The sequence below is a fragment of the Talpa europaea genome (assembly GCF_964194135.1).
Source record: "Talpa europaea genome assembly, chromosome: X".
In the NCBI taxonomy this organism is placed as follows: domain Eukaryota; kingdom Metazoa; phylum Chordata; class Mammalia; order Eulipotyphla; family Talpidae; genus Talpa; species Talpa europaea.
Genome location: NC_140081.1, coordinates 84,772,651 through 84,844,739, shown reverse-complemented (window position 1 = coordinate 84,844,739; position 72,089 = coordinate 84,772,651). Strand labels below are relative to the sequence as shown.

General features: G+C 41.1%; 1 protein-coding gene across 3 annotated transcripts; it reads left to right on the top strand.

The window, feature by feature from the left end:
* Nucleotides 1-31,048: 31,048 nt before the first annotated feature.
* MOSPD1 (motile sperm domain containing 1) lies at nucleotides 31,049-39,695 on the top strand (the record flags this gene model as incomplete). 3 transcript variants are annotated; one of them, XM_084258084.1, is made up of 5 exons in its annotated part: nucleotides 31,049-31,202; nucleotides 31,316-31,391; nucleotides 32,804-33,021; nucleotides 37,580-37,741; nucleotides 39,664-39,695. In XM_084258084.1, the coding sequence occupies 5 exons, from the start codon at nucleotides 31,049-31,051 to the stop codon at nucleotides 39,693-39,695; spliced, it is 642 nt and encodes a 213-aa protein (XP_084114210.1). The 3 variants fall into 3 exon arrangements, with proteins under 3 accessions (XP_084114210.1, XP_084114209.1, XP_084114211.1); XM_084258083.1 differs by having other exon boundaries at nucleotides 32,804-33,024; XM_084258085.1 differs by lacking the exon at nucleotides 37,580-37,741.
* Nucleotides 39,696-72,089: the final 32,394 nt, after the last annotated feature.

Sequence of the window (72,089 nt, the reverse complement as noted above, 5' to 3'; positions counted from 1 at the left end):
TTGTGGTCACTAGGGTTTAAGGATGTTGGAGGATGGAGGGAGGGGATTGTGGTTAAAAGGTGTAGTATAAGGGGTCTTTGTGGTGGAACTGATCTGTGTCTTTTTTTAAAAGATTTATTTATTGATGCATTCAAGAACTGGGGTGCAGGCCAGAGGTGCAGGGGGTAAGAGGATTCACCAGAGACAGAGTGGAGAGCAGAACAGGTGGATCTACTGAAATACATTGCTGAGGGGAGCAGCAGGCGAGACAGGAGAGGTCTGCTACCCCATGAGGTTCAGCTCCTTGGACGGGGATTGAACCCATGCTGCAGTGGCTGTCAATAGCCTGATAGCGCTGAGACTTTAACCCCTGCACCACCAGGGAGACCCTGTTCTGTGTCTTGACTGTGGTGGTGAACATATAAATTTACCCATATGATAACATTATATAGACCTAATACACACACATGTGTGTGCATGTAAAACTGGTGAAATCTTAATAAGGTCAGTGGGTTGTTTCACTGTCAGTTCCTGTTGTGACAGTGTTCTATAGTTATGCAAGATGTGACCTACTGGGGGGAATTGGGTGAAGGGTATGTGGACTCTGGTTTTCTTTCAACTGCACATGAGTCTACAATTAAAGTAAGAAAGGGTTTTTAAGGAACAACTTTCACAGAGCATTAAATATATACTATGATTCTCTTTGTAGTCATACCTTCAAAAGAATAGATACATACGTCCTTGTATATGCACAAAAAAATTCAAGATGGGCCTCTCCCGGTGGTGCAGTACTTGAGCACTGGGCTGCGAAACTGCCCGCAGCCTCTGCAGTGCCGGTTTGATCCCCGGCCACTGGCGAGGGTCCACATGGCGCCACAGACCTCTCCTGCCACGCCCGCTGCTCCCCTCAGCAGTGTACTTCGGTCCTTCTGCCTGTTCTGCCCTGCTCTGGCTCTGGTGAATTCTCTCACCCTCCCACACTTCTGACTGTACCCAGTGCTTGTATAAATAAATAAATAAATAAATCTTTAAAAAAACAATTCAAGAAGGTCACACAAGATCAATTAGTAATACTAGGTTTGTGGGCCTGTGGTGAGGAGACCCGCTCTTCTCCTTGCATGCTTTTATACTCTGAATTATTTTTAACAATGTGCATATTTCCTTTTTGATTGTAAAGAAAAAATAGTTGAAGAAAGTAAAGCCTTGTCACTGGAATCAGACATGCTACTTTAATCCTCAGTGCCGGCTTTGATTCCTATCCTTTTGCATGCTCAGTGAAGGTTGCATTGTCGGCTGAGACTGTTGAACTCTTGAAGCAGGGACCCATACCTGATGGATATTTTTACTGTAACCAATGACCTCTATGGTTCAAGGTAATAAGACTCCTCTTGTTGAAGTGGACCAAAAAAAAAAAGTAGATGAATCTATAGGAGATGACATAAAATTTTTTAAATAAATTAATTGAAGACAAAGAAAGCAGTAGAGCAATATTGAATTTAAGAACATGTGCTTGGGTGCCTGATTTGTGAAGATTGCATGTGAATGAATAGGTGTATGTACATAAAATATTTCTGGAAAAAACATCAGTGGTTACCACTAAGGAATGTATGGTTGATAAAATGATGTCCTTCCCTGATGAGGTTCATGTTCGGTCCCCGGAGCTTGTGAAGATGCTATGGTACACAGCAAGGGGGAGCTGGAGCTGTAGGTGGAATTAAGATCGCTAGTCAGCTGACCTTGAGATGGGGGAGGCTGTCCTGGATGATTAGGCATGCCCAGTGTAATCACAGGGGAGGAGGGCTTGTTAGTGTAAAGGGAGGCAGGAGAGTAGTGGGTCAGAATCAGAGAGAGTTGAAGCTGCTCGGCTGCTAACTTGGGAGGTGAAGAAAGAGGCAAAGAACCAAGGAAAAGAAAGGGCTTCCAAACAAAGATGAAAAAGAAACAACCAAAAAGAAAGCAAGGATTCTCTCGAAGCAGAAAACACAAGTGAACAGAGTCTCTCTAGCGCCTCCAGAAGGAACACATAAGCTGACACCTTGATTTTAGCTCAGAGACACCCATTTTGGTCTTCCGTCCTAGCACACCGGAAGATAGCAGTTGCCGCCATCACTAGAGTGCCTGTGACCAAGCTGAAGTTCATTTCCTTGTGACCTATGGCCAGAGCAAGAAACATGAAAGGTGTTTCTAGACTAAAACTGGACACAGATGCAAAGAGACACGAAAAGCCAACTCTCACCAAATAAGAACTGGAAAGGGCAAATACCAGGAAGAAATGATTGAGAAGATGCAAGAAAATCTTACGTACAACTTTCATTAAAAACTGCTAAAATGAAAAAAAAGTGTAAGATAATCAATCAGTGTTGTTTTAAGCCACTAACTTTGTGGTGATTTGTTGTAACAGAAATAGAATACTAATATAAATGGATTTGGAGGTAAATGGATACACTGGAATTTTTTACTTTTCAATTTATACCTTCTTTCTCAGAAAAAGGAACAAATTTATGGAATTTAAAAGCTAAGTGGTTACAAGGATAAATTATTTTCATGAAAGCTCTGGAGCTCAGAGGGAAAAGGGAACTCTGAGCTCACTCAGCCCTGTTACAGCTAAAACACTTTCACTTTTTATAAAAGATTTATTCATTTATGCATACAAGAACTGGGGTACAGGCCAGAGGTGTGGAGGGGTGGTGAGAGGATTCACCAGAGACAGAGCGGGGAACAGAACAGGCAGACGGACTGAAACACACTGCTGAGGGGAGCAGCAGGCGAGACAGGAGAGTTCTGCTGCGCCATGTGGGTAGCTCCCTGGCTGGGGATTGAACACGTGCTGCAGCAGCTGAAGACAGCTTCATAGGTTGCATCTTAACTCCTTGCGCCACCAGGGAGGCCCAATACTTTCACTTTTATCTGTTATCTATTATGACAGTGGGCTTTGGTGGCTGTATTAGTGTCAAGGTTCTCCAGGAAGAAAGAACCAGAAAGACCTACAGTTCTTCTCCTGTGTCTTTCTTTACTATTTTATACAACTCTCATACTTCTGACACCATGATTTGAGATGCCAGGATGAAGATCCCTGATGTAGACAACATTTATTTATTTTTTTATTTTTGCATAGCAGAACTGGGGTGTAGGCCAGAGGTGCAGGAGGGTAAGAGGATTCACCAGAGACTGTGGGGAGCAGAGCAGGCAGATTTACTGAAATTCACTGCTAAGAGGAGCAGCAGGTGAGACAGGAGAGGTCTGCTGCACCATGTGGGTTAAATTAGCTCCCTGGCTGGGGATAGAACGCAGGCCATCGCAGTGATGGTGCTAAGACTTAACCCCTAGCCACCAGGGAGGCGCTGATATAGACAATAAATGCAGGTTTGTTTGTTTTTGGTAGAGAAATGAAGTAGCAGATTTATTATTCCTAACAGCCCCAAATTGGAAGTAACCAAAATGCCCCTCACCTTTTAAATGGTTAAACATACACCCATATCATGAAACACTACTCAGCAATTAGGAGGATGAAAGTACCCATACACTTCTCAGTGTCTTTCACATTTTTTAAGTGATGTTTATTTATGTAGCCCCCCAATGAACTCTACCTCTGGGTTTGATGCTTAATAATTAGTAAGACTTTGGCAAGTCATCTGTCTGAGCTGTTAGACATTTTCAGGAGACAAAGGAAATGATCCCATACCCCTCCTGTGGGCTGCCATGTCTAATGATAACCTGTATACCTCCTGTGTACACAGGAGAGATCCAGCATGACTGAACAACTTGCCCACTGTGGCTTTAGACATGATCTTAGTAATTTAGCTAAGACAGAAAGACTTGTGGGGTGGGGGTAGAAAGGGAAGTTCAGTTAGGAAGGTTATGGGGAACACATGGTAGGCAAACATAGACAGTTCTGTCTTTTCTGTTGAAAGAGATAAGTAGATTTGGTTTCCCTACAGAACTTGATATGTAAACATAGTTTTCAACAGCAGCCACCACCCTTCAGAGCCTCTCCGATGAAATCATCCTTTAGCCAAAAAGACATATTTTGGGGTGTCAGATTTTTGCTCCCCTACAACATTCAAGAAGCTGCAGCTACTCATTATTATTATAAATTCCCACCTAAAATGCAGATAATTAAGTACCTACCTCCTAGGTTTGTTACGGTGATTAGATGAGTTAATGCCTTTTAAAAGGCATGTAGCATGTTAGCATGTTTTAATGACTCAGTAAAAGGCAGCTATTGGTAGCAGTGGTGGTAGCGGTGTTACAGCTAATATCAAAGTTAAGTTATGAAGACAGCATGTCAAGTCAAAATCACATTTAAATTGTTTTTGAAAATCCTTACAGGTTTCCCATAAAGTCCATAACTATCCCAGCTCTTGCATAGCTCTGACCCAGGCAATCAACTTCTATCTCATGCTCATTCTGTGGTAGATACTTGCTGAATGCAATGGTAGTTGCACTTGTTTTATTTTCCCATCTTGGGAGGGCGGGGAGACGTGCACACATGGGTGACTTTGCACACAGCCAACACAGCAGGTGGGACCTGCTGTTTCATTAGTACAAGGAAGCTGCTGCCTTCAGGCGTCACCCAGGGTGAGCTCCACCCCCGTGCTACCTTCTGGTTTTCTTTTCTTTTCTTTTTTTTAAAGATTTATTTATTTGTGCATATAAGAACTGGACTATAGGCCAGAGGTACAGGGCGTGAGAGGATTCACCAGAGACAGAGTAGGGTGCAGAATAGGCAAATCCTGCACTGAAATTCACTGCTGAGGGGAGCAGTGGGTGAGACTGGAGAGGTCTGCTGGGCCAGGTGGGCAAGCTCCCTGACCAGGGATCAAACTCGTGCTGTAGTGCTGCCCAATAGCTTCATAGTGCTGATACTTTACCCCTTACACCACCAGGGAGGCCCTACTTTCTGGTTTTCTAAGACAGAAAACTCTGAAAGTTTTTAAAAGGCTGACATGAAACTCCTTGCTGTAGAAACCACAGAACTGTAGAGTTGGGAAGATCTCGCAGGTGTTGGCCAATGCACAGGTGGCAGAATACCAGCATTCTAGAGGTGACTGTCACTTACACTCCACAGGAACTATTTGATCCGTTTGTCTTTCAGTGTGCTCACAGGTGAACTGATGGCCTCTGCTGCCTCCCATCCATGGCTGTGGAAGACGCCACAAGATAGTAATTATCACAATAAAGGTAATAATAATAGCTAACACTCACTGAAGCCTACGTTAACTCATTTAATTCTTACAATACTCCTGAAGGAGGCGATGCTCACAATTATTCCCAATTGACACATGGAGAACCTGAGACACTGCAAGGTATGTGGAGACACTTGGAAAACTCTAAGGTGCTATGCAAGTGTAGGGAATGACTGGGATGAAGATGCCGAGGGATAGAAACACAAATGTGACCTTGGGCAAAGCACTTCCCAAAGCAGGGCCTAGTTTTCTTACCAAAAAACCTGGTTGAGCTCTTTCAAGGCACATTGAAAACTTCAAGAATCTAAATATAAAACTTGGAGTAAGGCCGATTGTCTATACACCATAAGTAAATTATTTCAAGAACAACTTCTAGTTAACTCACTGTCAGGATCTCTACAGCAGCCTTAATAGGCTGACCTGCTGAGGCATGCATGCCATTTCACGCATTGCCAAATCGCCCCTTTCTTTTATGTTTATTTGATAAGCATGAATACTTCAAAGTGTTCTGAATATTTCCTCCTTACAGCACAATAAAAGCACCAAGGAACATTCCCAGTAAAGCCTGCTTAGTGCTGGATTATAATTTAATAACACGTGCACGGTTTCTTTTGTGTGCCTTATTGAAATATTTAATGTGCATTTTTCTGTAAGGCAAACACAAAGTATTTATTCTTCCATGTTTTTATTGCAAATATAACATGAACATTTTTCAGAGAGGGATTGAAGGAAAGGCTAGAAGGAAAGAAGGGAGTGAGTGAGAGAGTAAAAGGGAAAGAGAAAAAGACAAAGATCCTCTACTCTGACCCAATCCGAATATTTTTCACATCCAGATGCTTCCTTCAATCCTTGTTCAACTGCTTCCAGATTTTTCCAGTGTTCATCTATTCTTTCAACAGGTACAGTCAGTCATGTGCTGCTGAAAAATTCGTGGTTAGGTAATTTTGTGGCAGTACGAATGTCAGTGTGCTTCCACAAACCTACTACCCAACTAACCTATATATAGTAGAGCCTGCTGGGACAAGTGTCTTATAGGTGGTCCCTCGTTAGGTGACACATGACTGTATTTGCTAGTCCAGACCACATACCAAGCCCTCCTCGTACTAGGGATTGAATATGCAGAGGTGAGTAAGACAAAATCCCAGCCCTGGTTGCAAGCTCTATGCACATGCATTTTTATTTCCCCTCTTTTTTCTTTTTGGCTTAACATATATCTTAAGCATTTTCCCATGTATCTGCCCTGAAAGAACAAGGACAGAAAAAAATAAAAGAGGCTCTGTGGTCAGAAGGAAGTAGTAAGGAATAAAACATTCCTACAGAGTTATCGGGGCAGAGATTTGAAGATGATATGATGAAAGGTTCCTTTTTTTTAAATTTTTGCGTGGAAGAACTGGGTTGTAAGCCAGAGCTGCAGGAGGTGAGAGGATTCACCAGAGACAGAGTGGGGAACAGAACAGGCAGATTGACTGAAATACACTGCTGAGTGGAGCAGCGGGCAAAACTGGAGAGGTCTGCTGTGCCATGTGGGTTAGCTCCCTGGCCAGGGATTGAACTCAGGTCCTAGTGGTGTTAAGGCTGAGACTTAACCCCTAAGCCACCAGGGAGGCCTGATGAGAGCTTCCTGAGCAATTTCCTTTGTGGTAGAAACTACTTAGATGACATACAGGTATGATCACCTTTGCTTTAATCTTCACTGCAACTTGGTGAGATCAGAAATATTATCTTGTCCGCAATTCACCTATAAGGTAGTAAGCTAGCTCAAGATCATAGAACTTATCAATTGTAAACCCAAAACTGGAGTTCCAGTCTCTGCTGCCGCCAACAGTTCCCTTTACTCTTGGGATGGATTGGGGCCTTCTGGTTCTTCTTTAAGAACTTTTGATTTGGCTCCATTTCTTTCTTTTTGAGGAGGGTGGGAGTAGAAAATCATTCTGCACCACCTTTTGTTCAGGTTTGAAAGGAAATAGAAGTAGAGAGAAAGGAGGTAACAGTCAATTTACAGGAAGTGAAAGAAAATAGGAACTCTTTCTCATTTCTCCCATTAAGGTCTTCACTATATCAATTTTGTTTTGAGAAAATAGTACAATTTAGTAGTGATGGCATAAAACGCAAATTACAAAATACAGTAACTAGACTGAGTAGTCAACGAATGCCAAAAAGCCACAGCTTCACAGCACACATGCACCAGAGGTTGAGGCCAGAGTCACCTGGAACCCTTGCGATATCTCCAAGGTAATAACAGCAGCAAAAACAAAATTCCAATAACACAAATTCCAGACAGTCATACAGCTCTTTACCGTCCTCGATGACCTATACAGCAAGTTTCTCAAGCAGAAGCAGAGTGTGCATACCATTGGGGAAAAAATTCCTTTAGACCTCCAGTGTTGCATGATATAAATTCCTTATGCTTATAGTAGTTGAACAACTATAAACCAGAATGATTTTGCATATTGAATGCAAACAAAACCACAAAATCAATAAAATTCAAAACACTGAGATGAATTCAATATGATGAATGATAGTGTTTTGTTGACTCTAAATCACTTTTCCCAATGTGAACACTGTATGGGCATTGTTAAAACATTTGCTATGAATTAGCTATATTATCTGCCTTCATTTGAAGCAAATACATTATTTATGCATGCGGTTCACCTCTGTTCCTTTCTCTTGGATCCAGAACAAGTAAAAGAGCACTCTTTGATACTATGGTCATTGTAAATAGAAATTCAAATTCTGATGCTGAAATTATGTGACAGTACTTGGTTATATATAAGTTAATTTCCCACTTAAAATAATTAAGTCATCCACTTAATACAGTTCTGGGAGAAAACTTGAAGGCCCCAGTTTTGGAAATGCCAAAGATTCAGAGCAGAAGCTTGAGTGTCTGGCAGACCTGAGTTTGTATCCTGGTCTGGCTGGTGGTTACTTTCTAGCTGGACAAGTCATTTAACCTCTTTGTTCCTCAGGTTTCCTCCTCTATGAAATGGGGATGATAATGCTACTTCAATTTTGCCAGAAGAAGCAGGCCCCATGACCCACTCTCTATTCATGCATGATGTTTAAGCCTGAAACTAGAAAAATTCCCAGCTCCAAATACTTCAGAGGGCCTCTGTAACCTGAGAACGGCATGAAGTTGGGCAAGTTGGAAAACAGTGTTTCTCAGGCCTCCCACCCTCTCCTTCCAATATCTACATATGTTGTCCCAGGTCCATGTTTTCCAGTGGAAATGGAAAATGTGTTTGAGCGTAAAAAGGGAAACAACTGGCAAGGCCAAGGCCAGTAAATAGGTCACTGAGAATCAATTGAACTCATGCCTCAAGAGGGCTGTTTTTATCTGAAGCCCACCAGCCAGGGTTGGCTTTTTGCTTCCTGGCCTGGCATGAATCCCTTGATTCCTAAGGCCCCCAAGGTTGAAAATAGCCTAGCCACCTGCCAGTGGTTGGTATATTTTTAGGACCAGCAGGAGTGGAAACTCTGGGCTCTGTGCTCCTGGAACTTGAGCCAGGTTGCTGGGTGGGCCCCTCACCTCCGTTGGGTTGTTAGGTCCTGAGGTGCTGGGTGAAACCCAGCAGGCCGCTACAGAAGAGGGGAGAGCCCTCTGAGAGGAGCTGATTGGAATAGTGAAAGAAGGAGGGAGTGGTTTGTTTGCCTTAGGGGGAAGAACACAGGGAAAATAGGGTGAGCAGAAGGTCTTAATAGATATTTGAGTAAAGGATAAAGTTGTGTAAAAGGTAATATTTTATATATAAGCAGGAATCACAGCACTAGACTTTTCCCTTGTTTTTTTTTAATGAAGTTAAAATCGATCTTACCGTCTCTTATCAATCTCTCACACAAAATGTTCAATACATTTGAAATTGTCCAAATACTGGTTTTTGTCAAGTTATAACAGACACATGCAAAAACGTTTTTTTCTCCTTCCTCTGATCCCCATTCCACTCAAGAAAAAAAAAAGATTCTAATTCTTTTTTTTTAATTATCAAAATTTATTTGTTTAGGTTTTTTTTGTGAGGAATTTATTTTTATACTTTATTTTTATTTATATCTTTTACATCATTGTGTATTCCCCATAAAATTCCCACTACCAATTCACCCGTGAACCATCACCATAGTCCTTTGTGCTCTTCTCTCCCCTGTTTTCATCGCTTTTCTCCCCCTCCCTCACAGAATGTCTCTTATTTATGTTTGCCTGCTAGTTTTGTTTTATTGTTGTTATTATTATTGTTGTTGTTGTTATTGTTTTTCCTGATCCCTTATTTGGTTCCCCTATATTCCTCCTATAAGTGAAAGCAGGAACCACAATTTGAAAACCACCATTTCCTATTAATCAAGATTTACCCCTAAGCTGATGAATAGGGTCACATTCCTTAACAGGTAGATAGTAGGAAAAGGTGGGATTTGGTTTGTGTGGAAGAAGAACAGAATCTGGGTTGACAGCCAACCACGTCTCTACACTGTAAAAAGAAAACATGTTGTGGGATGAATAAGGGGGAAACAGCACAATGAGAGTTTTGATCAGAAAGTAGAACTTTGAATTAAGATAAATTTCTGCTGATTACAAGGTAATCTCAAGTGTGACTATTGGAGTGGGTGCCTGAGTGGGGTAAGGATCACCAGAAATAAGGAAAGCAAGCGCTGGAATGGCTAGGGGAATGGATAAGTTGACCATGTGGACACTGAAAACCCCCAGAATGATGGCAGCAGGGGTTTGTGATAGAAGAGAAGAATAAGAGCCCATTGCTAAAGGCTCCAGTGGCTACAGAAGCATGGCCAGAAGCTCAATCAATAACAGGGACCAAGATGGAGAAGCATTAGCATAGTCGAACAATATGGATCTCACAGGAGGGAGCAATGGCTTAAAAGTGGCATTCCCCCATGTGAAGGACAACAACCCCGCTTCCCAGCCTATGAAATGTGGGGTGTTGAGAGACAGTGTAGGCACCATTCAAGAGGGCTGCAAAGGAAATGATGTCCACAGAGGGAAATAAGATTTTCATTAAGGTAAGGTCAGAGGGAAAAGGCTCAAGAGGGGTGGTGAGGCTATCTAGGAGTGCTGGTAGCCAGGAAAGGCGTGATGGAAGTTTTTGGTTGCAGAGAGGAGCAGCACTTCAGGTTAAAAGAGAGGAGACAGTATTAAGGCGAGAAGGATACTTGGGAAATGGGATGGGAAATAGGAATATAGACTAGAGGGGCTCAGACTTGGGAAAACATCTCTGAAAGGAAGCCTGTAAACTATCCTAGATTTAGTTCTGCCAGTCTGTGGCTAGTAGGTTTGAAAAAAAGAGCATATGGTTATTAAGTCCTGAAGATACTGGAGATGGGATGGAGGTGGGTGGGTAGGAGTTGATGGTCTTGTGTTTTGCTAGACTAAAAGGACACGTCATGTATCTTTTCCAGATCAAAGGAATGTCTGCCTCAAAGAAGTGTGCAAATCCATACCTCTTAAGAGGTGGAAAATGCTTGTAGCTTTGATTTGAAATGAACTTCTCCATTTTCTAATGACTCAATTTATTTAAAAATGATTCAAGTTATTTCAAATGATTGGAACTTCTACCAGAGCACCTATTCAGTTACAACAAATCACTATTAAGTGCTATAAACAGACCAAAATTTTAGTTTTTTTTTTCCAAAAAGACTGAGATCAATGACACCAATAAGAGACAGGATTATTCTTTGTTAAAGCATTTTAAGATACTGTTCCAACCAAATAGAATAAAAGGATGCATTACCTATACCTAAATCATCTCTTCAGCTTTAATCTAAATAAAGTCTCTTGGCTTGTTGTGATGTTTTTTTTTTTTTTAATATTTATTTATTTATTTATTTATTTTCTATTTATTTATTTTTATTTTTTTTATAATAAATTTTATTGTTATATTCCCCATACAATTGCAGCCCCCCCATTCTGACCCCAATCCCTCCCCTCCCGCCCCCGCCCCCCTAAAAGTGTCTCTGGTTCATAGTTTTTTGTTGATTTTGATTTTCACTTTCTTATAGTTATTCATTTTCCTGGTCCCTTATTTAAGTTTTCTAGATTCCTGCTATGAGTGAGACCATCCGGTATTTTTCTTTTTCTTTTTGGCTTATTTCGCTGAGCATGATCCCTTCCAGCGCCATCCATGTTGCTGCAAATTGCATGTGTTTATCTTTTTTGAATGCTGAGTAATATTCCATGGTGTATATGTACCACATCTTCTTGATCCAGTCATCTATTTTTGGGCATTTGGGTTGTTTCCAAAGCTTAGCTATTGTAAACAGTGCTGCTATAAACATAGGGGTGCAGGTGTTCTTTGGAATTGATGTTTCTGTGTCCTTTGGGTAAATACCTAGGAGTGGAATTGCTGGATTATATGGAAGCTCTATGTTTAGTAGGTCCAGAAATCTCCACACAGCTTTCCACAGTGGTTGGACCAGTTTGCACTCCCACCAACAGTGCAGAAGAGTTCCTTTTTCTCCACAACCTCGCCAGCATTTGTTGTTGCTAGTTTTTTTAATATGTGCCATTCTCACTGGTGTAAGATGGTATCTCATGGTAGTTTTGATTTGCATTTCCCTGATGGCAAGTGATGTTGAACATTTTTTCATATGCCTGTTGGCCATTTGCATTTCCTCTTCAGAGAAGTTTCTTTTTAGCTCTTCTACCCATTTTTTGACTGGATTCTTTTCTTTGTTGTTGTTGAGTCTCATCAGCTCTTTGCAGATTGTTGTGATGTTTTTAAGGCAATACTACTACACCTAATCATTTTGCTTTGCGGTCAGTTGTACTGAAAAGGCTGGTAAATGACTAAAGGTAGATGACTAACAGCAAGGAGGTGGGCTGATGGGTAAATTGCCACAGCAGTGTTTTCTTGCCTATTTTCAGAGGCTTGCTCATTTGGTCTCAACAGAGTGTCACTGGACCCAAAACTCATTGGTTCTTTGCAATCATAAAGGGACAATCACAGGCTTCCCATCTCTGCTGAGAGTAAACAGCCATGCAAGCTCAAGTATCCCAGCCTAAAAGTACCAGTGGCCAATCAAACTGTATTTTGATGACACAATCATTTGTGACTTAGTTTTTATTGGTTAAATATAGTTTAACTTGGGGTTGTGCTTGAAAGACTAGGAGTTTATTTGAGGGTAACCAGATTAAACTAGAATTGACTTATTAAACATAGAGTTTAGGTGTTCTAAATATTGGATTTAATTCATTTAGTAAGGCTTCTGATTCTAAATATATGGCTCAACTGTGATTTCATTCCAAATGCCAACATCAAATACACTTTGGAAAGTTACACAGTGAACTTCAACATTTGTCTAGTCATTCCATTTTACAGATTAAAAATAAAAACAAGTTATAAGAAGCACACTTGCTCAAAGTCACACAAGGCTAGGAAGTGTTAAAGATGAGGTTTTCACCCAGAGCTGAATGCCTCTTGTCCCTGCTCTTCACCACTGTGCTGCAGTAGAATGTACCTGCCTTCTGCAGAGGACATTTGGAAAAATACTTGAAGCTGGATTACAGAGCTGGTCACTTTTGAAGTACAAAATCTGAAGTGAAGTATAATGGGCTGAAGTGAAGTATAATTATATACAAGCTACATCTTAAGTATGTTATTACAGGATCTTCCTGTCATGGCTTACTCATTCCGATCATTGAAATCATCTGTGCCCTGTGATGAAATGTCAGATGTGCTGTGGCGTGCATGCTTAACTTCAAAACCTTGCTTTTAGGCATCTTAGTACAGTTTGCCTTCCAGGCAGTGAGTAGACGAGGGGAGAGTGACAACTTAGATATCTCAGAGATTTAATTAGTTTTTTTAGATTTATTTATTTATTCATTTATTTATACAAGCACTGGGTACAGTCAGAAGTGCGGGAGGATGAGAGAATTCACCAGAGACAGAGCGGGAAACAGAGCAGGCAGACTGATGAAGTACACTGCTGAGGGGAGCAGCAGGCGCTGAAGGGAGAGGTCTGCGCACCATGGCCGGTGGCTGGGGATCGAACCAGCGCTGCAGAGGCTGCGGGCAGCTTCATAGCCCAGCGCTCAACTGCTGTGCCACCGGGGAGGCCCTAATGAAATTTTAGTTCTGCTCTTTGGCATGCTCCCTCAACAGGCTGTCCCAACAGTCTTAGTGCAGTTTTAAGCTTTAAATACAAATACATTTTAGTGTGCACCTACCAGATGACTAGACAGAAAATCTCAGAGTGGTCTGTCACTTATGAGAGAAGTCAAGGAACTAAACACTAAAGGTTGAGTCTCTTGGAATACAGACTTTGGAAAAGAGCAGACTAAAAGGGTGGAGTCTGCCACTTAGCACAAAGCCACCCAAGGCACAATAGGGGACCTCCTGAACAGCTCTTAAAATTTCCAGTGATGTCCCCAAGTTTAGAAAAGGGTGAATATCTGGAAATAGCAAAACTTATCCAGGTTTTTGATGCAGTCAGAATGGTGTACAGGAGTGTTGAAAAGCACAGAGACACAAAAATATGAGATGTAAAAGTATGGGCTGCTCTGCAGACTGCTGAGAGATGAGCTGGAACTGGGGGTGGCCCAAGTTGGTAACTGGGCTAAAGTATCATTAGATAATATGGACTTCCCTTGACTTTTTTTTTTAATCTTTTTTTAAAGATTTATTTATTTATGCATACAAAAATTGGGGTGTAAGCCAGAGGTATGGGAGGTGAGAGGATTCACCAGAGAGAGTAGGGAGCAGAACAGGCAGATCTACTGAAATACACTGCTGAAGGGCACAGTGGGCGAGACATGAAAGGTCTGCTGTGCCATGTGTGTCAGCTCCCTGGCCAGGAATCCAACTCGTGCTGCAGTGCCTGCTGATAGTTTCATAGTGCTGTGACTTAACCCCTTGCGCCACCAGGGAGGCCCCTGAGTGAATTTTGACATGCAGAATGAAGAAAGGATTTGCCTGAGATGTAAAGCTAGTTAGTAGGGCAATGGAAATCACTTCCTGCTTTTGCAAAAAGTGCTCTAGACAATTAAAAGTGTCCTACCACCAAATGCCTGCAATCATGATTCCTATTACTTAATTTCTTCTGAAATGAGCTATAGCCAGAAGAGGAGCTCTAGGCAAAGGCTTCCAAAAATGGAATAGCAATGCTATTCCAGTCTGGAAGTAAAGGTATGCCCTTTATAGTACCTTTGGACGGCTGTATTTGCCATGTGCCTGGATTGTCAGCAGATGAGAATGCAGCTAAAGCCTTGTTGATGTTAATCTTGTCTTAGCTACATCTTCCAGTCCCAGCCTTTGACTCAAAGTAATGGAGGAACTGGGCAGTATTTCTTACTCCTCTCAGAAGACCCCTCTCAAAGTAACTTCTGGTCAAAGCAGCATGCCTTATAAATGCTCTGACCAGTAAGCCGAGTCCTAATCCCAAGACTGCCAATGCCAATGCCAATGCCTAGCAGACTCATCTCTCTCGAAGTAGCTTACATCAACTCTCCCAAAAGGGAGGCCATAGGCTCTTCAACAAACACTTGTTGACCTATGATGACTCGATGACTATGCATTGCATGGGGTTAGGACGTGAGGATACAGTTTAACTGCAGCTGCCCTCAATGAGCTTCCAACCTCCCTAGGTGAGGCAGACAATAAACAGACAAGTTGATAGGTCAGCTCAATATAGTCACCTACAATAAATACATCAGGTGCTATTCTACACCCTGGGGAGGTGGGAAGATGAGTAAGACCCAGCCCAGTGCTCAATACCTCAAACAGGAAAACAATGACAATTTGTTGTCCAGCTGGAGAGATATGCCCCAGGGAGCTGGGGAAACTCTGAAGACAGGGATAGGCCGGATAAGGCATGTTGGGCACAAAGGCTATGTGGCACTGAGAAAATCCTGGGAAATCACCAATGGGGTAGAGGCAGTAAGGCCCCAGTTAAATCTTTGCTCTCAGCTAGTGCTGCAGATTACTGCAAGTCATAGCCCCGAGCCAGGCTGGGAGAGCTTGGGGCAAGAAGGACATTCAATGGAAAGGTTTTGCCTACAGTCTTTTGTGGCTTAACAATGGGGAAGCAGCTCTAAGAAATGCACCTTGAGGGCCTCCCTGGTGGCCCAAGGGGGTAGGCACAGCACAGTGAAACTATCTGCAGCCTCTGTAGCACGAGTTCGATTCCTGGATGGCCAGAGAGCTACCCACATGGTGCAGCAGACCTCTCCTGACTCGCCCACTGCTCCCCTCAGCAGTGTATTTCATTCAGTCTGCCTGTTCTGTTCCCCACTCTGTCTCTGGTGAATCCTCTTATTGCCCTCTTCCCCTACACCTCTGGCCTACAGCCCAGTTCTTGTATGCATAAATAAATAAAAATAAATATATTTTTTAAAAAGTGTCTTGACAAAGAACCCATTTCAACCACACCTGATTTTATGTTAATAAAGAGCCTTTTGAAAAAGTCCCTAAGGGTAGGGGCTGGTTGCCGCAGGAACCAACCACATGATCAGAATTTGGAGGTAAACCAATCATCAATAGCCACTGATCTAATCAATCCTGCCTATGTAATGAAGCTTCTTTGAAATTGCCACAAAGACGGGGTTCAGAGAATCTCCGGGCTGATGAACCAGGACATTTCCATGTGCCATCATGCTGGGCCGCAAACTGCGCATGGAGAGAAACTCCTTTGTTTAGGAACCTCCTCCAAAGTATCTCTTCTTTTGACTGTTGGTTCCTACCCTGGTAACCTAGTGAGAGAACCGGTTTCCTCAGTCTCGTGAGACATTCTAGCAAATCAATCAAACCTAAGGAGGGGGTGATGGGAACAAGTAGCATCTGTACTTCAGATTGACATTGGGAATAGAGGGCAGTTTTATGGGACTGACCCCTCAATGTGTGAGACCTGATGTTCTCTGTTGCTGGAATACCTGTGGGTCTCGGTTTCCCTTGGGCAATACAAGGAAACAGAGTTTGAGGAGAAGGAAAGTAGGTTACAAGCGGGTAGGAGGAGGACTGGGCAAAGGTCAGCATGTCCATCCTTGCAACACAAGCGTCTGGAGACTTTGGTTGACGCCAGCTTGTTTTTGCTATCACCTGGAGGTCAGCAATTCCAATGTTATCTTCCTAGTGATGCTCTTTTCCCTCTGAATGTAAGAAAAAAAAAGTTTGTTAAGCCCAGAGGGCAAATAAAGGGAATGGGAGAGCTTATCTGGTAGGTCAAAGAGACAATGTGTTGTTGCTGCTTCATCTCCTGGTCAGGTGTCAGAATTGGGTGGAACAGTAGGGCCCCCGGCTAGTGTCAGAGAATTGGTCCATGATGTGCAAAACCCCACGAGTTATAATTGTTGCAGCAAAACCTTACATGGACATTTTTTTTCTACGTCTGGTGTAGGTTCTGGGAATCTTGATAAAATCTTGTTTTTTACAGGGCTCTAGGTAATGCTTATCTTCAGGTTACATTGGGAAACCATGATCCTCAGCAATTTGCAATAAAAGCTTTGATTCATAATGTGGAATCTCAAACATGTGCCAAGGTAGTAGAATGTAAAGACTTGTTAAAATAGTAATAATAAAACAGACCTTATTATTGAAAATCATCCTATAAAGACATTATCACATACTGTACATATTACCACATTAGAACCTCTTAACAGCTTGGTAAACTGGGTAGGTCAAGGATTCTTGTCCCCAATTTAAGGATGAAGACACCCTGCCAGAATGTAGTTTGTAATACAACTGGAGAAAAAACAAAATATGTATTAAATGATGCAAGATGTCCACTTTGGCAAGAGAATGCCTTAGAACTCAGTATACAAGTCTGAAGGAATGTGGAGCCCCAGGGTAAGCCTGAAGCAAACAGGATTCCAGACTTCCCCAAATAGGAGATAACCTGTGCATTAGAAACTCAGATATTTTCCATGGCACTGTGAAATCTTTCTAGACTGGATTCTCATGTGAACTGTACCAGTGACAGTTTCCACAACCACATATTGTACCACAAACCAGTCTGACCTGCAAGGGAAGTACAAGCTTTGCTCCTTTTGCAATGCTCTGCTGCCTAACCAGTTTGTGTTTGCAAAATGACACGTGGTCGGATCAAGATGGAGATGTCCGTGTTGAATGGGGCCTTGCCTAGAATCCTTCCTGGGCTTGTTGAGGGCTTCAGACACTGTGGAGCTGAAGGATTTAATTTCATTTTACCCAATTGTATTGGTTTCTTTTCTGGATCGGACATTGTGCTGGCAACTGTGGGTTGGCGTCAGGAAATTGTTAGTCTAGGAGAGAAGGGAAGAGACAATTACATGACTAGTGATTAGCTAAGTCAGGAAGAATTGTAAAAGAGAATAAACAATGTTCATTGATGATGGAGCAGGAGTTGATAGTTCTCATGGATGGTCCTGGAAGTATGGCACTGACACTGGGTCTTGAAAGATAGGTAGCCATTCCAGAGACGGGCATGTTAAACTAAGAGAATCTGTGAGCAAAGGCATCAGAAGTCTGAACCCAAGGGCGGTCTAGTGCAACCCATTGCTTGGGTGGGACACCTGAGAATTCCTTTGGGCTTTATTTATTTTTTTTAAGTTATTTATTTATTTGTTTGTTTGTTTATTTGTTTATTTATACAAGCACTGGGTACAGTCAGAAGCGCGGGAGGGTGAGAGAATTCACCAGAGCCAGAGCGGGGAGCAGAGCAGGCAGAAGGACCGAAGTACACTGCTGAGGGGAGCAGCGGGCGGCAGGAGAGGTCTGCGCGCCATGCGGGACCCTCCTCCGGTGGCCGGGGAGCAGCCGGGGATCAAACCGGCCCTGCAGAGGCTGTGGGCAGCCTCGCACCCAGCGCCCAACCGCTGCGCCACCGGGGAGGCCCTCATTTGGGCTTTAAACTTGTGGGGAGGGCAACTGTGGCTACTGCACTTTCCTCTTCCTTTCTGAACATAAATAACATTTGATCTATTTTCTTTCAGTATTCAATGATTTTTTTATTGGGGGCCTATGTTCTGGATACAAAGAAGAAAACATTAAAAAATGAAGGAAACACTGGTGAGCTACTCTTTTGAAGGAAAACAATTAGAATGCACATGGTGTTTGAGAAATGGCACATATGTCTACCAAACTATTTATACATGCAATTATTAAAATTTAATCTTGAACGTTCTATCTTTTTTTTTTAAGATTTATTCATTTATGCATACAAGAGCTGGGGTACAGGCCAGAGGTGTGGGGTGGTGGTGATGGTGAGAGGATTCACCAGAGACAGAGCAGGGAACAGAACAGGCAGACTGACTGAAATACACTGCTGAGGGGAGCAGCGGGCGAGACAGGAGAGGTCTGCTGTGCCATGTTGGTTGTGGGTTGTGGGTTGCTCCCTGGCAGGCCAGGAATTGAACTCATGCTGTAGTGGCTGCAGATAGTTTCATAGGTTGTGTGTTAATCCTTGTGCCACCAGGGAGGCCCTGAACATTCTATCTTTAATGATACTCTGGGGGGCTATGGTTAGTTACTGACAGCAGAGCCTCAATCAAGGGGGAATATCTGGAGCGGTCAGGGCTGCTTGAGTTGTCCTGGGTCCTGAGCAGTTTGTTGGTTCAGAGCATTGGGTGCACCAGAAAAGGAATAAGGAGGACCTCATATACCAAGCTAAGAAGTTGTAGGTGTTTTAAGCAGAAGAATCATACAGTCACATATACCTCTTCCATATATCTCTGTGGTTGCTGTTCGGGAGACAGCTTAGACAGAGGCAAGAGTGGAAGGAGAGCCCAGTTAGGAGGTTACTGGAGAGCATAATGTCCTGGGGCCTAGACAGTCTGTAGCTGAGGTAGGAGTAGGAACAGAGGTGGCGAGTAAGACGCGTCGCAGAGGTAGAATCAGCTCGCTGTGGGTACACTTTGGGTGTGTATGTATGTGCGTGTAGGAAAGTGAGACGGGGAGGAGTCAAGGGGGGCGGCCCAAATAGTGCAAAGAGGGGTGGCCTCTACAACGAGCCGCAGGAGGGAAGACCGGGCGTGTGGAGGTGGAGGGCAGATCGGAGACGGAGAAGTAAGTTTGAAGCCCAGAGATGGAACCCGAGAGGCCAGGTGGCAGTGAGGAAGAGCCGCCCTCAGCATAGGTCCCGCCCAGGCCCCGCCTCTTCTTCCACCCACCCGCAACCACAGCTCATCCTCCAGGGCGGAGAGAGGTGGCATTTGAGTCCGCCGGTATCCCAGCAGGCAGTGCAGCTTACAGCCGCTGACAAAGGACCCGAGTTGCAGTCGCAGCTGCTTTCCAAGGAGCCGATGTGGCCGAGGTGAGAGTCCCCCACCGTCCCGTCACCCACTTTCTCCGACTTCGGGAAAACATGGAAGTTACCAAAAGACCCCGCTGAAAGATCGATGCAAACCCAAACCGCGAGCTCGGCTCGGTGACTGACAGCCGGGCTCGGCGGCGCCGGGAAGCGGAGCGGGTGGGAGGTGGGGAGGAAGCGATCGGGTCCTTTCTGCCCCATCTCTGACTGTCACGGCCACGCTGCCCGCCCGCCGAGCCCGGCCCCGGGGTCTGGCCCGCCCGAGCCTGTCTGGCGCCCCTGCCCGGGCGGCGGCGGCGGCTCGGGCTCCTCCCGGTGCCTGCCCCGCGGAGTTCGGTTGCCTCGGGGATGCGACTCCAGGGACAACTCTTTGGCGGAGGTGGCCGAGGACTGGGGGAGGAGGCTGACAGCCTGTTGGAGGTGACACCGTCCTCGCCCTTCCTTCAGCCTAGCGGCTGCCCCAGCCAGCCCGGTAAAGGGAATGCGTGCGACTGGAGCGAGGCGTCCCGGGATGGTAGAAGGCGATGAAAGTGGGGTGAGAAGGCGCAAGGGGGGGGGCACCTTCTTGGAATAATGGGATGGGGAGTGATAATGGCCTGTATCCTTCCCCCTTCCTGGACCTCCGCGAGGATCCTAATGGTTGCACCAGCTGCTCGCCTGTAAACAGGCTCACATGACCGGGTTCACATGGAGCCGCCTGTATTGGGACGAGGGCTGTAAATGCTGGGCCCCAATCAGGTGGAGCTCTAAGTCCGAGGACTTTTTCTACTATCTTCCCCAACCATCCGGCCCTTAATCCTGAAGTGCAGTTTCCCCGCTGGGCCAGGTAATTGTCATGTGTCCTCTCCGGGCTCAGGGAGCATTTCCACCCCAGTACGTAGAATCGAAGAGACCTCACGTCGGGGAGCGAGTGGGCAAATGATAAGTGAAAACAGTCCCGGGTTTTTGACCTTTGAGGAAAATAAGAGAAAGACGCAAACCTGAAAAAAAATCTGTCCTTAGGATCTTGCCCAAAAAGCAGTTCTGTTCTTTGGAATGCATGGCGTCCTTAATGTGAATTACAGACAGAAGGCGAAGTCAACTTTTTCAGGCAGGGCACATCTCGGATGAAATATAGTCTTCCTGATAAATCTTGCCCATGTTTTCTCTAAGTGCTGGAAGTCTCTCTGCCTATAAAATACTATATGTAGGATATTGAATTGGGAGTGGATATCAGCTTTTAGATTGCACATATATTTGGTAGAAAACAGTAGTAAATTTAAAAATGAGTGTCGGGGCCAAATGTACCTTCAGGTGATTCATGTCCGCATACCCAAACAGCATGAGAAATTAATCTCATTTTTAAAGCATTTCTAGAATTCTCAAAATAAGAGGTTTGCCCAAATACTTAAAATTAGGGATTTTTTGGCCAAATCTGTGAGGGTGGTTGTGATAGATTTCCCTTTACATATAGTATATATTTTATTTTATTTTTTTAAGATTTGTTTATTTATGCATACAAGAGCTGGGGTACAGGCCAGAGATGAGGAGGGTGTGTGTGTGTGAGAGGATTCACCAGAGACAGAGTGGGGAACAGAACAGGCGGATTGACCAAAGTACACTGCTGAGGGGAGCAGCAGGAGAGTCAGGAGAGGTCTGCTGCTGTGGTGGCTGCGGATAGCTTCAGAGGTTGCATCTTAATCCTTGTGCCGCCAGGGAGGCCCCTGTAGTATATAGTTTAATGTAATGGACAATACTCAGAATAAAGTTACCCCTATTGCTTATTTAAAAAAATGCATGTCTTCCCTTTAATTGTTTATGGACATTTTCTTTCCATGATTTTTTATTTAACTTTTTTTTAATCTTATGAAGTTCTTACATTTCACTTCAATTTCTGAGAGCATAAATCAATTAAGAACTACTAAAAAAAAAAAAAGCGTCCCATCCTCTAGTAGGCCAATAGAGTCACTTGCTACTCTTATTTCTGTTTTTAAAAAGGTTAAGAGGAATTTTAGAGCTTGTCTAAAACTTAACACAGGAGCAGATTATCAGTGTTGCTGGTATCTTGTTTTACCACCTTGTAGCATGCTGGAAAATCTTGCTCTACAATAAATAGATCAAGTGATTTACTTTTAAGGCCCTCCATTTCCTCATCTGTAATATGAAAAGTTTTGTTTTAATCTCCAGGGTCTCTTATAACACTCAAGTTCCATAAAATAGTGCAACTTTTTATTGGGAACTGTTGGACAAAATGTTGTTCAAATAAGCCGAGACATGAGCATCAACTAAAAGCACATGCAGTAAGTAACGAGAGGCATCCAGAGTCCTGATAGAAATAGAAATTGCACTCTGCAAAATTCTCATTAAATTATTGGGTAAGTAGCTTGTACCCCTCTCTCCTCCCATCAGGAAACTGAAGACTGTCCCTGCTGAATTCTGTCTCCCGAATTAGAAATAACAGTTTCACCTGACTTTCTTGACCTTGAGGGCATAGTACAAAGTCTGACTCTTTCACTCATACTAGCTTCTTCCTGAATCAAGCGGTCTCTGTGGTCTGTGATGAAGTTAGAAGAAAAAGGAGGTTCTACCAGGGTCTCACCTTGGCAGTTCTTTGGTTACATCACCAGAGCCAGTCTCTTCTCCCCCCCCCCCAGCTTTTCCAGGTTTGAAATGTAATTTTCTCAGCACATCCAAAATAATTAGTCTCAGGACTGATTTTTATGTTAATGTGAATGCCAGTTTACTAATTTACTGTGAGAGGAAGAACTGCCAAGCAGACAGGAGGACTCATGTACAAGCCAGGGGACTCTGCTCTGGACATTATGGGAACACGTAGAAATTGCTCTTGACTCCCCTTTTTCTAGGGTCTCTGTAGAACACTTTTTTCTTAAAACACTGGCAGTTGATGGCAGATTTCTTTTATATAAAAACCATTTCGGCCATATCTTTGTATGACTGTGACCTAGTCATCTGATTGAACTTGGGCCACATAATAAAACATCTCTAAAATCTGTTTCTTCTCCATTCCTACTAACTCTAGGCCTTCATCATCTCTCCATGTCACAATCATTTTTTAAAAACTATCATTGGCAACCAGTTTCTCAGGCTTATTTACTGAGTTCCCTGCTTAAAATCCTTCAGAGATTTTCCATTGCCTGCAGCCATAGTGCTCAAAGAAGAATGCCTCAGAATCATCTGGAGGGCTTACTAAAACACAGATGGGTGGATCCCTACCCCAGAATTTGATTCAGTAGGTCACGGGTGGGACCCAATAATTTGCATTTCTAACAAGTTCCCAGGTGAAGTTCCCCCTGCTGGTGGGAAACCAGGGTTTGAGAAACACTGACATCCAGAATCAACTCTAACCCCCTAAAGTTGGCTTATAGGATCTTTTCACCATCTGCCTCCTGCTTACCTTTCCAGCCTTATCTTTTGCCACTCCCCCAAACATGCTATTTTTTAGCCACATGCAGTGCCAAAGCTCATTTAAGAAGCCCTTTCACTCCTCTATACCTATTCTTCCTGGAATTCACCCCCTGATACTGCAAACTCCTATTTAAGGCAGACTGTAACTTTCTACAAGCTCCCAGAGCACTTTATATCAGCTTTTTAACACAGTTCACATTATATCCTAACTGCTAGGGGCATCTGTTTTTCCTGCTAAACTGACTTTTTAGAGGGCTAAGAAATAATGTCTTGATTTTGTATTCATATTCCCTAGCACAGTGCCTGGCATATAAGTACTCAATGAATGTTGAATGAATTTGTGACTGTCAAACTGAGTGCTATGCAGAGCAACATATATTTCATATATTGAATTAATAAGGATTTTGCTTTGAGAACTGCATATCTTAAAATAATTGAAGACGTTGGAATAGTAAAACAAGGGTTGGAAAAAACTAAAATATTTTGAAAAAAGAGGCCATTGGAGGGGGCTCCCTTTGTTTTTAATCTTAAAATGTATACTACTCAACTTTCACATCTTGGTTATATAATAACCGATCATTACATATCATTGATAGCAGTCAGTCCCATTAGATATGAATTACACCAAAAACCAGAAGATGTATAGAAACAAAATGCCTAATATTGAGCAATGAGCTATTTAAAAATACAGAGGAGAACATTATAAAATTGCTTGTGAGTTGACTTGAGGAACATACTAACCATTAAAAATCCTAATAGCCCTAGACATATAAATAGGAAGAGAACCAGGTTTGTGAAAATGGGAAGGAAAGAGAGGTTCTTGTACTATGAGAATAAAGTAAAAGTACATATTGCACATAACTATTTAGTATTTATTTGGCCATTGGCAAGGACTGCCAAGTATGGAGGGAACAGATAGTCCCGTGCCAGATCAAAAGGGAACTGGAGGTGGAGCTGGGAGCCCTAATCAGAGTAAAACAGCCAGGAACAGGTAGCAAGAAGCCATGCAGATGGGTCTCTAGTCTCTGGGGAAGTCTGTGTCTGTTTTCAATTTTTTTGGAAGATTTATTTATTTTTTTATTTATGCATACAAGAGCTGGGGTATAGGCCAGAGGTGTGGGGGAGGGGGGAGAGGATTCACCAGAGACAGAATGGGTAGCAGAACAGGCAGATTGCCTGAAATACACTGCTGAGGGGAGCAGCAGGCGAGACAGGAGAGGTCTGCTGCGCCATGTGTGTTAGCTCCCTGGCCGGGATCAGAACTCATGCTGCAGTGGCTGCCGGTAGCTTCATAGTGCTGAGACTTAACCTCTTGCACCACCAGGGAGGCCCTCTTTTCAAATTTTGAGCCACTTTTTTCATTTGACTTTTCTTGCAGCTCCCTCCCCCCCAAAAAATGGGTGGGGTGGGAAATGACAGTATACTTTTAAAGTGGTTTCTGTGCTCTTTAACAGTCCCCAAGTTTTGAATCTATGGTGGTAAAAGATAATGAAATTTCCCCTCTTTATCTCAGAGTCTTGTCTTTCCTCTGGTCAGCCCAAAGTGAGGAAAACAGAAAATAATCACAGTTTGGGGTACTGGTCTCCCTGGACTGCAGGTGGAAAGCATATGGGAGGATCTGTTTATGCTTTTTTTGTTGTTGTGGGAGAGTAGTTTGCAAACTGGTCACAAGGTGGTGTACACACATAAGGTTTTCTTTCAAATTTCCTTTTCCCCCTGTGCCTTTGGTACAGGAAAAAGACAAGGCAGTTTCTTGTACACCAGCTTCCAGCTGTACTATCTCCCTATAAGGTTGGGGTATTTTGGTTGGGGTACATTGCTGCCTTGGATTTCTAAACACTGCTGGCCCAGCTGGGCATTGAGGAGCCAGGAAGGATGAGAGGGACATGGGGGAGGGGAGGAGAAGGAAGTGGGGGGGGAGGAGAGGCAGCCAAAGGGCCAGCAGCCAGTTAAGATTTACTGTTCCTCTGATTGGGATCTTTTGCCTGTCTGCTGTGGACAAAGTGTTCAACTGTGGGGACGGGGCAATGTTCCTCGATGGAGGAGACAGTTATCAGCAGACACCTGTAAATTAACTGGTAAGCACAGCCTCTGCTAAGTGCCTAACACTGAACTTGGGTCTATGAAGGATTAAAAAAAAAAAAAAAACTCAACACCACACACCTTTAGAAAAAAACATTATCCTGAAGTCTGGGGAGTCATAATCAATCCACACAAAACAAGTGTCAAAATATGCGATCCATACAGTAATGTAATAAAGTCAGTGACATCCATGTAGATCATAGTAGAGGAAGCTGGGGTGGAGGTGGAGTGGGGGTGGGGGTTTCAACTAGGCTTTGAGGAATGAGTCTAGAGAGAAAGAATTAAATAAACCTTAGTTATTAATGCCCTAATGAAGAGCTGCTGACAGGCTCTTCAAACTGAAAGGCTACTCTTTCATAATCAGGAAAAGAAATGTGGGCAGCTTAGCAAGTGAAATTGTTGATTTTTCTATATAAAACTGAGAAGGATATAGATGCCTCAAGCCTTGAATTTTTGATCATCCTTTGAAAACTCTTCTGGAAAGCAGGGAAATTTTCTAGAGACGAGGACAGAAAACATCTGGGAGGCAGGGTTTTGAAGTGAGACAGAGGACATGATTCTCTAGGGAAGTGTGAATCTAGAGACCAGATAGGATAAGTGCCTTCACCACCCTGGGCCAGCTTTCCTCATCTGTAAACTGAGAAGGGTTGGGTGCTAACATCCTTCCACTTTGTACTTGACTTTTGGAAAGTAACCTGGTAAACTGATTTGCAGTAAGGCTTTACTGGCTTAGCATATATAATCTCTTCCCCGAATTATTTATTTATTTATTTATTTATTTATTTTTTAAGATTTATTTATTTATCTATCTATTTATTTATTTATTTATGCAAGCACTGGGTACAGTCAGAAGCGCGGGAGGGTGAGAGAATTCACCAGAGCCAGAGCGGGGAGCAGAGCAGGCAGAAGGACCGAAGTACACTGCTGAGGGGAGCAGCGGGCGGCAGGAGAGGTCTGCGCACTATGCAGGACCCTCTTCCGCTGTCCGGGAAGCAGCCAGGGATCGAACTGGAGCTGCAGAGGCTGCGGGCAGCTTCACAACCCAGCGCTCAACCGCTGCGCCACCGGGGAGGCCCTCTTCCCCGAATTTTTATACTTTGTTATTTTGCAGTATAGACTGGAGCAAAGAGAAAACATTAGTCTCTAGAAAACCATCAATTAAAGGCAGGCATTACACTTCATTATGTTTATTGGCAGAGTCTCTAACCTTGCTCTGGTCACTTGGTGCTAATTCTTCCCTAATTTCTATTGGTTGGAGTTTAGGCAGCAACTTACATCTTAGCCAAGATAAGTGCTAAATGGGAACAGGGATATGAAAAAAATAATAAACTGCTCAAAAAATGTTTAAACACTTCTTTCAGGGTGACCAGGTGGTGATAGCCTATTCAGGATTCATGGGGAAATATTTTCATTCCACGAAATGTACGCAATTCATAAAGAGAATGCTGTAAAATGAAAAGAAAAAGAATTTCTACTAAGCTGTTAGTCAAAGCTAGTAATATTTCTACTGTGAGCTATGTTGGCCAACTTCCTAAAGTTCGAATCCAGAGCTTGATACTTGTTCTATGTAGTTGTGACTTCACAGCCATATTTAAATACCATTTCATTCCTTTCTAACAAAAGGTTTTGTATTTCCTAGGTTTGCATGTCATGTTAAATAAACCTGTTTTTCTCATCCTCATGAGTTTGTTGCATGTAAAATTATTTTAAGTCATTGAAATCATTCTATTTAACACAGTTTCAGGTTTTCAATGTTATTAAAGGATCTTAAATTGGAAAATGCAGTTAACAGATTTTTCACATATTGTTTCTAAATTCCTTCCTGTGCTTCAAAACTGACACCTTTTTCAAGTAAGGCCCTAGTACGGTTGTGTAATTTGACTTTTTTTTTTTTTTTTTTTACTTTTGAATAGGTATTCATAGGGTTCAGAATTCAAGATACAAAAGGGTATCCAAAGAAAACAATTTCCCACCCCTGTCTCCAGTCACTCAGGTTGTCTCATCAGGGCTAGGCCTGCCTATCCTTCCAAAGATATTTTACCCACATCCAAGAAAATAGGTTTACATAACAGCATGGTAGCATGCTACCATGGTAGGTAGCATGGTAAGTTTACATGGTAGCATGCTTTTCACTCTTCATCCATCACACCATGCACTTGAAGCTCAGCTCATATCTACACCGCACGAGGAGCTTCCTCTTCTTGATAGATATCTGGTACCCCAGTGAATGGCTATATCATACTTCATTTAATGAATCCCCTATTAATGGACAGCCTGGCTATTTTCCAATCATTTGCTATTGACAGCACCCACCAGCTCTTATCAGTGCCAAGCCCTAGTCCATGTGCTTCACAGAAATTATTTTATTTAATCCTCAGTGTGGCAAAGGAAACCTTTCTCTTACATGATTTCACACAAGGGGAATAGTTATGCCAAATTAATTCCTAGACGTAGAATCTTCAGAGCAGAGGGTCTGTGTGTTTAATTTGGGCAGATCTAGTGGACATGCCAATTCATGTCCCTACCAGCAATGTAAGAACATGAATGATTGTGTGCCCAACATGTGCTTGTAGACTTTTTGGATTTGGCTAATTTTACAGGTCAAAAAAATGTATTTCAGTATAGCTTTAGTTTGTATATCTCTTGTGAGTAGGATTATACAACCTTTTGTAAGGTTAAGAACAATTCATATGTCCTTTTCTATAAACGATTATAGCATTTACTCATTTTCATATTGAGTTATATTTTTCCTAATGGTTTGTAGAGTCCTCTGTAATATAGTAGGGAAATTGGACATGGCCTTTGATAGGAATTGAAAATGGTCTTTTAGCTTATAAAGTTGTGCTTTTTGCCATGCAGAGCTGAAGTCTTTATATAGTTGAATTTATCAATATTTTTGGGGAGCTGATTGTTAGAAGTCCTAAAATTATAAAAAAAATTTTTTCCCATGGTTTCTAGTGCTTTTATGGTTTCATTTTTTTTTTACACTTGCTTTTTTTTTTTCCCTAAAGATTCATTTTATTTTTATGCATGCAAGAGCTGGGGTACAGGCTGGAGGTGAGGGGGGTGGTGAGAGGATTTACCAGAGACAGAATGGGGAACAGAACAGACAGATTGACTGAAATACACTGCTGAGAGGAGCAGCAGGTGAGTCCGGAGAGGTCTGCTGCACCATGTGGGTTGCTCCCTGGCCGGGGATTGAACTCAGTGCTGCAGTGGCTGCGGTTGGCTTCATAGGTTGCGTCTTAACCCCTTCTGCCACTAGGGAGGCCCACATTTGAAGTTTTGAACCATTTGGAATTTACCCTTTTATATGGAGTAAAGGATAAATTTGGCTGTTTTTTTCCCTAGATGGATACTCAGTTTTACTAATATTTATTGACTGATCTATCTTCCATAAATCAGGGATGCCATCTTTTGTCAGAAGCTAAATTCTCATCCTCACAGAGTTTTAGAATGAGATGGTGAATATTGTTTAGTAATGTCAAAGTTTGGATATCTGCTTCCTAATAACCAAGTTTCCTAAGAAAGTAAAGCTTAAAATAAAATAAAAATAAAAAAGGAAAGTAAGCATAAAGCTTATTTTCTATTGAAAAAAATAACATACCAAACTTCTGAGAGCACATTGTCCAAACAGAAATGTGTCTGGCTCTTAGCAAAAGAAATAAATTTAGAGCAAATAAAAACTCAGAGTTACAATTATTTGATCCGATTTTTTTCAGGATAATCTTAGTTTTATTTTATTGAAAAGGACAGCTTGGTATAGAGGAAAGAATTCTGATCTAGGTGGCAGGAGGCCAATTGACATTTTTTGTTCTCTTCCTAATGTAATAACAGTGACAACAACAACAAATGCTTAGAACATTGCTGGCCTACAGTGAATGCTAAGAACTTTTCTTATATTAATGCATTCCATATATAATTAATGGAAAGTTTGTAAACTGTTACAAATTACACAAATGTTGAAAAGTATTTTTAATAGACCCTTTGAACTCGGTGAAAGAAGCAAACAAACCCTACACTAGGAGCTACATGCTTGCTGCAAATAGAAAGTATGTGGTTACGTGGTTGGGACGAAGGACAGGCTGCTCTACTGGTGCCAGTGGCATGCTGATTATTTTGAACTGAAAAAAAAAATTGAGAGACAAGATCCAAGAATGATGTTTAGCTTAATTATCTACCTCCCTAAAAATAGGAAATAAATGTTCTCTGTAGAAGTCCTGGAGGTGAGAGACAGACTTATCACCCCTGACTAGCATTTACAAGGTCTGTTTTCGATGCATATGTAAATAATCTGCCAAATTCCCTTTTTTAACATCTCAGTTTCTTTTGATATGTTTTTTCCCCCCAGAATTATAGTCCCTTAAAAAAACTATATAATCTTACTGGAGAAAGGAAATAATTGATTCATAGTCTGTGGGCCTCTGTGCGCATAATTAAAATTTGTCTTCTCTCTTGCTAATCTCTCATGTTAGCTTATTATTATGCCAGCCAAAAAAACCAAAGAGGGCAAGAGAGAATTTCCCCCAAGTTTCCTCTTCAGATACAAAGTAGAATGATGATCAGGGATAGCCTGTGGATTGCTAGCTCTCCAACCTTCACCTTACTTCATGTTTTTGAGCCTTTGCTTATGCTGTTACCTCGTTCTGAATCATCCCCCTGCTCTCTCCCCCCCTCCACCTCCCGGGCAAACACAGAAGTATTTCCACTTCTTTTCTTTAAGGACCATCTCAAATGTCATCTCCTGGCTTCTCTTTCAGGTAAAATTATTCATAGTCTTCTAATTCCATAGAACTCTATATATAGCAGCATGCATTACAATAGAGGTAGCTTAAATATTTGTCCCATACATTGCACTTGAATTTGTTGAGGGCAGGGCCCGTGCATTATTCATCTTTGTAGTTTGTGTAGCTCCTGACGTAATTCCTGGCCTATAATAGGCATTCCGCTGAAAGAAAATAATAAAGGTTTGCATACATGACTGTACAGTATCCTATTTGATAAAAGTTGGAAAATACTCAATCAGAAGGAAAGCACGTAAGTCCTAGAGCTGGTAAAACCAAGCAATTTAATCAAATATTACATACATTTCTCTGTGAATGTATGAGAACCTGAATGCAAAGCATTACAACGGTTTATGGCCTATTTTAAAGGTGTGATCTACAGGGGTGAAAATCAGTCATTTTCTCTGATGGTATGGTTTAGCTTTTGCATTTTATTTTTAAAAGCCACACTTAGGGTGCTAGCTAAATAAGAGTGGTGTTGATTAAAATTAGATTGGGAAATAAACACAGAAATATCACACTTATCAGACAGTCAGACTTCTGCCAGCTACAACTATCTGGACCATATTCAAGAACCCCAGAAGGAATCCAGAAAGGTCTCTCAAGTTGGAAGAAAAGAGTTGTCATGAAGCTTGTGTACTTGAAGCAGGAGGGGAGGCAGTGTGCCACTCAGATGCCAAAGCCTACTCACTGCCTTTGAATTTTCATAGAAAACGCCAAGGACCGCTTAGTCAGTTTGGATATTCAACTGCTTTGCAAGAATTTTTTACTTGTCTTGAGCTTCAGTAGAAAAAAAGATTAAAAGGACTCTCCCTTCCATGTTGCCAGAAGGCACTAACTCTTGTAAAGCACTGTTGAAAGAGTGTAAAAGGCATTCTCTTGTTTTTCTCTCATAAATCATGGCTACTTACTTTGTTTTCTACTTTTTAGTCTTAAAGAATTCTGATTGGCTCACATAAAATCAATTGTGAAATAGTTAATTCTACTTTAGAAAATGAAGTTTCAAAAGAGTGTTTTTACCTCTTGAAAGGGGATGATTGATTTGATATGGAAAAAGCCTTCTTTATTCCCTTATTCAAGTATTTATGTAACTTATCATGAGTTGGAGTCTTGAATGTGAAAGGAGCATGTGCAAATTTCTTTGCATCATTTGGTAAAAGCTATGTAAGTAAACCTGAAGAAAAAAAAATGAAAAGGCATGTTGAAATGCTTTGGGGGGGCACATGCTTTTGTGAAGAGATGAGAGCTTATCAAAACAGGTATCAGTTTTCTTTCTCTCTTCTTTTCTTTCTAGATTGCCAAAATGCTTTGGAGCTTTTAACTGACTTTAAGAAAAGTCCAAAGTAGACTTGAGACTGTAAAAACAGAAGCCACAGCAAGGGGGATTCAGTGCCAATGCATCAACAAAAAAGACAGCCAGAGTTAGTGGAAGGAAATCTTCCTGTTTTTGTATTTCCCACGGAGCTCATATTTTATGCCGATGACCAGTCAACGCATAAGCAAGTGTTGACTCTGTATAATCCCTATGAGTTTGCCTTAAAGTTCAAAGGTGAGTCTCCTAGGTCTTTGTATGGATTTTAACTAGTCCCTACTAATTATTTTACTTGTAGAAATGAATTTTTGTAAAAAGACACTAATGGTCATTGTGACTTTTTCTTTCAGTTTTGTGTACTACTCCAAATAAGTATGTTGTCGTTGATGCTGCAGGTGCAGTAAAGCCTCAGTGTTGTGTGGATATGTAAGTCAAAACCACTTCCTGGTAGCATGTTTTAAGTGTGTTAATATTTTTGTGTTTAACTTAAGCCAGATCTTTTCTTGAAGCTGTTCCCACATAGCCTTTTATTATAGTTTTTCCTCAAAGTTTGTCAAAGTTCTTTCTACGACATTTCTGAGAGATTCTAAACAGGTCCACCAGATACTTAGTATTATTTCATTACACTGGAACTGACATGTGTTAACTATTTCCATGAACATTTCCTCATTGTTGTGCTTTTTGTCATAGCAGGGATATTTGTGAAGGTAAAGTTCTAACTTACTCCTTTACATTTCTCTAGCTACCATAGGGAATTTAGCTTTCTTTGGAACATCCTGCTATTGTAGTGACATTTGTGAACAGTGGTAATATGAGTTTATCAGAAATGATTCAGTTACTAAGTCTGGAAGTTAATCTATACAAACAGGAAGCAAGTGTGTAACTACTCATCTGTAAAAGGTTATCTGAGCTCTTCCAGATAATTTCGTCTTAGAGTGTCAGATAAATTATTGTTTGTTCAAGCTGTTCATATTTAATTTTCACTTTAGAACTAGTGGTGATCAGATGGATCTATTGGCCGGCCCTTAACTTAAGCTACAAAGTAAACTGTATTTGTTTCAATCTTCTGGGACAATGAGAACCACAAGTCTTTTATTTTGATACTATCCATCATCTCAAAGCCATAAAATGATCTATCTTTGAGGATGTGTTTTAGCACATTTCTTTTGATTTTGATTTTTCATTTAGTAAACAATAACCCAGGACTAGTCCAAAGACATGTAGCCTCTTGCCAAACAAATGTGTTACGTTTGACCTAACTGTTCTTGTGTTTTCTACTAAGAACAGTGTAAAATGGAATTGCAGATAACAAAAAAGACAGTGCTTTGCACTTTTCAGAGAAAGACAAAAGTGTATTGTTAGTCCGCCATTGCGTTGGTCAGAATGGATTATTTATTCAGTTGCTTATTTTTACACGTGTATGGACTTCAATTTTAAGTCTTGAGTGAAGTTTGTTACTTGAGCAATAAAGAAGTAGCAACAGAAATTTATGAGACTTTCGTGGGGAAGAAACAATTTCATATATCCTAGTTAGTAAATCTTGCTGTAGGAAAAAAAGTCATTGTTAAAACCTGTTTTCTTTACCCACCATTCTTTTGTTGTATAATACATTTACTCTGTTTTAGAGTATGTGTTTTCAACAAGTATTTTGGGATTACTCATTCCTTCTGGGGATATACTGTAAGCTTTGTTTTTGTTTTGTTAGCAGTATTAGCAAACATCTGTATTTGAGTATCTGCTTACAGTCAGCTAATATTGTTTTCCTGTATGAAGTCTCTTGATGAATTCTGTTTGCCAAATCCCCCTCAACCTCAACAGCATGTTTCTTGATGTTTCAGCGTGATTCGGCACAGAGATGTACGAGCCTGTCACTATGGTGTGATAGACAAATTCCGTCTCCAAGTTTCCGAGCAAAGCCAGCGGAAGGCTTTGGGAAGGAAAGAAGTTGTGGCTACCCTTCACCCATCTGCGAAAGAACAGCAAAAGGACGAAGAGGAGAAAAGAATAAAGGAACATTTAACTGAAAGTGTATTCTTTGAGCAGTCTTTTCAACCAGGTAGTTATGGCTTGTTTTCTAAGTCCCTTTGAGGTTTCTGACTTTTTAAAAATTCTCAGGGTGCTAAGAGCAATTACCATAAAAACATCTGCCATTTTAAACCTAATCAACCACTTCCAAAAGGGTCAGGTACCCAAAATTGGTAAGAGGCCTAGAGCTGGGCTTTGAGAACATCTCTCACTATAGACGAGGCTGTGAGGAGAGGGCAGATGTTGCCATAACCTTTGAAATCTCTAAAACCTGAGGATGTAGGCACCACACTTTCTAATGCTAGCACAATTTGGCAATTATATACTTTTGTTTCTGTGACTTTCCTATATCCTTTCTCATTTAATTAGTTTGAAGAAGGAGAGAGATTGTGTTTGGCAATAGGCCAAGCTTGGTGCACTGTTCATATTATTTTGAAAAAAAAATCTCATTAAAGTTGAAGTTAATTAAACTAAGTAGATTATAATATCCCCTGTGGGCTATTAATTGAATCCCTCTCCATTCCTCATTTCCTTCCAGCTTAGATATTCAGAAGTGTTATGATATATTCTTTCAACATTGACACTATCCTCATATTCAACTCTTTGGATGTCATTCCCCTCCCTCTTAACTCCTCATTATCTCCCTCCAGCCCTATTATAAGAGGAAGAAGATAAAATTTTCCATAGGAAAACATGGAAACTTTTTGATAGTGATATATGAATGTGATAGCAGCTGTCCTTGAAATGACAACATTATATGAGTGATTAAAATAAATCTTCTTGTCCTGACATTAATTCATAGATCGCTATCAGTTTGTTCATCTTAGAATGTTTATTTTGATAAGACAGGGAGTCATGCCTCTTTGATTTACTGAGTGTCTTCTCCCACCATATAGAGGGAGTGTCCAGATTTTCTGCTGATACCAAGACTAGGGGGTTAGGTGGTAGCTAGTAGACGGTTTCTTGTCAGTAGTGACAGAGCCAGCTTTTCATCTTTTGAAGCTGAAAGAGAACTTCTGTCAAGTGTCACACTGATGTCTAATCAATATTGTGAAGTTGACTTGTAAATATTTATGAAATGCAAGAGTCCCCTTTTATAATGCCTCCTCTAAAATGGGAAAGGCCATCAGTATTTTTTTTATGTTAATTCATAATTTAAAGTAAAGTGGTCATTGGAAGTTCGTCTTTGTCTTTCATAGCCAAGAATAATAAGGATTAAAGGTTTTAGTTATAGCTGTATTTATATCTATCCATCTATCTCCTTTTATTTTTAAATTATGTGAAAATCAAGATTAAATAATTACAATGTGTATTGAGCATTTTACTCTTATTTTTATAATGAACCTTTGGTATCTGGTGTATATTAGAGGATTCTTCTAATTGTGAGATGGGAGTGGGTAGATGAGTGAAGATAGCACAATATGGTAGTTTCTGTTGTGAAAAAAACAAAAACCTCTGAGGTGTCCATGGCAGGCAGCCCTGTGAAGAAGGCAGGCACCTCACTTGTCTTGCTTTTCCACTGTGCCCTGGCAACTGCCAGCATCAGCAGAGGAGTCACACAGGATGTGTGTGGGGCAGGGGGGCGCTGCACTAGGAAGACTAGACTTTTTGTCTAGTGGGGTATGTTGGATTGGTTTTTCTTGCCTAACAAGGTTCCCTGGGCTGTTGGCACTGTCTAGAACAAGGTCAATACCACACTAGAGAGCCCAATACCCAGGGCTGCCAGCATGGCCCTCGTGTGTGTAGCTATCCCAGTGTTTTTTTTTTTTTTAAGATTTATTTATTTATGTATGTATGTATGTATGTATGTATGTATGTATACAAGCACTGGGTACAGTCAGAAGCGCGGGAGGGTGAGAGAACTCACCAGAGCCAGAGCGGGGAGCAGAGCAGGCAGACCGATGAAATACACTGCTGAGGGGAGCAGCGGGCTAGACAGGAGAGGTCTGCGCGCCATGTGAGACCCTCGAACCGGTGCTGCAAAGGCTGCCGGCAGCTTCGCAGCACATCGCTCAACCGCTGCACCACCAGGGGAGGCCCTATCCCAGTGTTTTGAATAAAGCAGGAAATCGAGTCAAGGTTTCTTCTTGAATAGAATGTCATGGTGACTGATTTAGTCTAGGTTGACAAAGTGTCATTTTTAAGTTCTCCTGTTTATTAATAGTAAATTAAGTGTGCTTTCCAATGTGTAGAATTCTAAGGGTTATCATTAAATTTCTCTGAAGGAAAATGTTAAATCGAGATTTTTTTCTGGGAGGTTTTGAAATGTCACTGTTTATGCACATCTTTAGAAAATGTTTATTAGACATAGTAGAAGTGTGACATGTTGGGAGGCTCTGTGAGCGAGATGGAAAATGGGTGAAGAGTAGACATACATATGTGTAAGTGTGTATGTATACATGTATATATATATAGCCACAACAAATTCAAAAGAGAAAAAAAGTACCTATAATCCCACGTTCTGTTTCTATAAGTTAATTTCCAGACCTTGTTTTGTGTGCATAAATATAACCATATGTGTGTGTGTGTGTGTGTGTGTGTGCTTTTTTCTCTTTTTTTCCCCACCTAACAGAATTTAAAGGGAACCAGCAAAGCACACTTCCACAAAATACCAAAGCCCAGGTTATTAAAAAGATGTTTTAAAAAGGTGCAGCTGAATCTTAATGGGTTTATCTTAATTACATAACTAATGAACTGCTATGTCTATGCAGTGTTTGAATCAATGCCCTCTGGCTTAAGAAAATTACATTCTTTATTATTGTTTATAATAAAAAAATGAAAATGACCTAAAAGTCCATCAATTGGGGATTGATGAAATTATGAATATTCATCAGATGGATGTCAGGCAGGCATTTACAAGGATCTGATACAATGGTAGATAGTTACATATTGACTTAGAAAGAGGTTCAAATATATATTTTAAATGAGAGGAAAAAAGCTGTAGAGTAGCATGTATAATATGATCTCATTTATGTAAAAAATTTTATCTGTTGAGATAGGCATTTATATAATTTGAAAGGATCTGTACCAAGCTGTTATCTCTAAGAAGATGGAATTATATAGGCATCTTTGTTTTCTATATCTCTATAAAATTTTTACAACAATCCTGTAATATGAAAAAAAAAGCTATTTCCATTTTGAAAATTTTCAAGCATTTATGCAAATGTTTTTAGAATACTTAAATACTAAAAATTCCTTAAAATTATTTTATTGTGGGTTTGCAGTGATCAGTGTAGTTATGTTTTACTTGAAACCTTACTTTTGCAACAAATATAAACATAAAAAGATTTCAATGGTTAACTAAAGTGAGACTTATTTTAAGGTATTTATGCTCTTGTTCCATCTCAAGCAATAATTATAAAGTTTGAATTTGTTTTCACCTCTCTGGCTTTGGGAGACTCAATTAAACTTCACACAACAGCTAAGGTATTAATAATTTAGAAAAGCTGCATTTAATAATAAAATGAACAGTGTTATTTCATTAATAAAACACAAAGATTGTGTTGCTGTTGGCTATTCCTTTTAATGAAAGGAAGGGTAGTGGGGAAACCATATATCAGAAAATGCTGTTACTGGGCTTCTTAAAAGTATGGGTATGGATATTGTACAAATACAGCCAGAACTGCAGAACTGTAGACCAGCAGGCCTGACAGCAGATGTTGTTTAAATTTTATTTTACTGTGGTAAGAACACTTAAGATGATCTTTACCCTCTTCATAAAATTTCCAGTGTACAATACAGTGGTGTTGACTGTAGATAGTTGTACAGCAGATTTCTAGAACTTACTCATCTTGCATTGGTGAGAATTTACGCAAATCATTGATGAGCGGTCCCTGGCAACCATCACCCTTTCCTGTTCTATGAATTTGACTATTTCAAACACCTCATATAAGTGGTATCAGACATTCTCCTGGGATTGGTTTACTGCATTGAGTATAATATTTGCCAGATATTGTTTCTTCTGCTCCTTTGCTATAAATTGGAGTAGGGCAGAGGGCAGGTTTTCATAGGCAGCTTTATAACACTCAAACAGTGCCTTTTGGATGGCTTAACATTTTCAAAAATGGTAGCAGCGTTCTGTTGTTATTCAGAACCAAACTGTCAGAAGACCTACCTGAGACACTTCCAGAAGGTACGGAGCTCCAGTACCATTCACAGGGGTGCAGGAATAAAAGAGCATTTCTGTCTACATTAACCCATTCTTTACAAAACCTGTTGCATGTTTTATGTTAAGTGTACTAGTGTAGTGCTAGCACATACAATCTATCAACATGCACACAGATGATACATGTTCGAGCACTTTCTACTGGTTCTGGGGCAGGGGCAGGGGGCAGGCTACTACTGTTCTTTTCAGTAGGAACTGGACACCTCACAAAGCCTTTTCAATATTCTATCCTGTAACCACTCAGAGAGTGAAGTTATGGGCTTCTGGATAAGTCCAGTAGGTAAGTCTCCATGGACTGGAAATGATGGGGAAAGACAGAAGTCACACAAAACCAGAATCCCAGTCAATGCTCAATAGTATCTGTGAATGACTTTTTGTCTCAAATTGTTTTTAGAAGCCAACTCAGAGACTTGTCTTTTTACAGAAAACAGAGCTGTCTCCTCAGGACCCAGTTTACTAACGGTCTTCCTGGGAGTGGTATGCATTGCAGCGCTGATGCTTCCTACACTGGGGGACGTGGAATCGCTGGTGCCTCTCTACCTCCACTTAAGTGTGAATCAGAAATTAGTGGCTGCTTATATCCTAGGTAAGCCTTTTCAAGATGCATTTGGGGCATATGTGTAAGTAATTTTTATGCCTTGGAGGTGGTAGTGGCGGTCTTATGTGTGTATAGGGGGAGTAGTTTGATTTTTTTTTATTTTTTTAGAAAAACATAAGCTTGTTTCAAAGGCATGTTTGAGGTAAGGTGCATTTTAAGATCTCGTTTTTGGATCAGACTTAGTTCTTTTCAACTTATTTATCTATTACCTAATACTGCATTTATCCTGTTGTATTCCTTTTGCTGACCTGCCATGGTATCTATGGCAAAACACATAAGACCATGGCCCAGCATTTCTACCTGGAGGCGCTGTGCCTAGAGAAACACTTAGATGAAGTGCTTGCCATGAGAAGGTTGAACAAGGCCGCCTTGTTTCATATTGTGAACTGTTCTTTTTAAACCAGGTCCCTCGTTTCCTGTTCAGTCATTCTTGCAGTCATCCTGCTTGCAACCTTAGAGGCAATTAGTTCAGCAGAACAAACTTTTATTCAGTACCTACCATGTGTCAAGGGTTAGAGTTCTGGCCACAACAGACTTTCCTCATAGCCTCCTTTTACCTCTTCCGAGATACCAACTCTTGTCAGTATTCTCTCTGGTTCTCGGCTTGCTCTTTTTTGAAATTTCAAAATTGGGGCCTCCCTGGTGGCACAAGGGGTTAAGCACTGCACTATGAAGCAATCCACAGCCTCTGTAGCATGATTGATCCCTGGCCAGCCAGGGAGCAACCCACATGGCGCAGCAGACCTCTCCTGACTCGCCCGCTGCTCCCCTCAGCAGTGTACTTTGGTCAATCTGCCTGTTCTATTCCCCACTCTGTCTCTGGTGAATCCTCTCACCCCCCGCATCTCTGGCCTGTACCCCAGCTCTTGTATGCATAAATAAATAAAACTTTAAATTTTTTTTTCAAAATTGTCTAAATTGTTTTCCTCTCTTCTGTGTCCCTTCTCTTCCTATTCCTTCTCTCATTCTTTTCCCCTTAAAACCATCCAGCACGTGGTTGTCAGATCGATTTCTATTCTGTTTTGGTTTAACCATCACCACTTCCTATTCACAAACCGTCCACGGCTCTCTGTAGCCCATAGATTGAAGTTTAACTCTGTAGTTTGGTGTTTGAGACCCTCCACACTCTGAGACCTCTCTGAACTAATGTTGTCTAGCTGCTTTCCTACATAAAGTCTTCATTAGAGCTGCTTAGATTATTTATTGATCCCCAAAAACTCATTTGGAGCCCCTGTTCTCCTTTCATGTCCATGCCCTTATCATCCCCTCTCTCGCCTGAGATGCCTGCCCATGTCATTGTTCAGTGTTCTTCTCATGCTCTTTTGGGCTTATTCTTTACCTTTTGGGACATCTTTTCTGACTGCCCTAGTCCTCCATGATTATCTCCTTCTCTGGACTGGATCACTCACTTTTTTTTCTAACCACTCGTTTAGGGCCGAGCCTAGTCTTAGATTATTACATTTCTGTGGTTTTATGCATGGAATCTCTACACAAGAGACAAGACAAGCAGGAATACTGTATTTCTGCCTCTCTGTGGCCCTAGGGCCCAAACAGGCTTGCCATGTTTTTCTTGATGAAGTTGGCTGGCTTTACTGACACTTTCAAATGGCATGTCTGCTATTATTATAGCTGATGTGACTGGTTCAAGTGGGAGGTATATTTGATGAGTGAAAAATTAGCTGTGGCCAGACATGAGTGATTTAATTAAATCTACCCTGTGACTGTCCATTGCTGTAAATTGGATTTCTTCTGTATAATATCAACTAAATTCAAATTGACTTTGAATTCTTTGTAGAGTGTCTGCCTATGTGCTGTATTTATTCGCTCATCAAGGGCTATACAATTGCCTATTGAGTGGAAGATTTTGGAAAACATATGTTTTTGACCATTTTCTAATTTTTTCCTTTTAGGTCTTATCACAATGGCTATTCTTAGAACATGAGTAAGGAGTTCAGTTGACTTCTGAAGTACATTTATCTTGAAAATATGAATGTGGACTGCCTTTTATCTCGATTTCACTCCATTAACATGCTACAAACTATTGAATGACTAATAATAATTGCAAATGCATAATATATATTTTAAATTACTCTATAATTTTATTCAAAGGACTCCAGCATATTATGTTACAGACAGCAAGGATTCTGCTGAATGACACCTACAAAATTATTTGAAGAAATTCGTTTTGTATCTAAACCTCTCATGAAAAAGACTTTAATTAAAACACTTGTTATTTTCTCATTGTTTTTCCTAATTCACTTTTATTGTTAAGGTCATGTGTCCTTCCAAGCTAAAGGCCTAAAAGAGCAAACTGATCAGGCTAAAAATAAAATTAAAATTTAGTTCCTAGCTACCATCAATGTTACTATGTAAGTCATACCTTGTCCTGTATAATTATAAACAACTTCCATGGTGTTTCTAAAATAAGAGTTTTGCAGTTAATGTGTGGAGGGTATAAAGAGAGCATAAAATACTGAGCAATCATGTGTATCCTAGTGTTTCCTAGAAGACAGGACACATTTAATTCATCTGGTGAACTACAAAATAGATTGTGGTCTAGACACCAAGGATATCGGTTGTTTTTTTTTTTTTTTAAGCTAATAAAAGTAGGTTGATCTCTTGATTGGTCTAAGAATTCTAAAGGAAGGGAGACATAGGTTCACCCTGACTTTACCTCTAGACAATATTTTATGTTAATAAGGGAAAATCACTTTATCCCTTCTCCCCAGACCCTTGCCTGACTGTAAGCAACCAGCCCAGATTGGGGCTACTAGATGCTGGGTGGTTTATGTGGAGATGACTGTTCACTGTTATACTCGAAGCCAAGTGTAGAAAATCAGTGATTTCTGTGTCTATTTTATATCAGACACTGAGACATTTTTTAAGTGTGTATTTATTATTAAAACAACTGAACCAAAAATGTCCCCAAAGCACAACTATTTACATTTCTCTATAGCCTCTTCTGATCTCTAACATATATTGTTGTTATAACTGATCTTTTGATTTAGGATTTTTATCTGAGAGCACAATGTATTAAGAGTCTCTTGAAAATCATCTTTCAGATCTTTTTACAGAAAGAATTTAATGCACTGCTACCATTGTATTCTCAAAGAATATACGTCAACATAAAATGTATGCCTGAGGTTGTTTTCTGCAGGAAACGGTACTCTGCTTCTCAACTAAAAGCTTTTATGTAAACCCTTTCCTAGAAAATCCTCATTGTTTAACCATTTGGGAGCATAAATCATCAAGCAGATTTGTCTGTACATTGTGTAATGACTGAAAAGCACATACATGTAATCTGTTTTGAACTTTGTAAAAACAACTTCTATTTGGAGACTATCCTTGTTTATCCATCTCAAAGTCTTGTGTGTGTGTGTGTGTGCACATGTAAGTGCATGCACGTGTGTGTGTGAGAACACATTGTAAAGAACAGATAAAACAAAAAAATAAAATATAATGGAGAGCTGAGTTTCACATTGATTTACACATTTTATTTGGGTTACCTCTGAGGCTCCTATTTCTAAGTCTCTTATTCCTGTTAAATGGGGAAAATAAGGGAATTATGTGAGCTAAAAGGTCTTGAATTTAATTGACCAAAGGAATTAATTTTTTTTTAAATTTTTGCATAGGTAACAGTCACACTTCAAAAGTCAAAAACTATAATAAGGTATACAGTGAAAAATCACTCTTGAGCATCCCTGTCCATCCTATTCCCTATCTGCTCAGCCTCATACAAGTGACCACTTGTATTAGTTTAAATATGCTTCCACTGTTTCTTTATCCAAACACACATTTTATGCTTTTATGTGGAAGCAGTAACGTTCTATATACTATGCTAATACTATACCTAGCTTTTTTTTCACTTAACACTATGTCCTAGAGCATTTTCTATATCAATAATTATAGATGTATAATAGTTTTTGTATGGCTTGTAGCTCATAATTCATTTTTACCAGCTCCTCCTAACCGGCTCTACCAGCAATGCATGAGAGAGCCTGTTCTCCCAGTCTCATCAGCTATGTGTTCTGCCAATTTGATAGGAACTTTTCTTACAAGTGAGATTGACCATTTTTTCATGGAGCTATGATTTCATAGTCTTTGCCGCCCCCACCCCCAACTCTGCTTTCTTGTGGGTGGGTATTTTATTTCCTTATTGCCTTGTAGAAGCTCTTTGTGATAAATTGCAAGTATTTCCTTCCAGTTTATCATTTTTGTTTTGAATTTGTTTATGGTATTTTTACCAAGTGAAACTTACTCTGGGGTAACTGAATTTACAAATATTTCATGGTTCTGGATTTTGAATCAGAAAACCCTACCCTGGGCCTCCCCGGTGGCGCAGCAGGTTGAGCACCACCCTGTGAAGCTGTCCGCAGCCTCTGCAGTGCGGTTTTGATTCCCGGCCAGCCAGGGAGAAACCCACATGGCACGGCAGACCTCTCCTGCCTTGCCCGCTGCTCCCCTCAGTAGTGTCTTCGGTCCATCTGCCTGTTTTGCTCCCCGCTCTGTCTTTGGTGAATTCTCTCACCCCCCCCCCGCACCTCTGACTGTACCCCAGTTCTTGTATAAATAAATAAATCTTTAAAAAGAAAAAAGAAAATCCTACCCTACCCCAAGCTTAGAAATCATAGCTATGCAACTACCAGTTAGAAGATAATAATGAAGAGGACAATTCATTTACAATAGCAAAAAATTAAAAAATCCTAAGTTTAAAGTTTCTAAAAAGTTCAAAGCCTTCTAATAAGGGAGACTACACAACACTCCTGGAAACATAAGCCAGACTTGAATAAATGGAAAGATCTGGGATATTCTTGGATCTATAGTCTTGACATAGCTTGTACTTCTTCCAAAATTATGTAAACCTAACATGATTTCAATAAGAATACCAAGAGGTTTTGGGATAAATCGATTTTAGATTCTAGAGAATGAGGTATAGCTAGGAAACTTCAAAAACAAGAGTAAGGGAAAGTTTTTTCCAGCGATTAAAATATAAGCTCAATAATTCCAACTGTGTGGCATTGGCACATGAATAGACAGTGGGAAAGAATTGGAAGTACAGAAGTAGACACGCATATACCCGGGAATCTGGTGTACTAAAGGTGTCATTGCAGATCAGTGGAGGGAAAAAGTGTGCTGGTCCATAAATGGCATGAAAAAAACTGGATAGTTATCTAGAAAACAATGAAGTTGGAATGCTGCATCCGTCAGGATTAACTCCAAATGAATCACAAATTTAAAACAAATGAAACCATAAGGGTGCTAGACAACAATCTGGAAGAATGAAATCCTTTATCATCTTGGGAGGAGTTTATTTTTTATGGTCCTGTAGCCGTATTTCAAATCACAGTGTAACCAGTGTCTCTCCTTGACTGTTATTTCCCTCTCTCCTCAGTGTGTAATTTACCAGCTTTGTAAAGGAACCCCCCAAAAGAAATGAGTTTCCACAGTAGATTTCCAGAATCATAAAAGTTGCACCCTTCCTAGAAGATTACTTAATTCGTGTCACTTAAATCCTCCTCTTTAATTGAAAACCTGCCACCCTTTGACAGGCTGTAATCAACAAGAACAAGGTGCCTGACAAGCCATCACTGTCTGCACTGCCGGGACTGGGGTGTGTGTTGGCTCAGGGAAGGGTGGCGATGAAATTGTACTTCCGACAGCATGTGATCCAATTCCATTTGTGTGGCCCACTCCACAAATGCCACAGTAGTCAGGGGGGACTGCTTTGTAAGTCATCAGAGACAAGGGACCTGGGCTGGCTCTTGAAGGGTGAGCTTGATTTATATACAGAGAGGGTTGAGTTCACAAGAAAAGGCCCACAGAGTGTGTCAGAGGTGAGGAGAGCTTGTTTTGAAACAATTTTCAGGGAGATATTTGACACCGTGATGCATGTGCCATTATTTCCTGTGCACCATGAAGGAAAAAATGTTTCTGCCATGACTAAAGGGGCTGAGCAAAGACTAATGAGGAAAGAAGCAAGCTTACACCAAGGGCACAGGTATGACAAAGTTGAATCAGGGACGCAGTAAAGAAGGAGCTGTCACCCTCCAGACAAATCTGAATCATCCTGAAAGCAGCCAGCGAACAGGAAACGCTCGGCAAGCAGCACGGTGATAGTTGTAATTATCTGTCACCGCAGGTGTTTCTGCCACCTCGAAATCGTTAGGCCTGCACAATTCTGCCACGCGAGTCCATTTCAAAAGGAGTTGGAAAAGTCAGCATTTGAAGTTTCACCTTTCTGGAAGGGATTCTGGAAATGAGCGTCTTCTTAGACATTTGCATTCCCTGAACAACATAGTGGAAAGACTGGATAGCAGCAGCCCAGGAGACACCTACAGGGTTTCCACATGAACACGGAAAGAGATGATAGAAGATTTCAAGTAGCACCTAAAGAATTGATATTTTGAGAGAACATGAATAAAAGGAACATTTTAAAATAGACCTAGAGGAAATTTTTTTTTCTGGTGTGGGGAGGGGACAGACCATGTAGCTGTAGTAGAAGAGTCAAATGGAGGCTCTCTCAGAGCCTAGCCCATTATCCCAGCAACAGGATGTCACGTTAGGGACCATTTCATTAGGAAAATATCTGCGACACCTATAATCTGTGATAGGTGATAAACAACATACCAGAGCAGAACATTACTCTTCAGGATTAAATAAAAATGAGTTGACCCAGCTTGGGCCACTGGGGAGAGGCTTTGTCCAGTTGTCACATCAAAGACCCTTTAAGTAATCCATAGGCAGAAAAAAGGAATCTAGGACACTGATTTGGAGAGGCTTTATATGACCCAGACAGAGAACAAAGAAATGCGAACAGATTACTCTACAGTGGCTATTTATTTTGTTCGTTTAGTTTCTTTCTGATCTGCCCCTGTCACTTCATTATACAAAACATGCCCCCCCCCAAATGAAAGTGGCCCCTACCCTGGGCTATATCAGCTCAGTGCCTAATAAAACCTGGGCCCATCAAGGAAGATGGTGATGGGGAATGTCCAGCTCATTAAACGTGTTTTCCAATTACCTGGGCGAGTCCTCTGTGAATCACTGACTTAATAAACACAGAGGCTGGGCAGTTCGGGTAGTTGGGGAAAAGTCCTGAGAAGACAATAAACTGAAAAGAAGAACATGGTATGATTTCACTTACATGAAGAAGAAAAAGAAAGAAAACCAAAATACATTCTTAGACCCTAAGGGGTTACCAGGAGGGCCGGCGGTTTAGGTGGGGCTTGGGTAAATCAGGTTAAAGGGATTAATTGTATGTTGATGCAAAGAAACTAGACTCTGGGTGGTGATCATAATGTATATACAGATGTTGCTTTATAAGACTGTACACCAGAAACCTTTATAATGTTATAAACCAACATTACTTCAATAACAAAAAAATTTTGAAAGAACACATGAGGTGATTTCTTGAGGATGTAGACAGATTTTAGTCCACCAAGTTAGAGAAAAACAATGTAAAATTCATCCTGACAAAACGAAGTGTGAACTATGCTAATGTTAAGGAGGGGAAATGTGCTGAGCTCTAGGGTGGATGACTGAATGCAAATGCACACGCGAGTCTGCTACAGAAAAAGGCACAGATGAAACCCCACAGTATGTTCCTTTTGTACTATCATAAGTCACCAGAGGCAAGGCTAGGTAGGAATGGATTTATTTGGAGAATTGAAAGAAAAGCCATCTCTCTCCTAATGAGCATGTTTTTGGAAATAATCACTGTATTAGTTAACCTGCATTTTCTGCTGTTCTCGGGATGTTGGGAAACAGGTGTTTCTTGTTTGTTTGGGTTTTTAAAAATAGACTTCATTATTTAGAGCAGTTTTGCTTCACAGTAAAATTGAGCAGAAAGTACAGAGAGTTCCCGTATACCCCCCAACACACACACACCTCCTCTATGCACATCCCACGTGGTACATTTGTTACAGTCGAACCTGCACTGATACAACATTATCACCCAGAGTCCATACTTTACATTTGTGTTCACTTTTGGTGTTGTACACTCTGTATGTTTGGACAAATATATAAATGACATGTAGTGATCATTATAGTAGGTATTTTTTTAAAAAGTATTTAGAGTTTTTCTTTTTTTTAGATTTATTTTATTTATTTATGTATACAAGAGCTGGAGTACAGGCCAGAGGTGCTGGGGGTGAGAGGATTCACCAGAGACAGAGTGGGGAGCTGAACAGGCAGATCTACTGAAATCCACTGCTGAGGGGAGCAGCGGGCGACACAGGAGAGGTCTGCTGCGCCATGTGGGTCAGCTCCCTGCCTGGGGATTGAACTTGTGCTACAGTGGCTGGCGATAGCTTCACAGTACTGAGCCTTAACCCCTTGTGCCACCAGGGAGGCCCCCCTATTATAGTATGTATTGAGTCATTTCACTGCCCTAAAAATCCTCTGTCGAGGTTTTCCTTTTTATCTTAAAAAATATAGCAAATATTAAATGTAGAAATGCAGGGGTCTCCCTGGTGGCATAGGGGGTTAAGTGTCAGCAGTGTGAGGCTGTCCACAGCCACTGCAGCACGAGTTTGATCCCCAAGCAGGAAGGTGACCCACATGGTATAGCAGTCCTCTCCTGACTCACCTGCTGCTCCCCTATGCAGTGTATTTCAGTCAGTCTGCCTGTTCTGCTCCCCACTCCGTCTCTGGTGAATCCTCTCACCCCCACACCTCTGACCTGTATCCCAGTTCTTGCATGCATAAATAAATAAATCTTTTAAAAAAATAAATGTACAAATGCAAAGAGAATAATATAATGAATCCTTCCCATGTACCTATCACCTCCTTCAGAAATGATCAACTATGGCCAATATCGAGGTGATACATTTTGTAAAAGGCTACAGGAACATAGCTATTGGCTGATGGTATGGCTTTGGTGGAAAAAAGGGATTTTTTAAATGCATGATTGAATTGTTCTGTGTTGACCATGGAAAAAACACCAGCTGTAATAGACACTTTGCAAGTGATACCTCTGATACTCCAAGTGTGATGTGTGCACTAGCCACATGGGCATCACTTGGAGCTTATTGGCAATGAAGAATCTCCCAGCCCACCCCAACCCTAATTAATCATGGTTGGCTGCTTAACAAGATCCACACGTGATCTGCACGTGCATTAAATGTTAAGATGCACTGACTGCCACACCCTGGGTAGACATTTGAAATAGCCTTGTAACCACTCATTGACAACACTGAAGGCAGATATTATCATACCCACTTTACAGAAGAGATGGCTGAAGCTCATAGATATGATTTGGCCTTTCCAAGCTCTCACAGCTAATAAAAAGATCGGCTTGGTTTCAGAATTTATGATTTTACCACTCAGAGCCTGCTGTCTCCCAGATAGGGAGTTCACTTTGGGGGCAACTTAGCCAGAAAGAAATGGAGATGGCACGTGTTTACACAACACAAAAATAACCAGTCATCTCCACAACAACAAGAGAAAACCAAACGGTTTGCTCTCTGTAATTGCTGCTGCACTGATAGGCCTATATTTGTGTTCACTTTTGGTGTTGTACACTCTGTATGTTTGGACAAATATATAAATGACATGTAGTGATCATTATAGTATGTATTTTTTTAAAAAAAGTATTTAGAGTTTTTCTTTTTTTTTAGATTTATTTTATTTATTTATGTATACAAGAGCTGGGGTATAGGCCAGAGGTGCTAGGGGTGAGAGGATTCACCAGAGACAGAGTGGGGAGCAGAACAGGCAGATCTACTGAAATCCACTGCTGAGGGGAGCAGCGGGCGTGGCAGGAGAGGTCTGCGCACCATGTGGGTCAGCTCCCTGCCTGGGGATTGAACTCATGCTACAGTGGCTGGCGATAGCTTCACGGTACTGAGACTTAACCCCTTGTGCCATCAGGGAGGCCCCCCCTATTATAGTATGTATTGAGTCATTTCACTGCCCTAAAAATCCTCTGTCGAGGTTTTCCTTTTTATCTTAAAAAATATAGCAAATGTTAAATGTACAAATGCAGGGGTCGTTCACTTTTCTCCCAGTTATTAAGGTATTGTGTAGACCAGGCACTATTTCAGAGTGGTCGGGGAAAAAAAGAAAAATAACTGCAAAACTGGAGCAATTATCAGTGACTTCCTCCTGACAGTGACCTTTGACCCAAATATGAAGCAAACTGCAAAGCACAAGCTCTCCCAGAACAAATCAGTCAGAACGGTTTGATATCATGGCGAAAGGAAGGCCAGGTAGTTGGCTGCGATTTCGCTCTCCAACCAGCGGGGCAGTCTTGGACCATAGCTCTGTGGGAGCATGAATTGCTTACCCGGAGGAGCCTCAGGTGGCAGAGAGCACTGCTGAGCGATGCAACAGACCCCTTTGTCTTCTGGGTAGCATTTTGAAAGGAATATTAGAGGAAAAAGTAGAAAGAGCTTAATTCCTGGAGCACATCTCCAGTTTAGCAGGAACTCATTAGATGCCAGGAACTTTTCCTCCTGTAATCCTGAGAGGAGATGAGGCCATTTCCTTCTCTTTCTGCTGCCTTTACTGACTCTGGGGACTTGCATTAATGATCAGCATGGCTACTTGATTTGCAATGAGCTGATGTGATGATTAATTAGCCTCTGGCTGGAATCTGATGAAGTTCTCAGCTCAAAACCCCAGGGATACAGCTCAGGGTAGTCTGTACACACACAAACACACACACACACACACACACCAGGCGAAGAGGCACCACACACACACACACACACACAAAACAGGTGAAGAGGCACCAAAGTGGTCTGCTGTAGCCGAGGGGGTTATGATTGACTTTCTACTTTACAACCACATGACCTGGATACAACTTGATGTTGTGAAATAGTACAGCTGCTGGCTCAACAAAGCTAACTGTCTTTAGGCATGAAATCAATTTTTTAGTGCCTTGTAAATAACACTTTGGATCACTTTATCCCACATTTCTTTTTAAAAAATCCTACATTCTAACAGATTTCATAATATCTTATGGTCAACCTTGTCCTTGTGCTAAAAATTATAATGAATAATACTCAAAATGGAGTCAGAATAGGCTTAAGATAAAATTGGTAAGATTTTAAGTTATTTTAAGAATGTTTTTCTAAACATTGGGGAACAACTTAAAACTTTTAATTTTATATTACTTCCACCCCCCACCCCCAATCTGGCCACATCCTAAAATTATCTTTAATACTGTTTCGGTTTAATCACTAGGCTTTCCCTCTGGAAGTTTCAGCAGGACCTTTCGAATCAATCTGTTGATCTAGATGACCACCTTTGTGAGATTAGGAGGGTGCTTACTCTCTATCCCTCTTTTGCAGATGAGGAAACTAAGGCTGAGAGTTGAAGTTGCCTGCCTTCCACAAGAAAGCCTCCCAGAGAGGAATGAACAGAGCCAAGGTCAGCTTTCTGACCAGGAGCTGGCCCTGTGTTCTTCCAAGGGGAAGTGAGGAATGTTCTGGAAGGCAGGGGCCCTCTCTCAGAAAACAAGGAGCTGGGGCATGTCACCCCCCACTTCAAGAAGGAAGGGGGCACTCACTGGACTGCAGTGTCTCCTGGTCAAAACACCCCCACTTCCCAATCTCTACCCTGGTGGATGGCTGTGGAGGGAACCATTAGTTTTAGGTTATTTCTTCTACCAGGCACATCCTAATGGGTCTGAGTCTGGAGTTGTGGTTATGCTGCTGTCCGGCTGAGCAGAACATAGTGCTCTTTGTGAAAATCAAGTTAAGTCCATGTAAGGTGGAAAGATCTCAGGAACTGTCCTGGGGAGAGGGTGTGGGGCATCCAAATTAATCCTAGCCATGGAACCCTTCATGACTTCACTTCTATCCTTTTCTGGACTTGGCATGAATGAGTTATTATTTTTTGATGCTATGGCCTTAGAGGGCCCTTTAAAGTTCTCTTACCCACAAGGGAATCCTAGAAGTTGGGCTCCAGGGGAACGAGACTCTAGATGGAATTTCCTCACAGAATGACCCTTGCAGATATCATATAGATAACATATGATCAGCCTAGGAAATATATTCCACACATGAACTAACATTTGAAAGGTCCCAATTTACTGGAGGTCAGACTACTTTTTTTTAATTGAAGTACCATTGCATTATAGCATTATATAATTTTCAGGAGTGCAACATTGAGATTATGTGAATATATATTAAGTTCACCACTAAACATCCACTTCTACCCTTTACCACACCAGGACTCCTATTTCCTGATTCATTCACACCCACTTCCCTTCTGGTAACCACTAATTGGTCTTATATAGTCCAAGTGTTTATTTTTATTTTTAACTTACTTGTTTGTTTTCTCTATATACCACATAGGAATAAAATCATATGGTGTTTGTCTTTCTCTATCTGGCTTATTTCATTAAGCATAATACTCTCTAAGTCTAGCCAGGTTGTTGCAAATGGCAGGATTTCATCTTTATTTATTTATTTTTTGGCTGAATAGTAAACTATGGTGTATATATAGCATATTTTCTTTATCCATTCCTCAGTTGATGGGCAGTTAGGTTGTTTCTAGTTCTTGGTGCTTGTAAACCTGCAATAAAGATGGGTGTGCACATATATTTGAGTTTATGTTTTGTATTTTTCTGGTAAATACCAGAAGTGGGATTACAGGATCATATGGTAGTTCTATTTTTAATTTTTTGAGGAATTGCCATACTGCATTCCATAAAGGTTGCATTCCCACCAACAGTGTACAGGGTTCCCTTCTCTCCATACCTCTCCAACTCTTGTTTTCTTGTCTTTGAGATAATAGCCATTCTCACAGGTGTCAGCAGACTAATCTATAGTTAAGGAAGGGATTTCTGGAATTTTCTGTAAGCATTCCAGGCTTCCTACATCTCATCCCTGTCACGAGGTGAAAGGAATGGGAAAAGGAGATGCTTGTTTGGGACAGAACAGTACGAGATGGGAAAATCAGCACATGAGAGGGAGGGAGGGAGGAGCACAGGGGACTGTGGTGATGGTGCACGGGTGTCTTGGGGAAGGAAATTCCATGGGGACTCAATCTGAGGGGGTATGGGGAAGCAAATATTGTCTAAAAAATAAAAAAAATAAAGTCAAGAGTTTTGCTAATTGTTGAATGAGATTATACAAACTCTTTACTGTAAACATTTATATCAAATAATTCAATACTTCCAAAATCCTGGAGAAAGTTCTGCTTCACATGCTGCAGGGGCTAGACAAACACTAGCGAGAGATGTTCTAGAGGAAATCTGGGCTTGGACTAGCAGCCTGGGCCAGAGAAGTCATTCCTTTGAGCATCAGACTCGTGAAAGCTAGAAGTGCCAATCCATTCTCTTAAGCAAACTACTTTTTTTTAAAGATTTATTTATTTATGCATACAAGAGCTGGGGTACAGGCCAGAGATGTGGGGGGTGGGGTGAGAGGACTCACCAGAGACAGAGTGGGGAACAGAACAGGCAGAGAGACTGAAATACACTGCTGAGGGGAGCAGCGGGCGAGACAGGAGAGGTCTGCTGCGCCATGTGGGTTTCTCTCTGGCCGGCCAGGGATGGAACTCGCGCTGCAGAGTCTGCGGATTGCTTCACAGTGCGGTGCCGAACCCCTTGCGCCACCAGGAAGGCCTGCAAACTACTTTTTAAAGTACAAAATTATAGAGATGGAGAACAAATTAATGATTACCAGAGCTTAGGGATGGTGGAGGGGAGTGTGGGGATGTGACTATAAAGAAGTACACCAGGGAGATCTCTGCGGTGATGGGATAATTTTGTATATTGATGAGATGGCAGTTCCATGAATCCATACATGTAATAAAATGGCATAGAACTAGACACTCACATTGTATCTGTCAGTTTTCTGGCCTTTACATGTTCTATAATCATGTGCAATGTAATCATTGGGGGAGACTGGGTGAAGGGCAACTTCCTGTGAATCTATAATTATTTAAAACTAAAAAGTTAAAAAAAAAAAAAACCTGAAACACAATCCTGCATTTAAGTCCCCTGCAAAACGCTCCACTTATCCAATTTTTCTTTTGAGAAAGCCCGACCCCTACCTCCCCACCCCTTGACTCCTTGACTCTTTTTTTTTTTTTAAACTTTTTTTTTTTTTTTTTTGGTGGGACCCTCGCCGGCAGCCGGGAATCGAACTGGCCCTGCAGAGGCCGCGGGCAGCCTCACAACCCAGCGCTCAACCACTGTGCCACCAGGGGAGGCCCTGACTCCTTGACTCTTGAGAGAACTTTTCCATCTTAATTTCTTCACTAGGGGGAAAAAAAGTCAGAGAATGCTTTGCCCTTTTCTTTATTTTAAGCTGCAGAACTGATGTGTCAGATGGAGCTACTTGATCCTTTGAGCAGACTGGGAAGATTCTATATCTAACTGAGCCAGCTCTTCTCCCTGCCATGCAAAAATAACAGAAACATGTTAAACTCCTTTTATGCCTTCGATGTGACTGGAAGTCTATGGGCAGGAAGAAGGGAGGGAGAGTGTGGGGTCTTGTGGTTCTGAAATGAGAGGCACCAGGCCACCACACAGAGCCGGGGAGCTCCTCTAGGGTTGAGAAACGTGGAGAAAATGCCCTGGGAGGTCAGGCAATTGAAAGAGTAACAGGTCAGCAAGCCTGGGAGGGGGCAGTTTGAGTCGAATGTGGAAATGTGAGCCAGTTTCCCCTCCTGACCTCCCGAGCACACCCAAGAGGAGACGGACAGAGCCTGAGGCTTCCAGTGGGAACAGGTGGTTGTGACCAGCAGGTTATAAAGGGATCTGGAATGAGAGCACCTGCCACAGGCTGTCAGCTTCCTGACACACTCACACACCCAGAGGCCCCATCTTGACCTTAGTAGATTACATGCATGTCACTGAAACTTCTTCATCACTTCCCATCTGCCTCATGCAACTGGGCACTTGACAAGTTGTCTCACATTATTCTCTTTATTTTGAGTCAGAGGGGCCTGGGTTCAAATCCTGCCTCAACCTACCTACTAGCTGTGTGATTTTTGGCAAACTGTTGCTCCTCAGTTTGCTCATCTGGTAAATGGGGGATAGTACCTGCTTTACAGGGTTTGTATGGTGTCTGACACCTAACAGGTGCTTAGCAAATGAGAGCCTTCTCTGCTCTGTTTACTGCTTCCCATGTGGATGCATACTGGCTCACTACACCGGAAGTTCCTTAACAGAGCTGCATTGTGTTCTTTCTCCCCCAGCACCTAGCATGGGGTTGGCACACAGCACATTGTTAAGAGGTCCTTGTAGGCTAAGCTAAGCAGAGTTTTCTGGCAGCTTCACTGATGAAGACCCAGAAATGGGAATAAGGGAATATGAAAAGCCCATTTCAAAGATTTGAAGGTGACATGCTGAATTCTTCATTTCTTTATCATATTGTTAGAGTGAAAACTGTCTGGGTGTAAATGCCCACCTTTAGTGCAAATGCAGTTTTAGACAAATCTCATGTGCTCAAGTAAACTTAAAGTCAATGGCTTAAGTATCTAGACAAAATGACTTTTTGATCAACTTTTCAGGGGTAGAGCAGGAAAAAATCAATTACAGACTGATATGCTTATTACTACAGAATTCAGAAGGCTGTGCAATAGAGCAACAGAATCTGAAACTGACCCAGTCACATCTACAGTTATTTTTGAGAAACAGTGGAAAAAGTAGTGGATCAGGAAATGAAAACCAGAATTGTAGTCTCAGATTTAATCATCCATTCACTTGTTCAGCCAACAAATACTCACTAAGTGCCTCCAGGGGACTAGGCTCTAGGCATCGGACATGATCCTCCCCTGCATGGAATTTACTGAGTCAGAAGCTGTGTGACCTGAGGGATGTCACGTCACCTCTCTGGGTCTCATACTTTTCATCTGTCAAATGGTAACAAATCTATTTTTTTATTAAAGATTTATTTTATTTATTTATGCATACAAGAGCTGGGGTGTAGGCTAGAGGTGGAGGGGTGAGAGGATTCACCAGAGACAGAGTGGGGAGCAGAGCAGATGGATTGACTGAAATACACTGCTAGGGGAGCAGTGGGTGAGACAGGAGAGGTCTGCTGTACCATGTAGGTTAACTCCCTGGTCGGGGATCGAACTCGTTCTGCAGTGACTGCTAATAGCTTCATAGCACAAGACTTAACCCCTTGCGCCAACAGGGAGGCCCCAGAACACATCTATTTATAGCATAGAGTAATTATAAGAATTCTATGAGGGATTGCAGGGGTGAGAACCTTGCAGATTCGGTTTGTTCTCTATTATTGTCCTCCATGTAATGGTTACGTGAATAGCTTGTGATCACTTAGCTTGAAAATTATGTCCAAAGTCTATTTCAAGGAGGCTGAGCATGTTCTGCCTATCTCATTTTCCTTCCTTATATTTTGGCGAGCCAGTGAAGGCCACAGTGAGCAGGAGGGGAAGAGAGCTCTGCTATACTGGGTGGAAGGGTTACAGGCAACAGCACTCCACTTTGCGTTCTTAAATGGGTTGGATTTCAGACATGGTTCCCATTATGAGTTGAACTGGGTCACCCAAAAAGGTATGTTGAAATTCTAACCCCCAGGTCCTATAAATATGACCTTATTTGGAAATAGGGTCTTTGCAGATGTAATTGAGTTAAAATAAAGTCATTAAGTGAACCTGACTCTAATATGACTAATGTCCTTATAAAAACAAGGAAATTTAGACACAAACACATACAAAGAGAGAACATGATGTGAAGACAGACACAGTGTTCAGATTAAGTGAAGATGGAGGTGGAGACAGGAGTTATATAGCCACAAGCCAGGAACAACTTTGGCTACCAGAAGCTGGAAGAAAGAGGCAAGGAAGGATTCTGCCTAGAGGCACACCTGCCATACTTTGATTTCAAAGGCCTAGCTTCTGGATTGTGAGAGAATAAATTTCTGTTGTTTTAAGTCACCTAGGTTGTGGTCAGCCCTAGGAAGTGAATACAGTCCCTAAACAGAAATAGCCCCACCACAGAGCTTCTCTCTGCCCTCCATGTAGTCTTGTGCATGAATCCATGTGAAAATGATGCCTTGATCCCAAGTGACTAGAAATGTGGATCACAAGAAATGTGCATTTCCATAATGGCAAGAAGAGCTTGTGCGGAATACAAAATTCCACAAGGAAAGCAAATGTCTCCCTGCCCCCTGACCCTGTCTGGTCTCAAATATGATGGGAAATAGCAAGTACAGGAAGGCAGCAGACCCATACATAGCGGCCTCGAGTAGCAGCTACTGCTAGTTCTCAGCACAGAGATAATCTTGGGAAAACCAGGGAGTCCACTGTGGGCCCTGATAAAGACTAGCATGGCTGCCAGGAGGTCTGACCTGATCTAAGGTTTCCAGACACTAAGACATATCATTGTGCTTTCAAGCCAAGTAGCCACCCAGAGGCTGCTGTCCCAGCAAGGGAGGCAGGCATCCGTCCCTTGTGAGACAAAGAATTCATTTAATTAGTAACTGTGTATTATTTTAGAAATCATACAACTCAACAACAACAAAAAATACAACCTGATTAAAAAATGAGCAGAGCAATCTAAATAGAAATGTTTCCAAAGAAGTTATGTGTATGTCCAGGAGACACATGAAAAGATGCTCGTCACCACCTATCATCAGGAAAATGCAAATCAAAACCACAATAAGAGACCATCTCACACCTGGAAGAATGTCTATTTTTCAAAAGGCAGCAAATGATAAGTGTTAGAGAGGATGTAGAGAGAAGGGAACCCTCTTACACCCTCAGTGGCAATGTAGACAGGTTCAGCCGCTATGGGGAAATAGTATGGAGGTTTCTCAGAATAATATAGGTGATCCAACAATTCTGCGTCCAGGTTTCTACCCCAAGAATGCAAAAACACTAACTTGAAGGAGTATCTGCTTGCCTATGTTTATTGCGCAGCACTATTTACAATAGCCAAATGACGGAAACAACCTAGGTTCTACGGAGGCATAGATTAGAAAAATATGGTGTACATACCCAATGGGATATCATATAATTTCACTCATATGTGGGAGACAAAGAAACAAAGCAGACAAGCAACACAAAACAAAAACAAATTCTTAAGATTTTGAGAACAGAATGGGGGTGAACAGAGGGAAAGAGAGTGGAGGGGTGATGAAATGGGTAAAGAGAGTCAAGCGGATGATGGTGGACAGAAACTAGACTTTACGTGATCATCACAATACTGAACATGCAGATGTCGAAGTATAACATTGTCCACCTGAAACTTAAATAGTGTTAGAGACCAATGTTACTTGGGAAAAAAAAAACGTTTAAAAAGAAAGGGAAGAACATCACTATTGGCAACCAACATGGCAATAACAGACAAGAGTCATAATGGATTTGAAAACTAGTGAGTTTGATGAGAAAGGTATTATTTATGTAGTCTCAAAGTATCTCCCCATATATTAGCTATTAAGTGTAAAAATAGTATTTTGACAATGGAAAAACCTAGCAGACATCATCATAACCAAGTCACCACAGCAAATATGCCCAATAATCATCGTGGGCTTTTTATGTTTTACTCCTGCGGAAAACACATAACCTCTCATCATGAGGACACAGCAGGCAAACCCAAACTGAGGGATATTCTATAACGTAACTGGCCTGTACTCTTCCAAAATGTTGATGCCACGAAAGGTTGAGAGCTTGTTGAGATTTAAAGAGACTTAAGAGAGAATTAAGAAACAGGACAACTAAATACAATGTGTGACCTTAGACTGGATCATGGACCAGAAAACTGTAGCTTCGGACGACATTCTCAGCCAGTGAACAAAATTTGAATATGACCTATAGATTAAATAATAGTATACTGTATCAATGTTATATTTCTTTTTTTTTAAAGATTTATTTATTTATTTATACAAGCACTGCGTACAGTCAGAAGCGCGGCGGGGGGTGGGGGGGAGTGAGATAATTCACCAGAACCAGAGCAGGGAGCAGAACAGGCAGACTGACGAAATACACTGCTGAGGGGAGCAGCGGACGCGGCAGGAGAGGCCTGCGCACCGTGTGGGATCCTCGCCGGGCCGGCCATGGATTGAACCGGCGCTGCAGAGGCTGTGGACAGCTTTGCAGCCCAGCACTCAACCGCTGCGCCACCTGGGAGGCCCTCATTGTTATATTTCTTGACTTTTCTAACTTGCCTGTGTTTATAACAGAATGTCCTTTTTCTTAGGAGATACACATTGAAGTGTTAGGAGTCAAAGAGGCAGGATGTCTGCAACTTACTCTCAAGTGTTTCAGAAAAAAAAGTGTGTGTGTGTGTAGGTTGAGAAATTGTAAAGGTAATAGGGTGTTAACAATAAACGAATCTTTACATTGTGTATGTGAGAGTTTTTACTATTTTGCATATAATTTCCTGTAAGTTGAAAGTATTTCATATTAATTTTTTTCAAAATACTCTTAAGAATTTAACCATGTGCCTGATGTTGTATTAGGTATGAGATATTCAAGGGAGAGCATGGTCTATGTCCTTAACTCAGCAGCTCACCACGGGGGGGAGGGTGGGGCAAGTGGAGGGCACAATTCAGCATGATGAAGGGTGTAAGAACAGGAGGTAAGGTAAACATACTTACCTGGGGAGGGGGTTAGAGGAGACTCTTTATAGAGATGTGAAGGGGAGACTTAAAGTTGGGAGAACTAATTAAGTTTAGGGTGCCAGTGGGACATGCAAGTAGAGGTGACCGACAGGGAGGATGCCTGGGCCTGAAGGCAGCAAGAAGAAGCCACCTGCCTTGTGAGGACAGACAACAAGGCCTCAGTAAAGCAGGTGTCAGGGCCCAGGCCAAAGTCACCATGGCCTCTGAGTAACATAAGCCAAACAACTTGAGGCTGAAAGGTTGAATTCAAGTGGCTTGGGGAGAACTTTGTGATGCTGTATACTGAATGTGCAGGAGATGTCAGTCCCCAGATTGATAAATTTCAATAACCTGAATGAGCATGGCCCCCAATTAGTTAGGATTGCTAAAAATAAACTGCAAGGCAGGGCAAGAATGTCAAATGATAAGAAGAAAGTAAAGAAGTGATTTTTTGAGTACAGGATAAGCTTTACCAGCAATAGGATAAGGTAGTACCCAATTAACACACAACAGGATGGGAAGAGATTGTTGTTAATAGGAAAAATCCTGAGAACAAAATTGGCCCCCCAATGAAGGGCCCTAATAAAGCCAGGGAGTACTGTTGTTTCAGAAGTGATGGAAGAATGGGAATTTCCACTCAATTACAAGATATAAGAGTCAAGAAGAGAAGTATATGAATGTTCCTAGCAAGGGCCTGGTGGGGGGCTCATTTTTTTCTTTCTTTGAAAACTTCTGTATTGTGGAAAATTTATAAAAATAGTGAGGACAGCATTTGTGCAAATCACATCAAACTTCTGAAATGTGACTATTTTCGGCCTACAAAAGTGGTAATTTCATGTTTCAAATGAAAATGAAGTCCTACATATATACCCATCACCCAGCTTTGGCAATCACCAACACACGGCCAATTTCATTTCATCCAAGTCCCCAGCCATTACCCTGGCAAACTGACAGGTTTGAAGCAAATTTCTAGTGGGAGTTTTTGTTGTGCTTTTGTATTAATGACTTCATATCTGTAGAAGAGATTCAAATTACATATACAAACATGTGTAATTAATTTATTACTTTATTTTCTCAGTAACATTTACATGGCTCAAAATTTAAAAGGTACATCATGTTGCACACTTCTAATATATGCAATTTTTGGTCAATTTTAATTCAATAGATTTTTTTTTAAAGGTACAAAAAAAAAAAAGGACAAGTTACCTTCCAGACCCTTCCAGACCCTGTCCCTTGCCAACTAGAGCCTTCCCTTTCTGGAGGCAACCAACATTAACAACTCTTCAGGTAGTTTTCTGGAGATGTTTTATGCTTATGTTAGCAAATAGATTGCAAACGACCACATTGATCTGCACCTTGCTTCTTCCACTTGACAAAACATTTTGGAGATCATTCCATATCAGCACATAAAGATTATCTTCCTTTTCCCCCATTTACCTACCATTCCATTCTATGAACCATCAATTATTTAATCAAATTACCGTTGATGGACAGTTTCCGGTCTATGACCAGTTGCAGACAGCGCTGCAGTGACTCGCCTCACACATTCATCTTGCACAAAACAAGTAGGTCTATCTATAGAAGAAACCCTTCACAGCCAAAGTGCTGGATGAAAGGGAACCTGTACTGAGGATTTTGATAGATACTGCCAAACTGCATCAGGTAGGAGTCCTTTTAATGCTGATTTTGCCCTTTTATCACCCACGGTTTTCTTGCTGCTCATTTTTTTTTTTTAATATTTATTTATTTATTTATTTATTTATTTATTTATTTATTTATTTATTTATACAAGCACTGGGTACAGTCAGAAGCGCGGGAGGGTGAGAGAATTCACCAGAGCCAGAGCGGGGAGCAGAGCAGGCAGCCCAACTTGCTGCTCATTTTCACTTACCCCCAAGGTCCCAGAGGGTGCTGCTTCAACAACTCAAACTCAGAAACACCCCTCTGACCTCAGCCTCCTGTCTGTCTCTCTCTACTACACTCTGGCCAACCATGGCCACCAACACCCCAGCCTCCCTCCTGTCCTCTTGCCCAGAGTTCATCAGTAGCCTGGCGACTTCCTTCCCTCCTTCTCAGGATCAGTTATTTCAGTCCCTGCGACCCTCCACAGCACCGGCTCTGCCAGTCCCCAGCCCTGTGAAAACCGGGACCATCCATCCTCCCCACCCCCACTCTGGGCTGCTGTTGTTGGAGAAGGTCATGAAATTGGCACTGCTACAAAGCCAGGCCAGCCAGCCCCAGCAGGGCCCCAAGGGCTGGGAAGCAGTCCTTTTATATATCCGTATCCAGTTTCTCTGGGTGATTGTTCTAAGTCTCTCCCTCTCCTCGAATCCCCTAGCCCACTCTTACTTACCCTGATCCCTCAGGAAGGGTCTGGCTTTGGATTTCACTAACAGGACATTGCTCGTTAAGCAGGAACTCCCTCTGTTCTCCCTCCCTTCTCTGCATTCACCCTTGCCAGTTCACCCCCACCCTTCGGGCCTCTTGGCAACACACCAGGGGTCTCTCTCCTCAAGGGGGCCTCTTCTCCTTGTGCCTTTGACCCTGGGTTCTCTTGCCTTCCCCTGCACTTGGCCCAAAGAGCTGTCCTCTGTCCTCTCTTCCTCGGGGCAGCTCTCTCTCCATACCCCCTCCCTTATATGTGTGTCACTGTTCCCCACTGTCACCAAACTTTTAAAATTTAGTCATCTTTAAAATGACAAGTAATTCATGCATCCTGGCTCCGTTTCCTCCTTCCAAGTCAGCCCCCACATTTAGAAAAATCAGAAAATAATAATCCAAAAGAAGAAAATAAAAACTCCCCACAATCCCACCATCCAATAGTTACTATTTTTATGTATCCCTTTCTAATAATTCACATGCACAGATATACATTTATCTATCTATTTGGAATGTTTTCTTATGAAAGTGGGTCATAGTATACATACTGCTGTATCTTAATAGATTTCAGACACTTCAGCTTTGCTACTAATTAGTTGTGTGACTTGGTAAGAAAATTAACTTATCTGAGTCCATTTCCTCCTGTGTAAAACGAGGACTATTATAGTAACTACCTCACAGGGATGTTATGAGGATTAAATGAGATAAAAATATATAAAAACACTTATCACAGTGCCTGACACATAGCAAGTTGAATTAATGTTAGCTATTATGATCTTCCCACATCAATAAATATAGCTCTACATAATAATTTAATGAGTTCTGTCACTGCTGTGTCTAATAGGAGTGACTAAAGCACTGCAGTGACTCACCAACACATATTCATTTGGCACACGAGCAAGTATATCTGTGGGATAAACTCCTAAAAACAGAGCTGCTGGTTCAAAGGCTATGCGCATTTGTAATTCGGATGGATATTGCCAAGTCGCTCTACATCAAGTGGGAGTTATTATGATCCTTTAACTTAGTCCTTATTGATGCATACTGGGGCTGTTTCCTTTTTTTTTAAAAAAATACAACCCCAGACTGCAAAGAACATTCTTATAAGTAAATCTTTGCATAGATCAATGATTATGTATTCAGGGCAAAGGAAGAAGAGTATGAGTAAACACATGGAGATGGGAGAGGAAATGGCATCCACAGGAAGCTGCTGGTATCCGTGATGCACAGAGGGGAGCGTGACAAGAGGTAAGGCTGGAAAATCGAGTGGGACCAGACTATGAAGCACTGTGAATGTCAGTCATTCATTCAGTCAGTCACTGAATATTTAGTGACCACCTCCAACAGGCCAGGTACTGTTTTAGGCACCTTGTTCACATAGTGAAAAAAACCACACACACACACACACACACACACACACATTCTTGCCCTGGAGAAACTTATGTCCTAGCAAACAGAGACAAACAAAAAAAGAGAATATACCAAGTATAGAGAATGTCAGAAGGTGGTAATCCCATAGAAAGAAGAAAGAGTCCAGCAGGCTAGCAGGGATCGGGAGCACTGGGAGTGGGGGCAGCAGGGTACAATGTTAAACAGAGTAGTTTGTACTGATTCTAGCAATGAAGAATCACTGAAATAGGCATCAGACACATCCATCACCATCTTTGCCACATCCCACACCACCTGCTACTTGCTACCTAATGATTTTCTTCAAATCGACTTATCTTTTTGTCCTTAAATATATTTTATTTTATTTATTTTTTTAAAGATTTATTTATTTATGCATACAAGAGCTGGGGTACAGGCCAGAGATGCCAGGGGTGAGAGGATTCACCAGAGACAGGGTGGGGAACAGAACATGCAGATCTACTGAAATTCAATGCTGAGGGGAGCAGCGGGCGAGTCAGGAGAGGTCTGCTTTGCCATGTGGGTTGCTCCCTGGCCAGCAGGGGATCGAACTCGTGCTGCAGAGGCTGTGGACTGCTTCATAGTGTGGACTCCCTTGCGCCACCAGGGAGGCCCCTGTCCTTAAATATATTTTAAAGGAAACTTTATAACACTAGAGTAAATGGAAAAACCCAACAACACAGGACGTAAAGGTCTAGAGAGGCTGGAGGACATCTAAGGCTGGCCTGTTCCCTTAGCATCATAGACCAACTCATAAATAAGAACAAAACAACAGATCCTGTTTAAATTGTGTGCTTCTTATATGCCAGGTAGCTTAGCATCTTACAAGCAGCTGATATTTTTGCCTTCACTATAACTGTATGCAGTAGGTATGGTGATTATCCCCATTTTATCAGAAAGAAACCTGAGCAAGTGATTAACCTCCCAAATCTTAGTTTCCCCCTAAATAAATGGGGACAATCATGGGGCCATCGGAGAGAAGGGCCTATGGTTTCTGCCCACTCCAGGTAGTGCTTGGGGGGGGGGCTTAAGAGAGGGTACAGGCAGAGGACAGAAGCTCTCAGCTATTCCCTGATGACTACCCACCCCCAAATTCCAATGATTGAAATCAGAACTAAATTACTGCTTTAAAATACAAACACCTTCCCCTTGGAGTAAAATTTATTGGTCACTTTAATTTTCCTGGGTAGGGCTTTAATTGGAAAGTCCAGATTGATTTCAGACTTTCCAAGATGGGAGTTTTGATTAGAGAGGGGGAGTTGAGGCCCCTTTTGGAAGAGGCAGCAGACAGCAAGGTGGGAAGAAGCAAAAGACAAACTGCATCAACTTCATTCAGTTGCCTCTAATTTGAGTTCTTTGGGAAAAGAAGCAGAATATAAATAACACATTAGTACAGATAATGCCTGGGTCTTGTTAACTTGCCTAGTCGCTCAAAGCATACTGCTGAGAAGTGTGCTTCATATATTTTTTAAAGAAACCATTTTCATTCACAGGAAAAAATATGGGACTTTGATCCACTCAATTATAGAATTTGAACGAGAGATGTCTTTCCCTGGTTTTAGCTACACTGGATAATAAGAATCCTACAGTCACACAAATTAAGCCAGGTTCCCTGAAAGACTTAAAACGAAGAGTTCAATATAATGTAGTAACCTCAAATATGAACATTGGTGCTGTCCTTGAACATCTTATTTATAAAGGGAAATTAATCTTTGTATAGAAAACAATATTTTAAAATAGCTTAGAGAATATTAGAGGTTAAAGAAAAGGATCTCATGGGAACAAAAAGCCAGGAGCAGAAGAGGTTAGATGTCTGGTGCCAGAGCGGGCAATGCCTAATGACCCAAATAGCCTGTGAATGTGATGTATTATATGGGTCCTTTGTCACAGACAAAAACAGTCATGGGTCTGTTTGTTAAAGAACAGCTGTGACAGGAGAGAAGTCCCCAAAAGCAAGCATACTAGTCCTGATTTCACCATGTCAGAAAGGAGAAAATCAAAATCCTCTGTTTGATAGTCTGGTGGATGTGGCATCACAGCCTACCATATAGGTTCTTCTGCCCAACTTTGCGGAATCCCAGACAAGACTCAGTCAACCCTGATGCTTCCGCTGGAGGCCCTATTTGGTTAAGTGTGATTAGCAAAGTTTGTTGCTTGGTAACATGCACTCTGTAAACACTTGATTCTTGGGTCTAATGAAATATACCAAGTACATATACTGTTTTCTCTCCCCCCCCTTTTTTTATTGCTTTCATGTCACCAAGATCCAAAGGTCTTCAGATACCATGCTTCCTAGCTTTCCAAGTACCCACAACCCCTAACCAACAGGACTCTGGCAAATATAAGTAAGTTAGAGTCTACTTCCATCAGTAAGGGAATTGGAGGCTATATACACGCTATGTATGTCACTGTGGCTTTAGCAAGTCACAGCATCTGAGTATGACTCATCTATGAGTTTGTCTTGAAGATGACCAAAAGAAGTGGGAAATCATAGGAAGCTATTCCTAAGAACTTAGAAGCCTCTGGAGAAAGGTCAGTTTATTTTCTAAATCAAATGGGATTATCTTTTGAAGGAAGTATGTCACATATATCAACTACATAAATGAATATGCATTGCTGATGGGAATATAAAATGGTAAATTCACCTTAGAAAATAGACTGTCAATTTCTTTAAAAGTTAAAAATGCACTCACCGGGGCCTCCCCGGTGGCGCAGCGGTTGAGCGCTGGGTTGCGAAGCTGCCCGCGGCCTCTGCGGCGCCGGTTTGATCCCCGGCTGCTCCCCGGCCACCAGAGGAGGGTCCCACATGGCGCGCAGACCTCTCCTGCCGCCCGCTGCTCCCCTCAGCAGTGTACTTCGGTCCTTCTGCCTGCTCTGCTCCCTGCTCTGGCTCTGGTGAATTCTCTCACCCTCCCGCACTTCTGACTGTACCCAGTGCATGTATAAACAAACAAACAAACAAAAATAAATAAATAAAAACATGCCTCTATAAAAAAAAAATGCACTCACTGTATAATACAGCAATTCTATTTGGCATTTATCAATATTCAAGAGAAATTAAAACACACAAAAGCTTAAATACAAATGCTCATAGCAGTTTTATTCATAATAGCCCACAACTGAAAACAACCAGATGTCCATCAAAAGGTCAATAAACAATGAAGTACGTACAACTCAATAATAAAGAAGTGAACTAGTGACACAGGAAGCAACATGGATGTATCTCAAGGACATTCTAAGTCAAAGCAATCAGACACAAAAACGTACATAATGTATGATTACATATTCATGAAAGTCTGTAAGACAGAAATTTAATCTATCAGTGATGAAATGGAGATCAGGAGTAACCAGAAACCACCAGTGGAGGTAGAGGAAAAATAACTGCAGAGCGTCAGTGGACATTTTCTGTGGCAATGGAAACGGATTCTATCTGAACTGCAAGCTTCAAATGGGTGCAATCTGTAGTATGTAAGTTAAACCTCAGTGAAGTGTTAAAAATACCATACAAGACTGTGTGCTTTGGTGATGGGAAAGCTATGGTGACCTCACCTGAAAGGAAAAATCTTGTACTGTTAAAACAATAACAAGAAAGTAAAAGAATGTTACTTCATGAATAAATAAATCACAAATGGAAAACTTCAAAAGTTGAAGATTCAAAGCTATTTCTGCTTAGCAAATATTCAGCATTAAACATCATATACAGGGGCCTCCCTGGTGGTGCAAGGGGTTAAGACACAACCTATGAAGCTATCCGCAGCCTCTGCAGCATTAGTTAGATCCCCGGCTGGGGAGCTACCCACATGGCGCAGCAGACCTCTCTTGTCTTGCCCACTGCTCCCCTCAGCAGTATATTTCAGTCAATCTGCCTGTTCTGCTCCCCACTCTATCTCTGGTGAATCCTCTCACCACCCCATGCCTCTGGCCTGTACCCCAGTTCTTGTATGCACAAATAAATAAATTAAAAAAAAATAAACATCATATATAAACTGTATACCAAAATGCAGTCCCTACAATTACAGGACACACAAGCATGTATGCATGGTGGAAGGAATTGAAATTGATGCTATTTGGAGCTGGTGGATAGTTTACCAGGCTCTTTTAAACAATGCCTACCATGTGGGAGGAGTGGCAAAAGGAATAAAAGGCAAATAATACTTCAGCCGGAAAAAATACCAATGTATATAACAGGCTGGTCAGGAGAACTGGAAACAAATCAAGGACAAGAAATGATATTCTGTATCACCACAAACTCTGGTTCCTCACTGACATCCCATGAGATGCTTCTCCAATAGAATGCATTATCAGTCTGACCTAGTCTAACTCAGCACTAATGTTGATAAAATGTCAGCAAAAGTGGTACCAGTGACTGGAACAGAGAGTAGAAAATGGTATGGGTGTACCTCATTTTATTGTTCTTTGTAGATACTGTATTTTTTTTTTAACAAATTTAAGATTTTGGCAACCCTGCCTCGACAAATTATTCTGGTACCATTTTTCCAATAGTATGTGTTCACTTCCGGTCTCTGTGTTATATTTTAGTGATTCTTGCACCATTTCACCCTTTTTCATTATTGTTATTTCTGTTAGGTGATCTGTGGTTAGTGATCTTTGATGTATAATTGTAATTGTTTTGGGGTGCCATAAACTATACTCACATAAGATGGTAAACTCAATCAGTGAATGTTGTGTGTGTACTGACTGTTCTACCGGCCAGCAGTTGCCTCATCTCTCTCGCTCTCCTCAGGCTTCCCCATTCCTAGAGATAAAACAATATCCGGCCAATTAATAGCCCTACAATGGCTGCTAAGTGTTGAAGTGAAAGAAGAGTTTCACATCTTTTACTTTATTTTTTTAATTTTTTTTATAGAGGCATGTTTTATTTATTTATTTATTTGTTTGTTAGTTTTGTTTATACATGCACTGGGTACTGTCAGAAGCGCGGGAGGGTGAGAGAATTCACCAGAGCCAGAGCGGGGAGCAGAGCAGGCAGAAGGACCGAAGTACACTGCTGAGGGGAGCAGCGGGCGGCAGGAGAGGTCTGCGCGCCATGTGGGACCCTCCTCTGTTGGCCGGGGAGCAGCTGGGGATCGAACCGGTGCTGCAGAGGCTGCGGGCAGCTTGCAACCCAGCGCTCAACCACTGCGCCACTGGGGAGGCCCCACATCTTTTACTTTAAATCAAAAGTCTGAAATGACTAAACTTAGTAAGAAAGAGACATCAAAATTGGAGATGAGATGGTAGCTAGGCCTCGTGGGCCAAAAAGTTAGCTAAGTGAATGCAAAGGAAAAGTTTGGAAGGAAATTAAAAGTGTTGCTCCAGAGAGCACATGAGTGATAAGAAAACAGTCTTATTGCTGATATGGAGAGTTTTAGTGGTCTGGATGGATCAAACCAGCTATATTTTCTTAAGTCAAAGCCTAATACAGAGCAAGTTCTAACCATCTACAATTTTATAAGGGCTGAGAGAGGTGAGGAAGCTGCGGAAGAAAAGTCTGAAGCTAGCAGAGGTTGGTTCGTGAGGTTTTAGGAAAGACGCTGTCTCTATAACATCAAAGTGCAAGGTAAAAAACACCAAGTGCTGATGTAGAAGCTACAACAAGTTACCCAGAAGATCCAGCTAAGATGAAGGTACATATACTACAGATTTTCAATATAGAAAAAAAAAAAAAACAGCCATATTGGAAGAAGATGCCATCCAGGGCTTTCATAGCTAGAGAGGAGTTGATGACTGGCTTCAAAGCTTCAAAGCACGGGCTGCCTCTCTTGTTAGGGGCTAATGCAGCTGGTGACTTTAAGTTGAAGCCAATGTCATCTTGAAAATCCTAGTGCCCTTAAGAATGATGGTAAATCTGGTCTGTCTGTGCTCTATTAATGCAACAACAAAGCTGGGATGACAGCACATCTATTTACAACATGGTTTACTGAATAGTTTAAGCCCACTGTTGAGAACTACTGTTCAGAAAAAAAGATTCCTTTCAAAATATTACTGCTCGGCCTCCCTGATGGCGCAAGGGGTTAAGAACCGCACTATGAAGCGATCCGCAGCCTCTGCAGCACGAGTTCAATCCCCGCTGGCCAGGGAAAAACCACATGGTGAAGCAGACCCGCTGCTCCTGCTCCCCTCAACAGTGTATTTCAGTCAGTCTGCCTGTTCTGTTCCGCACTCTGTCTCTAGTGAATCCTCTCACCCCTCACATCTCTGTCCTGTACCCCAGCTCTTGTATGCATCAATAAATCTTTGAAAAAAACAAACAAACAAAAAAAACCCCAAAATATTACTGCTCATTGACAATGCACAGAGACACCCAAGAGCTCTGGTGGAGAAATACAAGGAGACCCATGTTGTTTTCATGCCTGCTGACACAATATCCATTCTGCAGTCCATGGATCAAGGAGTAGTTTTAATTTTCAAGTCTTATTATTTAAGAAAGACATGCCATAAGGTTATAGCTGCCATAGATAGTGAATGCTCTGATGGATCTGTCTACAGTCAATTAAATACCTTCTGGAAAGGATTCATCATTCTAGATGTCATTAAGAACATCAGTGATTCATGGAAGGTCAAAATATTGGCAATAACAGGAGTTTGGAAGACACTGATTGCAACCCTCATGGATGACTTTAAGGTTCAAGACTTCAGTAAGGAAGTAACTGCAGGTGAGGTGGAAATAGTAAGAGAATTAGAATTTGAAGTGGAACTTGGAGATGTAACTGAATGGCTGTGATCTGATAAAATTTGAATGGATGAGGAGTTGCTTCTTGCAGATGAACAAAGTGATTTTTTGCCATGGAATCAATCCTGGTGAAGTGCTGCGAACATTGTCAAATTGACAGTAAAGGATTAAGAATATTACATAAACTTAGTTGACAAAGCAGCAGCAGGTTTGAGAGGATTGACTCCAACTTTGAATGAATTTCTACTGTGGGTAAAATGCTATCAAACCGCATTGCATGCTACAGAGAAATCCTCCATGAGAGGAAGATTCGATCAATGCAGCAAGCTTCATTGTTGTCTTATACTAAGAAACTGCCAGCAACCACCATCCTGATCAGTCAGCAGCCATCAATATTGAGAGAAAACCCTCCAGCAACAAAATGATTATGAAACCCCAAAGGCTTAGATGATGGCTACCATTTTTTTTAGCAATATTCTAAATTAAGGTATGTACATTTTTTTAGACATAATGCTATTACACACTTAACAGACTACAATATAACGTAAACATAATTTTATATGCACTGAGAAAGCAAAAAAAATTATGGTGACATGTGTCTTATTGTGGTGGTCTGGAACTGAGGAACCTGCAAGATCTCCAAGGAGTTGAATTTTGCTATTTTCTAGCATTCTCTATGACAAATTAGGGCCAAAGGATGGAAGGGTGGTTTTAGTTGACTTTAAAGAAGAATTTTTTGAGTGTGTAAAACTTTCCAATCATTTAAAGGCTCTCTGGACTCTTCCTCAATGAAAAGTTCAAACAGATGTGAAGAATCCAATATTGATAAGGGAACACTGATGCCCTAATTCACTCCCTCTCATAATTAACAATTGCATATGCATTTCTAAAACAATTTTAAGTTATAGTATTTCTTGATTATACAATTAAAAGATATTCCATGTGGAAAAATCTGAAAACACAGATAAACAGAGAAGAAAGTAAATGAAAACAAAATCATCCATCTTCTCACCTCCCGGACATTTAAACATTTTGGCATATAGCCTTACAGACTTTTTCTACTTTATATCCATATAAAATATATACATATACTTTTTAAAAACAAAAATGAGAACCCATTAATCACACTGCTTTTTTTATTTTACAATATAGTGTAAACATCTTTCCATGTCAAGTGATATATGACCGTGTCATCATTCTTAATGGGTGCAGAAATTTCCATGGAATGAATGTACTGTAATTTGTTTAACCCAATGTTTCCCAAAGGGTATTCTACATAACATCAATCCCATAAGATGTCCCTCAAGGAACTTAGGTCAAACAATTTAAAAATGTCTCACACCATACTCCTTCTTGGGCTTTCACAAACAAGCTTACCTGAGTTTCTCAAACTTATTTGACTCCCTGTGGCCTCCCTCTTTTTAAATTTTCAGGACACTTACTTATTAACATTTTATAACACACCCTGTGAAATGCTGGTTTAACTGATCCTGTATGCGAGGTATTAAAAATCTTTTTTTAATGTATGTATTTATTTTATTGAGGTGACATTGATTTACAATGTTGTTTATGTTTTAAGAGGTATAGGATCTCCTCCTTCAGGTGTCATTATCACACCACACCCACCACCCAAACACCCATAGTCCCCCACCATTTATATTTACATAAAACTTGTTATTTAAACCATTTTTAAGTATACAATCCAGATGCATTAATTCACAATGTTATGTGACCATTTCCACCTTATTTAAAAACTTTTCATCATCCCAAATTGGAACTCTGTATGTATTAAGAATAATTTAGTATTCTCCCTCCTACCTGGTAACCTGTAATCTAACTTCTGTCTCTATGAATTTGTCTACTCTAAATACTTCATATAGGTGGAGCCATTCAATGTCATTTTGTATCTGGCTTATTTTACTTTCTCAAGGTTCATTTATGCTGCAACATGCATCAACTTCATTCCTTTTCATAACCCAGTAATAAATGTACTACTATATGAATATACCATATTTTTCACCATTCATCTGATGATGGACACTTCAGTTGTTTCCTCCTTTTGATTACTGTGAACAATGCTGCAAGGAACACTGGTGTATAAGTATCCTTTTGAGTCCTTGTTTTCAAGGAGTAGAATTGTTGGATCATATAATTCTAAGTTTTATATTTTGAGGAACTGGCACAGTTCCTCACTGTTTTCCACAGTGGCTACATCATTTTACATTCTATCCAGCAATGTATAAAGGTCTATTTTTCCATAATCTCACCCACAATTGTCAATATCTGTCTTCTTGATTATAGCCATTCTAGTGGATATGAAGTGGAACCTTTTTGTGGTTTTGATCTGCATTTCCATAATGACTAATGACACTGAATATCTTTCATGTGCTTATTGGTCATCTGCCTGTCTTCTTTAGAAAAATCTCTATTCATTAACGACCTTTGTCCATATGTTTTGGGGTTGTATGTCTCTCTGTTCCTGAGGTATAGGAGTTTTTCTTTAATATATTCTGGACTAAGCCCTTAGCAGATGTGCTTTATAAATATATTTTTCTCATTCCATAGGTTGTCTTTTCACTGTTTTGTTAATGTCCTTTGATGCACCAAAGTTCTTAATTTAGTCCATTTAATCTATTTTTCTTTTGTTATCATGCTTTTGGTGCTGTAACTAAGAATTCATTACCAAATCCAAAGTCATAGAAATTTACCTGTTTTTTTCCCCAGGAGTATAATGGGCTTAGCTCTTATTATTTAGGTAAGTTGACCCATTGTGACCTAATTTTTTTAATATGGTGTGAGGTAGGAGTCCAGCTTTACTAATTTGAGTGTGGATATTAAGTTTCCCCTGCACCAGTTGTTAAAAGCATTAGGCTTTCACAATTACAAATAACATTACAATAAACAGCCTTTTCAACCTGTCCCATAGTTTTCCCTGTGAAAAATTTCTAGTAGACTTACTATATTGAAAGATGCATTTATTTCAAAGGCTTGTGACATATAATATCAAACTTATTCCAGAAAGGATACTGGGAATCCACCACAATGAATCCAAATACTATACTTTCTTCAAACTCTCAACAGTTTTGTATATTATAAAAAAATTTAAGTTTTCTATGAGTCAAGGTGGAGTAGAAATATATTCCAAATCCAGGTTAAAGGAGTTTTAGCGGAACTTCCCTTGACAGCCCCAACATGCTAGCTTCAGCACCTTCCTTCTCAAAGACCTCACACTTAAGAAAAGATCATCCAAGAATAGGACTTGTTGTAAACCACTGCAGTTTAATATTAGCCTGGTTATGGGAACAAACCTAACTCTTCCTCTCAGAAGATCAGGACTAGAAATGGAAAGTATAATTAGGTTCCTCTGCTGGATAATGTAATTTCAGAGTATTTCCTTCCTTAGCACAAAGTCACAAACCAGCTATTTGTGACTTTCAAGTGTGTCTTTTTACATTTGTGTTCAATGGAGAGTCACCTAGCACAAAAGCCATGCCAAGAAATAAACCAAACTGAAGGTGGAGAGGTTCTCTTACAGCCACATAATACTTATTGAGGAAAAAGGAAAAACTATGTTGCTGTTAGTCTGCCTTTGAGTACTAGTTGAACACTTCCAAGTGTGTTGGGATGATGTTATAGTTAAGGTAGTTTTTCTCCTGCTTCTCTGAAACAGACATACCAAGTATATCTTTATTTTGTTTTGTCTCAAGCCGTAGTTACAGTAGAGAGAAAATTTTATGGTGAGTGCTTTGTCAGTAGGAGCTTGTTATTAATATGGAAATCCTGAGAGGATCATTTATCCACACAAAACAAGAAACCAGGGGGAAATTAGCTTTCCACATTTCATCATAAATCATGCATAATTCATAGAAGAGAGGAAACTATTGATGAGACTGAACAAAATGAGCTTCTTGTTGCCAGAAAGAATCAAAATATTAGGTATAAAGCTTTCTAATTTCCTAAATATTTTCTTAAAGCCCTCTGAAGTTTATGCCATCGTGACTTTATTATCACACAAGCAAAGCTGAAGGCAGATGTTTTTACAGAATCAATAAAATTTTAAGAGGCAAAAGGGACCTTATAAATTCCTAGTCCAAGTCTATTTTACGGATTGGAAATTGGAAAGCCAGAGAGGTGAAGCGACCAACCCAAAGTCACACAGAGCTAGTGGCAGAGTGAGCTACTACGGTCAGGTCTCCTGACTTCTGTGCTCACTGATAATGTAGTCTGGTCACTCCCTTAAAAAGCTGATGCAAACTACTACGTTACCAATTTACGCTGCCCCCTAGTAATGCCACAGAGGTCTCCAATTTCAACATATAACTTAACGGTCAATTAACTGCAATTATGC